General features: G+C 43.1%; 1 protein-coding gene and 1 pseudogene across 1 annotated transcript; one reads left to right on the plus strand and one right to left on the minus strand.

Annotated features, from left to right (window-relative positions):
- The first annotated feature begins 4,300 nt into the window (after positions 1-4,300).
- AGPAT5 (1-acylglycerol-3-phosphate O-acyltransferase 5) lies at positions 4,301-36,824 on the plus strand. Its single transcript, XM_066640488.1, has 8 exons — positions 4,301-4,712; positions 12,544-12,613; positions 13,516-13,631; positions 20,013-20,102; positions 23,070-23,160; positions 23,368-23,529; positions 32,386-32,509; positions 34,918-36,824. The coding sequence occupies exons 1-8, from the start codon at positions 4,494-4,496 to the stop codon at positions 35,141-35,143; spliced, it is 1,098 nt and encodes a 365-aa protein (XP_066496585.1). The 5' UTR covers positions 4,301-4,493; the 3' UTR covers positions 35,144-36,824.
- LOC136637246 (5S ribosomal RNA) lies at positions 16,457-16,576 on the minus strand (annotated as a pseudogene).
- Positions 36,825-72,089: the final 35,265 nt, after the last annotated feature.

Raw genomic sequence — 72,089 nt, forward strand, 5'->3', positions numbered from 1 at the left:
CCCAGTCACATCAGAGAGTGACACTGATAAATGACAAAGGGTACAATCCTAACCAGGTTTACTCAGAAGTCCTATTTTGTTCAATGGGGCTTACTCTCAGGAAAGTGTGGTTAGGATTGCAGCCAAAGTCTCAGAAGATGACATATTCACTCCCTAGGCCTTAAAAGTAATTATTGATGCTGCTGGGGAATTCCAGCTGCTGCTCTCTGAAAGTTTCATAGTACTAATACTGGAGAATGACTCCCCCAAAGATGTGTTACTTAGCAGCTAGAGCCAAGTAGGATCTGCTATTTTTGCCTTTACCACAACTTCTCACCCTGAGAAGCTAATACTTTTGTCCCCAAAGGGCTAAAAATCTAAGCAATTAAACTGCTTAGATAAGGAGAAAATGAAATAAAAATAACATTTTTCATACCCCAGCTTACTGGATAAGAGGCACTTTTTCAAGTGGGTGCTCCTCTTTTTAGCAGGGGGAGAGTAACTGGCCCACCTCACCCCAGCAGCATCTTTTCTAGTGGCTGTCTGCTAGCGTTCTTTTGCATCTTTTTCTATTGTGAGCCCTTTTGAGACAGGGAGCCATTAGTTATTTGATTTTTCTCTGTAAACCACTTTGTGAACTTTCTGTTGAAAAGCAGTATATAAATACTGTTGTTATTATTATTATTATTATTATTATTATTATTATTATTAACAATAACAATAACAATTTTGTAAGCATTAAATCTGTTTCAAAACACACACACCCAAACCAACATTTCACACATAACTACTGTTGCTCCAACAACCATAAAAAGAGCAATGTTTTTCTTCAGGCAGGTGCCTGCTAAACGGTTATTTGGTGATAAGTTATTATACAATGGGAGGGTCTGGTTAATGAACCAAAGTTCAGCCCCAGCCGTATTGAGCGTTTTTAGGTTTCCCCAGCTCTTCTGTCACACTTCACTAATGCTAACAAATTATTTGAGGAAAGGAGGGACCTTAGTGCAATATACTAAAGGGCAGCCCAACTTTCAACTTTAGGGCTCCTAGGCCTTTAACAATAGTGTAAAGAAGGGAATTTCAGCTGGTGCAACGTCATCTTTGAGATGACAAGGTGCACCTGCCTAAATTCCCTCTTCTACACAACTGTGAAAGATCCAGGAGCCTTAAAGTTGAAAGGTTGGCCACCCCTGCACTACACCCAGGGTGACCAGATGCCATAACCACAAGAGGACAAGACACCCCAAAATGTATGACATCCAAGAAAAATGTAGGACATGGCAAAATAAAAGCTAAAAACACTTGCATATGGATTTCATGTGGTTAATTTAAACAATATAGATACTATTAGATACTATATCTATAGATATAGATACTAGGGCCTACAGTACCTGAAATTTTTGCCAAGTAATCAAGCTCCAATTATCACTTTGCCTGATCTCCGGGTCAATCAGAGGGCAAAGCCTTTCAACTCTGAAAAGTTTCCTTTCTCAAGGGCAGACAGGCACCAAGTTTCACGTTTCTCAAGCAGCAGGCAGGTACAGCTCCTTAGAAGCTTTTATTCTCCTTCCTTCTGCTGCAGCCTGGTTCTGCTTTGCAAATGCTTGCAAAGCAGGTCTGTTTTTGGAAACACCAGGATTGGTATTCTCCTTTCCATTTTAAGCAGGCTACAATTCAATGCACCCTTACTTAAGAATAACACCCATGGAAAGCCTACTTCTGAGTAAAAAGGGTTGCAAATATATGCAGCTGCATCTCTCTGCTGTGAATTAGATTGCACACTCCCAGTTATGCGTTATGGGTTGTATGTTGTATGTAGAGCTTCTGGCTTAACACACCAGACACCTTAAAGGTGGATTTGATTCATAGTTCTCATGCAGTGGTTCCCAACCTTTTTCACTTGCATATCCCTTGGCAGCCCATTTCCATAAATTGTACCTTTCATATTAGCAAAATGTTTGTAATTAATAATACAAGCCCTCATCTCCACCATATGAAAGCCCAAACTTCATGTATTTATCACAGTGTTTTCTCTTTTTATCTGTTTGAAGAAGACTCTGCCTTTGCACTGTTTTGCACCAGAAGTATGCTGAGAAATTCTGGGTGATTGATCACTTTTCATATTATGTTTCAGCTTTTTTACTGTGCTGGTTTTCAATCACTGGTTCACAGATGAATTGATGACCAAAAACTAGCTATTGGTGGGGCTTTCATAGCCAACTAGCTACCTTTCTTCCTGCCTTGCTGGCCCTGCAAAGCATTCTGGAGCATGACCTGCCTTTTTCTGCCATTATGCCATTCTTTTTCAAGTACCCCTAAAGGTCCTGTTGAGTGTCCCTGGGAGTACATGAATCCCAGGTTGGGAACCACTGTTTTACTGGTATGTTGTTTACAGTGCACTTACTCTGATAGTGCTTACAAAAAGGTGATGAAGACCAGAATTTAAAAAGAATAAAAATGTATCATGATCTTTTACCATGTTTTTAATAAATTAGAGACTACAGTTCTTAGGTAACAGTTAGTGGTGGGTTATTTTTCAGGATCTGGCCTCGGGTAAAATCAGACAAAACTGTAGTCAGACACACACACCCCCTAAGTTTAACCCTGGACTTATCCGAGGAGCATAGAAAATTCCATGATTGTTGGCTCAGAACCTGCCCTTGACTTATCTGTGGGATCGACTTATAGGCAAGTATCTCCGGTGCTTATTAAATTTATCTCACAAATTTATTACATATAATTTTTTTAATTACAAGGAGGCTATGTGCTGCCTGTAGGGGTCTGCTCATAAGGAAAAGGAGAACATGTAAGTTCTTTTCCATGGCACAAGGTTAAAAAAAAGAGGATATATCCTAGAAAAAGAGGATGTCTGGTCACCCTGACTAGTCTTACCCCTTGACTTACTGTTTACCCGCTCTGAAATTCAAGCACTTCATTTGAATTATCATCATCCACACACACACTGGTCACATTTTTATCACTTGCCCTTCTTCCAAGGACCTCAGGTGGCATAAGTGTGGTTCTTAGCTCCCCCCATGTAATCCTCAGAACAACCCTGTGAGATGAGGGGGGGAGGGAAAGCTGAGAGACCATGCCTGAGAGACCATGCCCAAGGACCTCCTTGGCTGAGAGACAATGTCCAAGGTCACCCTGGGCATCTCATGGTGGGGATGGGATGGGATATTTTCCCAGGACTGACGCTCTATCTACTTCTCCACCCAGGAACCAATTCCCACTTGTCACCCCTCTCTAGCTACCCTACTTCTGTCTGTGGAGGCAACATTTATGAATGGCTCTCTTCCTACAAACAAGGGAACTACAACCACTGCTTCCTAGGACAGTGGTTCTCAACCTGGAGTATGTGTACTCCCAGCAGTACTTGCCAGGACCTTTATGAGTACCTGAAAAAGAACTGAATAATGGTGGGAAAAGGCAGGTCTGTCTTAGAATGCCTTGCAGGATTGGCAAGGCAGGAAGGAAAGCAGCCAGTAGGCTGCGAAAGCCCCAGCAACTGCTAGTTTCTGGTCATCAATTTGTGTAGCATCAGATACAGATCAGTAGTTGAAAACATATAAATTTAAAATAACAGCAACTCTATTAATTGCAAACATTCTACTATTATGAGGGGTACAATTTATGGAAATGGGTTGCCAAGGAGCATGCAAGTGAAAAAATGTTGGGAACCACTAGGGCAGTGACAGAGGTGTATCCAGGGCTTTTGGAGCCCGTGGCAACGCTGTGACGTCATGATGCCACACAGCTTCATGATGTCATTAGTGCGCAGGCGCTCAAATTGCTTCCCCACTTGGGAAGCAGTTGGAGCATGAGTGTGTGCCTCATTACTAAAATTACCTGGCTGGCTGCTGAGAGGGTGCATGCACTCTAATCCTGCTTCCCGAGTGGAGAGGCAGTTGGAGCACATGCTCTGGTGCCCCCACCCCTCCAGACACATGCCAGCTTTTGCCACAGGAGTGGCATGGCTCTGGGAAGTGCTTTTCAACCACCATGTCGTGGCACACTGGTGTGCCGCGAATGGTCCGCAGGTGTGCCATTTCTTCATAGGGCCATTGGGGGGGTGAGCCCCCCACTGGCAGCAGGGTGTGCCTGGTGAACGGTGCACAAGCTGCTGATGCGCCTTGCCCACTGTAGCGCTTGGTCAGCGTGGCCTTCGATGCGCATGGCAGGGCAAGGCTCCGCCGGAGGAGGCAGCGCAGCAGAGGCTGGAGCCTCCTTGCCCGGCCCCCGGAACTGCGAGCGGGCGGAGCTGCCTTGTCGCAGGCGCCGTGGAGCTCGCGCGCTCCTTCGCCGGGCGACACAGAGGGGAGGCGGAGAAGCTCCTCCTGCTCCGGCGCGGCGCTCAGCTGGGCTTTGCGCGCCCTCTCCTGCTTCCTGCCCGGGCTGCGGGCCATGCGGCTGAGCGCCGGGACCGGCCCCTTCCTGCTCCTCAGCGGCGGCGGCGGCGCCAGGGACGCGCGGGGAGGCTCCTTCACGTGGCGCCGCTGAAGGAAGGGAAGATGCTGCTGTCGCTGCTGCTGCACAGCTACTCGCTGCGCTACGTGCTGCCGGCCGCGGTGATGGTGGGCGTCGCCCCCACCTACGTGCTGGCCTGGGGCACCTGGCGCCTGCTCTCCGCCCTGCTGCCCGCCCGCTTCTACCACCAGGTGGACGACCGGCTGTACCTCCTCTACCAGAGCATGGTGCTCTTCTTCTTCGAGAACTACACCTGCGTCCAGGTCAGGGCTGCTTCCCGGGGAGCCCCAGCCGGCCCGGCCCGGCCCGGCCCACCCGCTGGGCTGCACCCCTCCCAAGGGGGAGAGCCTGTGCGCCCAAGTGAGGCTGCAGTCCTTCCCACGCTTTCCTGGGAGTAAAGCCCAGTAACGAGAGTGGGGCTTTCTTCTGAAGAAAGAGTGTACATAGGATTGGGCTCCCAGGCTGCAATCCTGTCCACACTTTCCTGGGAGCATGCCCCATGGTTTAGAATGGGGCTTACTTCTTAGTACAAGTGCACACGATTGGGTTCTTAATTTACCCAGTGTGTAATTAGTCTGTGGAACTCCTTGCCACAGGAAGTAGTGATGGCATCTGGCCTGGATGCCTTTAAGAGGGGATTAAACAAATTTCTGGAGGAAAAGTTAATCACGGGTTACAAGTCATGGTAGGCACATGCAAGGTAGAGGTAGGCTGCCTCTGATTACCAGATGCAGGGGAGGGCACCAGGATGCAGGTTGTGTCTGTTGTCTTGTGTGTTCCTGGAAGCATTTGTTGGGTGACTGTAAGATACAGCAAGCTGGACTAGATGGGCCTTTGGCCTGATCCACGGGGGCTCTTCTTATGTTCTTATGCTCTCAGGTTGCAATCCTATCTACACTTTTCTGGGAGTATGCCTCACTGATTATAAAGGTGTATATAATCTGAGTATGCCCCACATACTTCCTTCTGAGTAGACATGCATAGGATTGGGCTGTGAGCAAACAGAGGCAGTGGCTACTCCTTCCATGGCTGTTGCTGCTTGCCCAGCCATGTGAGTAAGTAATTGCAAGGAGTGCAGTTGCAAGGACTGCCTTGACCTGCTTGTCTGCCCGTTTGGGCAATTGCTGTGTCTTCCCACATGGCACCACCTCAGAAGGACATATGAAATGGAGACTGCACCACTCCACTCACTTGCACTCTCCCTGGGTTGTGCAGTGGTTAGCCCCAGAAGTCCTGCTACTGTTGCTGCCTCCTCTTGGTTGCTTGTCTGTTCTCTTCCTCTGGATGCTGTGGCGGTTAGGAGGGGCCTCCTGGGGCCATTTCCAACTGATGCACCAGCCAAGAGAGAAAACAAGGGTCTGGGAGCAGCTTCAGTGTTCCCTTGCTTGCTGCTGTGCCCACCTTTTCTCACATGCTCACCATGTGAGCAACAGACTGCTGCCCAAAAGGGGACCTGCATGAAACTCTTCAGCTCCCCCCTCCTCTTTCATTTTCCTATAGCCACCAGTAACATAGGATAAAACTTGAGTGGCGTTAATAACGGTTTAACATCAACTTATATAATTTTTCAATAACTTCAGTTGTGTGTTTATTTCTTGTTTACTTAGTTCTGTATAGCGCTGTACTTTAAGAGTTTTTAAGCTAGATTACTAAATGCAAGGAGACAAGTGACTCCTTGCATGATAACATTATTAGTGGGCTGTATTACTGTAAATTGCAGGTAGGGAACTATGGTTGGAATGTCTCTTCCCACCATCCTGCTCACCATTCATATTCAAGAAAAAAAAACCTCCATGCACATAGAAAACTAGCATGTTGGGGAGATGAATTCTAAATTAGCTCTTCCTGGCATGTCTATTTTTCTGTACATGAGGACTTTTTCCCTTCTTGGAGGGAACAACCTTGTTCTGTACATTATTCCCTTCCCCGTATTGAGTACTTTCAGAAGGGTGGCCTTGCTCTAGAAAGCATGAGAGTATCACTATTCTCTTAGCTATTTGGGAGACTTTTTTCATATTTCTGTGGGCAGGTTTTTTCATTATTAACCCTGTGTGCACGCACTAGGGATAACTCATTCCCTAAGTAAACTTAGTAGGGTATAGTTTTGAATTAACATGGATAGGACCAAACTGTTAACCTTTCATAGGTACAGTAATCAAAAGAGAGATCTAAATTTATATTATTTATATCATAAAGGGAATGAAGATGAACTTAGAAGGGCATGATAAGTCATTACATGAGGTGATGTGACATTTGGCTTGCAAATTCCAAAATGAATTTTAAGATTGAGAACAGTGTATCATTCATAACTCTAAACAACATATATTAGGTAGGCTTTTTTGCTATAAAACTGAAGACCCTTCACTCAATTTTTAATACGGGTAGCTCCATTTGCTTTAAGATCCATTTTGCTTAATGTTGAGAAGAGGTAAGATGAAATAGATACAACGAACTAAGAATACCCAGGAATAGTATCTTTAGGCATTTGGACATGTAATAGTCTCAAATATCCCTTGTTACTGATTGAGCAGGTGGTGATATCAGGGTATCACCACCCCTCAAGGTTATTGAGCAAGAGTTGGTATCAGCTTCAGGGAGTCTTCAGGGAAACTTATTACCTGGGCCCCTTTCAGTCTGTCTTCCCACCAGGCTTTGGGACAAAAACAAGATATTAAGATATTTGGGTAGGTGATCTGTCCTGAGGAAAAAGGGAGAATGCATCCTTGTCATTCCTGCTAAGTGGCCTTCAATATCAGACCATGGTGCCCTTCTGGGTCAATTGGTCGCTTGGAGGCACTGTTTTGCAGTGGCTCATGTCCTCCTTGGCTGACAGTTTCCAGAAACTGTTGTTGGGAGATGCCTGTTTGACACCCTTGCTTTTTATATATGGGATGCTACAGAGTTGTATTCTGCGCTTTGTTGTTTAACATGTACATGAAACTGCTGGGAGAAATCATTCAGGGCTTTGGAGGGATATCGTCTGTATGCAGATTGACACCCAGCTTTCTTTCTCTTTCTGTCAGCTAATCCCAGGGTAGCTGTAGGAACTCTGGGGTGCTACCTGGAGGTGTTTGGGTACTGGATGAGGATAAGCAAACTGAAATTATATTCAGATAAAACAGAGGACCTCTTGGCTCAGAAGCCAACAGTGCAAATATCAGCCTGCTCTGAACAAGTTTACATTCCTCTTCAGGAACAAGTTTGCAACTTGAGGGGTCCTTGTTGCTTGTTGCTTCTCCTGGATCACCAGATGGCTGCTGTAGCCAGGAGGACCTCAGCTGATTGGTGCACCAACTGCCATCATACTTGGGATAGTCAGGCCTTGTTACAGCAGTCCATGCCTTCGTGATCTCAAGATTTGAGTATTGTAATGCTGGAGGTGGGGCTGCCCCCGAAGACTGTTCAGAAACTGCAGTTGGTGTAGAATGCAGTGATTTTGTTCTGTTGAGACTTTGGAGGCTTTCTTTGGTGGCTTCTCTCTGTTTCTGGGCACAATTCAAGGTGCTGGTTTTGACCCTTCTGTTTTGGGGCTAAGATATTGTCTTCTTGTGTGTTAAACAGCTTGCCTTCTAAGATAATCAGATGAGGTCCTGCTGCTTCTGCCATCCCTGTCTGGTTATACATCAGCGATCTTCAACCAGTGTGCCACAGCACATTAGAGTGCCACAGACGGTCTGCAGGTGTGCCACAGGAGTTTGGGGGAAGGACACTTTTTAGTTGGGCCATGGGGGTATGTGAACCCCCTACGAACAGTGTGGCATGCCTTGCCAGTAGTAAAAAAACAGATGGTGTGGCTGGAGAATTTTAGGACGTTGTCAGTGTGTCATGATTTGAAAAAGGTTGAAAATGGCGGGGTCAGATTGATGGCCACGGGATAGGGCCTTCTCTTTGGTGGCTCATAAGAACATAAGAACATAAGAACAGCCCCACTGGATCAGGCCATAGGCCCATCTAGTCCAGCTTCCTGTATCTCACAGCGGCCCACCAAATGCCCCAGGGAGCACACCAGATAACAAGAGACCTCATCCTGGTGCCCTCCCCTACATCTGGCATTCTGACTTAACCCATTCCTAAAATCAGGAGGTTGCGCATACACATCATGGCTTGTACCCCATAATGGATTTTTCCTCCAGAAACTCGTCCAATCCCCTTTTAAAGGCGTCTAGGCTAGACGCCAGCACCACATCCTGTGGCAAGGAGTTCCACAGACCGACCATGCGCTGAGTAAAGAAATATTTTCTTTTGTCTGTCCTAACCCGCCCAACACTCAATTTTAGTGGATGTCCCCTGGTTCTGGTATTATGTGAGAGTGTAAAGAGCATCTCCCTATCCACTCTGTCCATCCCCTGCATAATTTTGTATGTCTCAATCATGTCCCCCCTCAAGCGTCTCTCTTTTCTAGGCTGAAGAGGCCCAAACGCCGTAGCCTTTCCTCATAAGGAAGGTGCCCCAGCCCCGTAATCATCTTAGTCGCTCTCTTTTGCACCTTTTCCATTTCCACTATGTCTTTTTTGAGATGCGGCGACCAGAACTGGACACAATACTCCAAGTGTGGCCTTACCATCGATTTGTACAACGGCATTATAATACTAACCGTTTTGTTCTCAATACCCTTCCTAATGATCCCAAGCATAGAATTGGCCTTCTTCACTGCTGTCGCACATTGGGTCGACACTTTCATCGACCTGTTCACCACCACCCCAAGATTTCTCTCCTGATCTGTCACAGACAGCTCAGAACTCCTCAGAACTCAGCTCCTCACTTCTGGAGCTCCCTCTCTTTTGAACTCATCAGCAGCCTCCCTGTTAGCCTTCTGGCAGGGGCCAAACACATTCCTCTTCCCAGGGCTTTTTTTCTAATGGAACGTGGGGGAACTGAGTTCCGGCACCTTTTTGCAGGGGCCCCTCCCCTTTGGAGGCATTCCAGGAGGGGGGAGCAAAACAGAGGCATTCGCTGGGTGGGTGCTGGGGGGTGCAGGGTGGGCGGGCGCCTGGCCCCTGCCTGACCGCACAACAATCCACTCCTGCCCCCATCTCCAAGCTCTCGCCTGAGCCCAGCCCGCCTCCCTTCCCCCCTTGCTCTGCTTCCCCGCGCAGCTTCCAAGCCGGTGGAGGGCGCGGGGGACATGCGCCGACACCGAGGAGGAGGATGGACAGCCAGCCAGCCAGCCAGGGAGACGGGCTGCGGCACCCACGGAACGCCCAGGTACTGGCTTGGCGGAGGAGGAGGGGAAGGAAGCTGGCTGGTGCAGCCCCCATGCCAATCTGCAGCACAAGTCTAGACGTGTCTACTCAGAAGTAAGTCTCATTGTGCTCAATGGGGCTTGCTCCTGGGAAAGAGTGCATAGCCTTGCAGCCTGAGTAGACAGGCAGAGGAGGGACTCTGAGGCTGCAGTCCTCTCCACACCTTCCTGGGAGGAAGCCCCACTGCCTCTAATGGGACTGACTTCTGGGTAGATAGGCACAGGATTGGGCCCTGAGGCTGCCATCCTATCCACAGTAAGCCCCATTCACTATAATGGAACTTACTTCTGAGTAGACATGCACTGGATTGGATTCTAAGGCTGCCATCCTATCCACAGTAAGCCCCATTCACTAAAGTGGACTTCTGAGTAGACATGCATAGGATTGGGCTCTTAGGCTGCAATCCTAGGCACTTTCCTGGGAGTAAGCTCCATTGACTAGAATGAGACTTACTTCAGAATAGACGTACCTAGGATTGGGCTCTTAATCCTGGCAGAGATATATATCTGCACCCGTTTTCACATGCTAAGGTCAGGTGAAAAGGGATTCTATGTGTGTACAAGGTGCTGTCCAGCCTTGCCAGAGATCCTCCTCATCCTTCCCCCACAAGCATGCCCTCCGCCAGCCAGTGTTTGCAGCTCCCCTCCAGCAATGCACAGCAGCTGCTCAGGGCAGCAGAGAACATACAATTGCATGCCAAGCGCCTTCCCAAAGACACAGAGTATTCTGATACCTGAATTAGACCATATTTAATCCCTTGTTTGCAAACGTAGCTGTTTCTATGTGCACCTAAGGACCCCTCTCCTGTAAGAATTCCTTTTTTATTCTTACTCCCACAGTTGCTTAGAGTAATTTTACTACATGGAACTCATGTAAGCCATTTTTTGGAATCCATTCACTGCTTCCTCTCCTCAAAGTAGTGCCACACTACATACTACATGCTACAAGTGCACCTGTACAGTATTTTTCCCCCATGTGTAGAAAAAGTAGCTAGGGGGAAGGGGATGTGGAGATTGACAGCCCAATCCTATGCATGTCTACTCAGAAGTAAGTTTATCTTTAGGGGGGAAGCACATAAAAAATTTTATTTTTCCAATAAAAAATGGTTTATTTATTTAATAAATAAATAAATAAATAAATAAAAGATTAACAAGTTGTGAGTTCCTGCACCTTTTCTTTTACAAAAAAAGCACTGCCTCTTCCTCTCTGAATTCTCCCACCCCAAACCCTTTCTGACTGTTGTAGTTGTCATTTATGTACTCTTTTCCCATAGTAATTTATATTAATAGTTTGAAGTCCAAAAGCAATTTTTATTACTTTGAAAAGTGAAAAGATTCGTTTTCAATTAAATAATTCAATTCAATATAAACACTTCTCTCTTTTGTTTGGCGGGGTGGGGGTGTCATGCCAGCAGAATCATGTAAGGCATTTTACAAATTTTTGACACGCCAAGCCTAAAAAGTTTACCATCACTGGTCTAGAATAATTCTAAAATAATTTTGCAAGTTTACTGAACAAGAGTTTACATTTACATTGCAAGAGTAATAGATATTTGTGTTGGAATAATCTCGTTTTCAGAGTAACAAAATATAAAGTTTATTTTTGTATCAACAGTATATCTTAATATATTAAAAGTGGATATCTGGTTTTTCTTTCTCTGTTGCTCCCAAAAGCATTTTTTGAGTGCAGATATATCCCTACCATCTCTATGTCCATGCGTTTTTCCTGCTAAATAGATTGATAGTAGCTGTATTGAAATTTCCGGATCTTAAATGTGCCATTTTGAAGTCAGTAAAATTTGTAGCTGAGCAATTGTGTTTAGGATCAGCTGTTCGCTTCAGGATTCCTGCCAGCAGGCAGATGTTTCAGATTCTCCTAATCAAGGCCATCAAACAGATGGTCCCTGCTTTTGAACAGCCTGAATGAAGTTAGTAACCTAGAGGTCAAAGGCTTCTGCATCCTGTTATCCTTTACAGTTTTGTCTTTTTCATCCCCTTCCCCTCATTCATGAGTTAAGCCTATTTTCTGCAGCTTTTTTTTTCCTTTTTCATTTCAATTCTGTGTCTTTCCATTGATAGTAGAAAATAAATAACCGTGCTTATGTAGCCATATGCCACTCATGAACATAGCACCTTCTGAAAATCCAGTTATGATGAGTAAAATTTTACTTTGTAATTTGGATAATGTTTCTTCTGAGTATTTGCAGAACTACTTTCTCCTGCATGGCCCAGTTCTGAAGGGTGATTAACCTAGCTCTGCCTGGCCCACAGGTGTACACATTTGGTCCCTGATGCGTTTATGCAACATTGGCCAGAAATGGCTTGAAAGAGACATGGTTGAAAGATTTCTTCTTTGTATAGAAGAATTCAAAGATTAGAAGTTAAGCCCTATTCTAAGACCTGTTGCATGTCCCAAATTTGTTAGGGTGTCTCCATTATTTCCTCATTGTGGTCTCTGAATTTGTGGCATCCATGGTTATGTGAATACTACTGAAACCATATAATGTTTCAAATGCTATTACTATGATTTCATGAACACTTCATGAAACGAAGAAAAAAATTAGCTGTTCATTCCTTCAATTATACAGGCTTAGATGGACCCTTGTTCTTACAGTATACATGGTTACACTGGCAGTCTACATGGTGTCAGCTGTTGATCCAAAGCTTTGCTGAGTGAAACAGAATTACTGTGTTTAGCTCCAGATAGTCCTGGAATAGTGGAATATTCTGCCTCTTAAAAGTGTGTGTGTGTGTGTCTGTGTGTTTTAAAAGTTGATTCTGATTTCAAATTGGTCATGGCCCCTCTGGATAAATTTGCTGAAATTAACAATGTGCCTTCTTTTCTCTCTTAGATAATTCTCTATGGTAACTTGCCAAAAACAAAAGAGAATGTGGTATGTATATCCAATCATCAGTGTACAGGTGTGTATAACATTTCCTTTCTTATAGGGGATTTTTTTAAATTGTTTCAATAAAGAAACGTAAAAACGTATGGAGTCACTATGGCTGTTCAGACTGAAATATTCCAGATTTCAGTATTTGGGTTTCAAGGGAAGGGAAGACAGTATATCTGTTTTATATTCAGTATCTCCCATGTGGTCCTTGACAAGCTGCCTGAAATTTGCAAACATTTGAAAAAGAGTCTTTTTATAAGAATTTCCTGCTTGGTTTGACCAGTGGTGAAAAGCCCTGCTATATATACAGAAGCCCTTGTTCTGCTTCTAAAGAAACTTTCTAGATTGGGGTGTAAAGTTCTATATTTAAGGTCTCCGTATTAAGAAGGCGTACATATTCATTACTTGCTACTCATTGTGGATCAACATTGCTCATCAATTTTCCACTGGACATAGTAATTGATATTGTTTGAAATCTGAAAACAGTTTATGTTTGACAGCAGAAAAAAAATCCCTGTACTTCTAACTTGGTTATTTTCAGAGCATACTTCTTATCTTGAAGGCATGTTCGTGGTGGTGGTGTTTTTAAAAACATATATGTTGTGATATCATAGCCTGCTCCTTCAAAGTTACTTTGAAGATCTATGCTGGAATAGATTGAAAGTGATTTAGCAGTGTTATAAAACAGGCAAACTTGTGACATTTAAAAACTAGGAAATAAACAGTGGTGGCACCGTTAATATTTTAAAATATTAAAAGAGGTAATGGATAAGTGTGATGATGGAAAGAGCTTCCTTAGCACTGCCATTGAAAGATCAATTCTGATGAGCTCTCTAGCAATACATGATTTCTTATGAGAAAGGAATTTGAGTACTAAATTTGTAATATGTCACTTTTAATATTTAACATATGTACATTTTGTCTTTGCAGTTGACTGGGTTATAGCAAACATGTTGGCCATCCGGCAAAATGCTCTTGGACATGTTCGATATGTTTTGAAAATCGGGTTAAAATGGCTTCCTTTGTATGGGTGGTATTTTTATGAGGTAAAAATATTTTGTTCTATGTAACATGAAATAAGTACCCTTTATGACTTTTATTTAACAAACCTCATTCCTGGAGATACTTTCTTGGAAGTAAACAGTAAATCAGACTCATTTCAATAAAATTTTGCCCTGAGTAAAAGTACCGTAGATACTCACGTGTAATACGTGAAATTTTTGCCAAGTAGTCAAGCTCCAATTCTCACTTTGCCTGATCTCCGGGTCAATCAGAGGGCAGAGCCTTTCAACTCTGAACAGTTTAGTTTCTCAAGTGGCAGACAGGCAGGCACCAAGTTTCTCAAGCAGCAGGCGGGTGGCAGGCAGGCAGGCAGGGAAGGAAGAGATCATTTCTAGGCAACTGGGAAATTCCAGCCAAAGTCAACCTTTTAATCTCTTTCCTTCTGCTGCAGCCTGGTTCTGGTTCTGCTTGGCAAATGCTTGCAAAGCAGGTCTGCTTTTTGAAACGCCAGGATGGGACCCTCCTTCCCAGGCTACAATTCAGTGCACCATTACTTCAGAATAACACCCATGGGAAGCAGTGGGTCTACTTCTCAGTAAAAAGGGTTGCAAATATCGCATCTCTCTGATGTGAATTGGATTGCACGCTCCCAGTTATGTGTTATGGGTTGTATGTTGTATGTAGAGCTTCTGGCTTAACACACCAGACACCTTAAAGGTGGATTTGATTCATGCTTCTCCTGTAGTGGTTCCCAACCTTTTTCACTTGCATATCCCTTGGTAGCCCATTTCCATAAATTGTACCCTTCCTATTAGCAAAATGTTTGTAATTAATAATACAAGCCCTCATCTCCCCATATGAAAACCCAGACTTCACGTATTTATCACAGTGTTTTATCTTTTCATCTGTTTGAAGAACAGAAGACTCTGCCTTTGCACTGTTTTGCACCAGAAGTATGCTGAGAAATTCTGGGTGATTGATCACTTTTCATATTATGTTTCAGCTTTTTTACTGTGCTGGTTTTCAATCACTGTTTCATACATGAATTGATGACCAAAAACTAGCTATTGGTGGGGCTTTCATAGCCAACTAGCTACCTTCCTTCCTGCCTTGCTGGCCCTGCAAAGCATTCTGGAGCACGACCTTCCTTTTTCTGCCATTATGCCATTCTTTTTCAAGTACCCCTAAAGGTCCTGTTGAGTGTCCCTGGGAGTACATGAATCCCAGGTTGGGAGCCAGTGTTTTACTGGTATGTAGTTTACAGTGCACTTACTCTGGTAGTGTTTACAAAAAGGTGATGAAGACCAGAATTTTAAAAAAGAATAAAAATGTATCTTTGATCTTTTATTATGTTTTAAATAAATTAGAGACTACAGTTCTTAGGTAACAGTTAGTAGTGGGTTATTTTTCAGGATCTGGCCTCGGGTAAAATCAGACAAAACTATTGTCAGACACCCCCCTAAGTTTAACCCCGGACTTATCCGAGGGTCATAGAAAATTCTATGATTGTTGCCTTTGAACTTATCTGTCTGATCGACTTATGGGCGGGCGTGTGCAGTGCTTAGGGTTGTGGTACTACATTCTTTGTTCGTAATTATGTGGGTATATTACATCCTGGAAGTAGAACAAATAGCAACTATTTTACCAGGGCAATCTTTGGTATGTTTATTTAAACGTCCCACTATGTTCAGTGGGGCTTACTCTTTGTAAAGCATAGGATCATAGCCCAACTATCTTGGGAGCTAGCTGGCACACCCAGGTTGAGGGTGTCTCTGGATATCAGTCTGGTTTAGCTCTATACCAAGGTTAATGATTTAATTTTCAGTTGGTAACAGGACAAATTACTGAGGTGTTATACCATATTTGTGACTTTTCCACATTACTGCAAATGTGAAAAATGGGGGTGTGGAAGTTGCAGCAGAGTGGGGAATTCATCAATCTGCATAGCAAGGGGTTCCAGATGAACAGTTTACCACCAGAAGCTTTGCGGTTGTCACAGGATTGCTCATTAATGTGCACCAACTGTCAGTGAGTTTCATCATCTCAAGTGTTTGATGCCAGCAGATGGAATGTGTGGTGTGGTATGTGTGAACATACCATAAGACTTTTCTGTAACTAGGAAAGAATGTTGTGTAAACTGAAGTGATTTCCTTGTTTTTTAAAAAAGAGATAGACAAAGGATTCTGGTGAGCCAGTTATTTTCCTTGAATCAGAGGGACAGGGTGGGAGGTGGTAGTGTTGTGATGTTACTACTTTTCCCAGCTTTTCAAAACAAAGATTATGTTTTATTCAGTTTATTTGAAAATTCATTTCCAAAACTTTGATATTGCTGGATATTAAATAATACTTAAAATTTTACAGTTAAAAAATCCCAATAAGCTAATATGGAATATTCCTAAACATTCTGTGAAACAGCTATGGCCTTGTGGTGACACCAAAAGCATTCAAAATATGCTCTTGCTTGGGGGTAACTGACTAGGTGATAAGGGCCAGATTGCTCTTGTTTTCCTCTGTGCCACCACAGGGCAATAGATCACCACATCAGAATACTTTTTGGAAAGGGGAAGCAAATACCCAGTAGCTGTTAGCCTCTATGCCAGTGGCTGGGGCCAGGCTGATTTTTCCTATGCTTGAGGTCTTTCTGGAAGGCAGGGAAGCAAATTCCCAACAGCCCATATTCATCTGGCAGGTAAAACTCAACTCTGCAGCCCTGATAAACAGTGCTATTTTGCGGCACTTGCAGTTATAGTTTGTTTGCTCACTTGAAGTATTCAAGGCCATTTTCCTACACCTAGCTTCCTGAATAGTCATCTGTTGGCCCAGACCATTGGTTGGTTGGCAACCTTCAGTCTCGAAAGACTATGGTATAAGCCTACAGCACCCGGTATTCCCAGGTGGTCTCCCATCCAAGTACTAACCAGGCGTGACCCTGCTTAGCTTCCAAGATCAGACGGGATCGGACATGTGCCGGGTAACAGTTGCTGTCACACCCAGACCATTACCATGAATGATAATGTGAATCAAAGTTATGCCTGCAAAACATGGTGTATGTTTGCTAAACTTCTGGGTGTCTTTCATGCTGTTTGAACAGCAGCAAATAGGAAGATGCAGTGAATGCATTACTAATCCAGTGGCACAAACGGTAGTTTGTGAATGACGCAGTTTACGGGTATTTAAGTAAAAGTGATCTGTTATGGAGAAGGATACAAGTCTATGAAGCCAGTTGACAGGTGTTTTTTTTAATTTGTCCTGTCACACCAAATGCTGCAAAAACATAAAACACTTCCTCCTGTTCCTGTTGATGCTATATCAGTGATGTCACTCGCACTCAACTAAAACTTTCCAGTGATGATTAATTGCAGAACTGTGATGGAATGCATATTTCCTACTTCAGGTAAACATCCTGTTGTGGAATATAAATGCGTTCTGATTTCTGCAAAAAACATATTAGTTTACACATGAATTTCTGTCACCTCTTGTCAGAGAGGTGATTTGAAAGACCTCAAAATATGTTGTATCGCAATGTATTTCCAGCAAAATTTTAGTGTGCTTCCCAAGAAGGTCTTATTTATGCAGCACAGTAGTTAGAGCTAAGAAATAATCGCTGAACGTTTGTTGTACAATGCCATTGTATTCACCTCCTTGTTTAGACAAGAGACATACTGGTTGTAAATATGTTTGCTTGAAGGAAGTTCTGTTCATTTCGATGGAATTTACTTTCAAGTTAGTGTGTCTAGGACTGCAGCCTAAAAGTACATAGGAGCTACATCTGTTCAGATAGGTGGCTTGAAAACAAGCCAGAAAACACTTTTCACCCAATAAATGATACACGGCAGACACACGTAGGCTGCTAGCCTAGAACCCCAGCTTTCCTTTCTCATTTTTTGCTTTGTGCACTCTATGTTGAATCCCCATGGCTGTCTCTTCCCCTTTTTTGTTTGATTTTTTTAACACCACCATAAATTCATGGTCATAAGCGGTCCCTCTCCTCTTCCATCCTTCAGCACTTCCTCTCTCTCTCTCTCTCATCCCAGTTCACAATCTCCCTTTCTGCCTCCCTAGTCTTTCTAGACAGAAGACTAGAATGGAATGAAATAGAGTTGTGGTCAGTTAGAACATAGGAACAGTCAGGGTGGTGGCTAGTACCCTTTTCAGATCCAGTCTTTAGCCCAGCCCTACACATGTGCTCTGTTAGTCTTTACCCCCATTTTCCACCTCTTATTACTGTTTAAATAAACCTGAAGCGGCAAGTTTAGGAATACCACCTGCTTTGTTTGCAGTAGGTCTCATGCTCAGTCTCTGGCATTTTCCCAGTTAGTCCTGGAAATGACCTAGAATGGAGAGTCTCTGCAGGTCAGCATAAACAGTACTGAGGTAAATAGACCAATAGCTCTGATTCAGTAGAAGGCAGCTTCCTGTGATCTGTGGTTGCCTATGTAACCATAACTTTCCTGAGTCTTTAACCATGATTTTAGATCTTTAGGTAAGAGTTGAGCCTTGATTAACCTTAACTAAGGCTAAGGACTGGATTGATGTAACCGTCCAATGTAGAAAAAGATGAGAAAAATTGCATTGAAGAGGAAGGAGCTGTGGGGTGGAAGAATGCAACCTCACATACTGTTCTGTTAACTATAGTTTAAGGATTAGAGCAGGGGTGTCCAAACTTTGGGTTGCAGACCACATTAGATTTTTTAAAGGGGTTTTGCACCAGAGAGGGGGGAAAAATGTGTGTACAGAAAACCACTGTGCTGTGCCATTCTTACATTAAGTTCTAAATCAGAAGTAAGTGAAGAAAATTTGTCAACCTATCAAGAATCGCATCAATTTTTAACAACTCTCATTTAGTTCAGGACTGGTGTGAGATGTGGTACTGGTGAAAAACAGCTTTCTTGGGCCTTTCCTGGCTCCTCCCTTCCATCAAGAAGGAACATTAATCTACCAGTCCACTTTGCTCCCAGCCAGCCTGAGCTGCAGCTGAGGTTTTAAATGCCTCATTGTGCTCTACACATGCTCCCAGCCTCAGCCCCTCAGAAACCAAGATCTTTCATGCCATATTTACCCTGTTGGAACAAGATGGAGAAAATATAACTGGAAGAATGAACACACCCTATATAAGAAAGTGTGGATTTATCAGATTCTGTTATAGAGATAAATTATTAAAGATATTACAGGAGAAAAAATGGAAAGTAAGAAAGAAAAAGAACCCTGAGGGGTAATCTGAGGGTTAAAGAAAATTGGAGGATTTATTCAGCTAATAACAATGACCCAAATTTATTTGAAGAAAAAAAAATGTATGAAATTGATAAATATGAATTAGAATATTAAAAAAGTATAGCTGGAAATGTAAATGGGTGGAAGAATTGTTTTATATGTGGTTATTATGTCAAAGAAGAAAAAAGTGTAATTAGATTGGAGAATTAGATTGGAGTTGAAATAGTTGTGGTGATAATTTTGGTAATTAAATTATTTTGTTTTAATATTAATGAGCAATTGAAGTTAGTTTACGCTTGGTCGAAAGTGAATATTTAGAAAATATAGTATAGGGCATTAGGGAAAATTTATTGTATATTATATAAATAAATGGATAAATCAATAAGAGGTAGAAATAGATAAGTAGATTAGGAGATATAGTATGATTAATTAGTAATGGTATATGGTATTTAGCACTCCTAAATGTATATGTTTGTAGGTCTGTGTGTGTTGATTAAAAAATAAAAAAATAAATAAAAAAGGAAAATGTCCAGTTTAACCAGTGCGTGTTTCCCTTCCCGTTCCAAAATAGCCACTTCTTTAATCTAGCTGCTCCCGGTCTCTGCCATCCATAGGTCCTGATTCCTGGTTGCTTTGCTTTCTGTGATATCTTCTCTGCACATCAACTGAGATTTGGATATACCAGCAACAACTTCTCATTCTTCACTATATATATTTTTTAAAAATATTTACAGTGCACCTTTCCCCTACCTATCAGGCGGTACCCAAAGTGCTTACTGTAGTTTTATTTTTTGTGTATTTGTAGATACGAAAGTAAAATGTGGGTTGGTATGCCACTCTGGCATCTTCCCCTCAGAGGGTAATTGGCGTTTCCCTGTGAGAAGGAAGAGGCACAGTTCAACTTAAGCCATTTCTGCCCAACGTTGCAAATACACAACAGGGACCAAATGTATACACCTGTGGGCTGGGCAGAAATGGGTTAAAATATATATCCATGCTATAGCTTCATTGAGCAATTTCAGTTGAAGCTATAATACTGCCTTGCTATTATTGAAGCAAATGTGAGAGAATGGTACATTAAAAATAACTGGGTTCTGCAAGTGTGTTTGTTTGTTTTTAACTCTTTAGTTATATTTTTAATTCTTTGATTCTAGAATGCCAGATATATTGTGTCTTGGATCATTAAGTATATATTTCTTTTTTTAATGAGCTAGCATGGCGGAATCTATGTGCATCGAAGTGCCAGATTTAATGAAAAGGAAATGAAGAGCAAGTTACAAGCCCAGACAGAAGCCAAGACACCAGTAAGACTATATTTTTCCTGGTTTTGTGTGTGTGTGTGTGTGTGTGTGTGTGTGTGTGTGTGTGTGTGTATTTACTATGTTTGAAGAAAGCTACCCTAAGAATGAGTTAAGCTAATACAGTAATGGCAACAATACTTAAGGTCATCTGTTGGCACAATCTTATAATTTACCTTCTCGCCTTGCTTCTTTGGACAGATTGAGTGGATGGAATGGGTTGCTTGGTTAATATTTTCCTTGCCCAGTAGGAAGGGCACTTGCCCTGAATAGCAGTTGCCTTTGTATGGTGAATCATTGCGGAAACACTGCACCCTTATAGAAGAGTCTTCATGTTGGTGTGCAAAAACTCTATTCCTACACAAAAATATACTCCTTCTCTCATTGCAAACTAAATAATTACATTAATTATCATGATATTTCTTATAGGTAAAGAAATTAGGGAATTCTCTGACATCTAATAAAAAAAGCCTATACGATAAAACTCCCCAGTTAAGCAACTCCTTGTGCAGTTGCCTTTCTGGGTGTGTGTGTGTTTAATAAATTAACAGTAAATCAAAATACTTTAACAAACATTAATGTTTTATCTGGATTCTTAAGGCTCATAAACACTATCACTTTCATCTTATCTGAGTCTGCTGTTCACGGCAGACACTCGCCTATAAGTCTATCTCACAGATGAGGCGAGGGCAGGTTTTCAGCCAAAAATAATAGAATGTTCCATGACTCTTGGATAATTTGGGGGTAAAACTTGGGAAATGGTGCTTGTGAGGAGGATCTGCAGCTTGCCCTGGAGTCTGATTGAAGGTGGGGGAACAATCTGAGCCACGCCACTGTTTTTGAAGACATTAACAAGGTGTTCATGTAGTACTGTGTGCCATTTCACCCCCCCAAGCAACAGAATTGAACACTACATTAAATTGCTAAAAATATCCAGATTTGAAACAGCAGAAAGACATTTACAGTTTAAATGTAAAGTTTACATTTAAAGCAACATAAACAGCTTACCACAGTGCCCTGCTTCTACTGCTGCCAGACAACTTTTTATACTGTTGTCATTTTAAGAGGCACTTCTGAATATGGAGTTAATGAGCATGCTCAGAAAACTCTACAATGGAGCTCTGACAAATGTAAGCAAAGCTGCCTGTTTGCAGAAACTTTCTGCAATCACTCAAATGTTCCTCACATGCTTCACAGACCCTCCACAGGCAATTTTAAAGCTCTTCCAAGCATCTCCTGGCTGCTGCGACAGCCTGAACAACCATGAGTGACCTGCAAATAAGGCGAGTTGTCAATTTATGCTTCATTTATTGTTAGAATTTTCTCACCTTATAAGCGAATATCTACAATTCTTAAACTTGTCCAGTATATCATTGTTTCCATTCTTTTAGAATTTGATCCTGGTTTACAAGGCAAATACAAACTGTCCTTTTTAAATGATTAACTTTCCATTTGTAATAAGTCAATGGTTATTGGCATTCTTAGAGCCCAATTCTTCCTGTGCTGATGCAGCCCCAAGTCAAGGGAGCAAAGCTTCTCCAACCTTAAGGAGTCCTCTGTGACTTTCCCTCTACCTCAGGATGCAGCACACATCCCTGTTGGCATGGCTACATCAGCACTGGAAAGTTGGATAGGATTGGGCTCTTAGGATGTTGGAAAGTTTAAAATTTATAAACTAATTTGCTCCAGTTTACCGACAACACACTGGAACAATCAGCGCATGCTCTGAACCTACATAGTGGGGACCTCCATAGCGATCGAAAGCATCTACCCGTAAAACATGCACCGAGGCTGAAGCACTGAATGTATACATATGAGCTTCTTGAAATTGCAGGCATAATTCATAAACTATTCTGCTTTATATTTCACTTTGTAACAAAATTGTTACTGCCCATTGTTTGGAAATGAGTACACTTGGAAAACGAAGACCAAGCAGTACTGGTAAATTTGCATGTAATGAATGTTACATTTGTATTGCTTTAAGATAATGATTGATGCACAATTGACGTCGTGTCCCTTGTAAATAGCAAGGACAATGTAATGCACTGTTTCTCTCAAATTTCAAGTGTTCTAATTGTTTCATTTTCAAGGGAACTTTAGTTTTGACATATTCTTGTCAAAATGATTCACTATTTATGAAAAGGCAAATGAACTGAAGTTAATCCTGCAGATGCTGAAGTTTATTGAAGCTACAGCTGCTGAGCTGTGTACTCTCTTTCACAAATTACCTTTGAAAGAACGCTATAGGCAAAGTAATCTGTGTTATCAGGCTGGGTTGAGAGAAAAATGAGACTGGATTGCAGTAACATACATGTACTGAGAAGGGTCAGTTGTACAACATGTTTACCTGGAATAGTATTGCTCAGTGCTCACCTATCAGTACTAAATTGCAACAATTTTTGCACTTTGGGGCTTGGGGAGAAAAGTATTCAGCTCCATAGCCCAATTGTACAGTCCCTATCCAGCTGGAGAAGTATGTAGTGGTATAGTATACAGTATTCTCTTACAAATATGTGGTATCTGCGGTAAGGCATGCACATTGCATTGCCTTGTTCTGGTTGTGACGGCTTTTTATATTTGATCTGCCTTTTTTAGTTGAAAGAATTTTTGAATGTTTTGAAAAAGCAGAATTAAACTGAACTGACTACATTTTCTCCCACACTGACAAATCAATTTGTTCATCACTATGTTTTATTCTTAGTTAATCTGTGTCTGCTTTTTTTTCTCAGCTACTTCTTTCTTTGTAGAATAACTTTAGATTCCCTCAACTTCATCCATGACTATTTTAACTAACAAAAATAGTAATTCCTCCACCTTGGTACCCCTATTATATGTGTGATAGTTCCCTCCATCAGTGTTCCCTCCATCATTTATATGTATTAGGTTTTCATGTGCCTAAAAAAGCATGTTGTAATGCTTAGTTTTTTAAAAATTTGTGCACACATATACACACTTTTTTTTTAAATCCTGCAGATGCATCTTATTATTTTTCCAGAGGGAACACGTTATGATCCCGAGAAACCAAAAACCATTGCAGATAGTCAGGCATATGCTGAACAGGAAGGTAAGATAATTTTCAATGAATTTTGGGAAGAGGGAAGTCAAAGCAATATGAAAGGACATAGCAATACAAATCAATGAAAGGGTATCAATACATAACTTAATATATAATCTGGAAGCGAGGGCTTTCCCTCCTTTTGTCTCATTTTGTTGAAAAGCTGTATATAAATAATCTTAATAGCTTTTTCTCCTTCCTTTTCTCCTTCCTTAGGACTTACTGTATTAAAGCATGTTCTTACACCACGGGTGAAAGCTACTCATGTTGCTATTGATTCATTGAGGAACTACTTGGATGCAGTTTATGACATCACAATAGCATTTGAAGGTACTGTGGACCATAAAGGAGAAAGGACTGCACCACCAGCTATGACAGGTATGTAGAGTCTTTAAATAGTATAAAGTATCTCTTCCTCCCACTCAGCTCAATTTTCCAAGAAGAATTGCTTGATTTCTATAACAAGTTAGAACAGGCCTTCACCAGCGTGTGACCCACTAAGCCAAATTCAGCCCACCAGATGAATCGTTGTTTCATTCAACAGCCTCCTTGTTCTTGCATTCCCATGCAAAAAGGGAAGTTTATTGGATCCCAGGTGATACATGTGAGGCAGATTATACAGTGGTTCTCAAACGTTTTAGCACTGGGACCCACTTTTTTAGAATGACAATTCATCGGGACCCACCAGAAGTAATGTTAGGGCTGGAAGTGACATCATCAAGCAAGAAAATTTTTAATATTCCCAATACAACAAAATAAAATCTAATTAATTGATTAATTAAGTAAGTAAAAGTTTACAATAAGTTTAAAAATTTATTTAAAATAAAGAAGAACCCTTCCAAACAGTTGCTGATCTGTTTAAAAAAACAACAAAAAACTACCCAAACATCCCAAAGGCTGCAATCCTATCCACACTTACCTGGGAGTATGTGCTATTGACTGTCATTGTTAAAAGCATATTCATAGTAGCCTGTTAAGAATACAGATCTATAACATTTCCTCAAATGCAGTCACACACAATGGAAGCATCAAGTCTAATATATTAAAAATAAAATACACATTGAAATGAATGGGGATCCTCCTGAAATTAGCTCGTGACCCATCTAGTGGGTCCTGAACCTCAGTTTGAGAAATGCTGTTATGGATTACTCAGAATGAAATCATTTCCTTAGTCCTCAGTGATACACAATCAGAAACAACCTCGTGTTCAGTTTTCTAGTTTCTAATGAGCAGTCTTATACTGAAGATGATCCAGTAAGCACTGGGTTCAAGCTTACTGGTAGATCTGTATAGCCCACCTGGATGGATATTTCTGTGTGACAACTCAGCTTTGTGATTCTCTTTAGATAATTTTGCATATCCTTACTCTAGCCATTTTCAACCACTGCCATGGCACACTGGTGTGCCGTGAATGGTCTGCAGGTGTGGAGGGAGGAGGGAGTTTGGGCGAGGGTCATTTATTTGTGGGGCCATTGGGAGATATGAGCCCCCCACCAGTAGCTTGGTGTGCCTTGTCAATTGTCAAAAAACTGATGGCATGCCTTGACAATTTTAGTTCTTTGTCAGTGTGCCATGAGATGCAAAAGTTTGAAAACCACTGCCTTATTCAATGTTCATTGCATCTGTTGTGATGTTCAGTTATCCAGTATCAGTTTGATCGGTCTTCATAATAAGGTCAATATGGGTTGAGTTTGCTTACATTAAAAATGATAATACAGTTGTCAATTTGTGACCAATCCCAAAGGCTTGCAAATTATTTCTTCCACCATGGGATTAGAAATTGGATTGCTTCCTAAAGCTAAGAAAGATTCATTTTGCTGTACTTTTTGTGTCCTGTGAAAAATGCTGTCCTCTCTTAATAGTGTTGGGGCAGTGAACAACAGTGGATGCATTTCACAAAGTTCAGAGTTTTTCATATGCTTTGCTTCTGGGGTTGAGCCTTTCTAATTTGAGCTCAACCCCAGAAAACTGCTTGCTTTTTTCCTGTTTCCCCTCCCATTTCAGTGACAGTGGGGAAGGGGGCAGTCCTGCGAAATGGGCTGAAAATGTTCACTCCTGAGTAAGAGCAAGAAGCATTATCATTATTCTGCTTTGACTCATGATGGTTAGATGATCCCTGACTGGTTAGAGTGCAGAGCTAGCAAGAACAACAAGCCCTCTTTTAAAAAAGGGGAGAAAGGGCACCAAAGCAGCTGTCAAGAGTTCATGAAATGATACAAAAAGGGTAATGTTTAGGGACTCCTTTGAAGAACATTTTGTCCTTCTCACAGATTCCTTTTTTGTGCCAAAACTGTTTACCTCAGAAAAATGTGGTGCAATCCCTATTGTTTTCCACTTTATAAAAATAAGTCAACTATCTTGAATTTATCTGTAGTTGTCTTGGGGGAAGGCAATTATGTACATTTTCCCCAAATGTTCACATTAGAACAAGTTGTACAAGTTGGAAAAGCTATACAGATCTTACCCATGGTTTTGAAACTATCATTCTTTGTCCTCTGTGTAGAAATGGCACTTTGCCTGAGGCATACTTAACATGCATCCTTGCCATTCAAACTTCTTCATCTTTTCAGTGCTAAGAATTAACTCTCATTGCCTGACAACAGTAAAAAGATTTAATTCAGCTGTTCCTGGGGTGCTTTAGAAATCTGTTAAGATCAGGGATCCACAACTTCGCTCTCTCTCTCTCTCTCTCTCTGTCTCTGCTATGCTGAGCATGGCAAATCCATATCCCCCCTTCTGAACTTGAAGCTGTGGAAGGGAATGGGATCATCCCTGACCTCATGCTGCATTTGGGAGGTTGTCCATAGCTCAGTATGTTTGCAGAGACAAGACTTCTGAGCAGGAAAAGGGTCACAGTGACCACAAATTTTGACTGGCTACACAGGCCAGTCAAAATACATGCATTCCAGGTTAAGGCAGACAGTATATCATAAAAGAAGTCATTGAGAGATTTATGTAGTGTTACAGCCCAATTTTATTCAGATACCGTACCAGCATCACACAGATGCAGGCACAGCAACTGTCATATCCAAAGCCTGTCCTGGCAACACCATACCGAAATGGTACTGGTGCCAGCGCAACAAGGACCAAATGCCAAGCCTGTTCTGGCAAAGTAACACTGGTGTAATAACCCCAGTCTCCATAGAAACACTGGCCCATCCACTGTCCATGGAACAGAATCCTGTTCAACCCCCTGTGGCAATGAAAAGCAAAAAGCATTCTGATAAATGTTTGACCAGCTGTAGCAATGGTTGAGGTTCTGGAATTCCCCAGAAAGAAGCAGACACTCCCTGCTGTTCGCTGTTGTAAAAAGGAAGCTATTGTAAAAGGAAGGGATGGTTGACCAACACAGCTGCTAGCAGAGACGCATGTGATAATCTTGAAGGATTAAATTGGGTGGGGAGCAATAGAGACATTAGATGCAGCATCAAGATATTGCAGCATGAAATTCCTTCCCCCTCTTTTCTTACCTGTGTGGGGTGCATTGCCCTTCCCCTGTTGAGCTGGTGAGGTAGAGGTTTGACAGCCCAATCCTATCCCCACTTACCTGGGAGTAAGCCCCATTGACTCTAATGAGACTTACTTCTGAGTAGGCAGGCATAGGATTGGGCTGTAAATTGGGTGTTTGTGTGTGGAGACCTCCTGGGTCAGAATACCTGCAATAAGATTTCTGAGAAGACAGAATACCCTGCCATTAATGTTGTGAGGGACAAAGAGAACTCTTGTTTGTGCACTAATTTTGTGCACTAATTCCCCTTTACCAGGCTTCCCATCATCACCGAAGTTCTCCTTTGAAGGACTATACAGGTATAGCCATGTGCTGTATGTCTTCTCATCTGAACTGTAGTCTTCCTTTGGTACTGGGGTTGGTGTTCTGTAATTGACCTATCAAATGTAATACCCCCAACATCCAGTCCTATGTTCCATAATAGAAAAGTTGGTGGGTCAGGGGGGTGGCATGAGGTGCAATTTCTTGCTATTTTCTCCCTTCCCCATTGTTTCTAATGGGGTTCCTCCTACTGATGCCAGTTTTGTCATCGGCATAGTTTTTTTCTAGTGTTGGGGGCATGTTGCTTGCTAAAGAGAGGTCAGGATATGGTGTGTGGTGTTCCCTCCTATGTCTCTCCCACATCATGTCCTAGTTGCCTCCCCGTTTTGGGATCTCTGCCAGGAGGAGTTGCGTTAGCCTCCAAGTGACATCCAAGTTACATTGGTGCAACGTTTTTCCAGTGTTGGGCCAGTGTCCATGGTGCATCCATTATTGCACCAGCATACACAGAGATACTGGTGTATCTCAAGGATAGGATTAAGACTTTCCAAATAGTTGAGAAGTCTTTCTAGTAACTGTATGGCCTTCATCTCCTGTTCTTTTCATTGCTTGAAATTATGTGAGAACAATGTTTTTGTTACTTCTAAAGTGAAATTCTTATCTAATTCTAATACAGGTGTGCACTGCTTAACAACCGTTCTCTTAACGACGGACCGCATATATGAACAGTGGTCAAAGCACAATAAAGATGCTCTTAATGAGGCAATCGCGTCTACTGTAGCCTGCAGCAGAGTGTCTGTTTACAGAGAGGGTCTTAATGCAGAGAGGAGGCATCTATCTCCAGTAGCCTGTGCAGCCAGCTTGTGCCTGGCAGGGAGTGTCTGTTTACACATCAAAGGCAATAGATTGAACTGACTTGAACATATCCCCATTAAGTGGCACACGTCTGTATACACATTTGTACCTTGCATTTTAATGAGACATAGGTTTCAGTTTTAGACTCCTCACATTGACCATTTGTTTACATTGGAGTTAGTTGGAAAAGTAGACATTTAATCGCTTATGCTTGGAAATACAGTTTATGAAAATCAGGACTGTTCAGTTGCATGAATTGCCTGGTTAAGTCAGATGATGATGCATCTGGAAAAATGAAGGTTTATTTTTTCCATCTTAGGTCAGTCCTTCATGTGCCTGAAGAATTTAATATATTTAAGTAGGGCTGGTCCTGAATCTTCTGGCAGCATATCAAATGCTACCACCCTGGTGGTGTGGCAGCCTCTGCCCTGTCCACTCTCCAGTGTTCTAGCACAGGGGCGTCCAAAGTTTTTGGCAGGAGGGCCACATCATCTCTCTGACATTGTGTCAGGGAAAAAAGTTGATTTACATTTAAAATTTGAATAAATTTACATAAGTTTACATAAATGAATATATTAAAGATGAACTTATATGAATGAATGAAGGTCTTGCAATAGCGCAAGGCCTATAAAAGGCCTTGTACAAAGCAAGGCTGGCCTTTCCTTTGCTGCCACTACTGCATCACAGACCTGAAACAACAAGCAGTGGAGGGGAACCCTCATCCCACAGCTCATGCGAGAGGTCAAACAGTCACCCTCACGCTGAGAGCAGTTGTGTTGGGCCAGTGTGGGCTCCAACAAGTCTCCGGAGGGCCAGAGGCTCATTGGAGACTGGGGGTTCCCTGAGGGCCGCATTGAGAGGCCTCAAGGGCTGTAAGTGGACCCAGGGCCAGGGTTTGGACACCCTATTCTAGCACATACACACCCATTTCCTCTTGCTCTGTTCCTCTCTTCCTTTTTCAACCCAGGAAGCGGGAGGAGGAGGAACAGTCCTGGATGCAAGTTGGCAGAGAGAAATGGGCACACCACACACACCCTACTAATCAGCTACCTGAGGAGTTGCTGCAGTTGGCTTCGTGGGTGGGCTGGCCCTGTATTTAAGCAATTTTTAAATATACTTAGAACAATTATCCACACTCAATGAGATAAATGAAGCGGAAGGCTAGATTTCTACTCCTGTTTCTGCTTCTGTAGTATATTGGGTAGTGCTTCACACTAAAAAAAAAATTCTTTTGATCCTTGGAGAAAATAATGTGCACATGTGTTGCTTTTTAAAGTGTTGCTTTTAAAGTGTTTTAAAGTGTTGCTTTTAAAGTGTTTACGTGTGTTGCTGTCCACCTGGTGGTGGACATGTTGATGAAAGTGTCTACCCAATGTGCAGCGGCAGTGAAGAAGGCCAGTTCTATGCTTGGGATCATTAGGAAGGGTATTGAGAACAAAACTGCTAGTATTATAATGCCGTTGTACAAATCTATGGTAAGGCCACACCTGGAGTATTGTGTCCATTTCTGGTCGCTGCATCTCAAAAAAGACATAGTGGAAATGGAAAAGGTGCAAAAGAGAGCGACTAAGATGATTACTGGGCTGGGGCACCTTCCTTATGAGGAAAGGCTATGGCATTTGGGCCTCTTCAGCCTAGAAAAGAGACGCCTGAGGGCGGACATGATTGAGACATACAAAATTATGCAGGGGATGGACAGAGTGGATAGGGAGATGCTCTTTACACTCTCACATAATACCAGAACCAGGGGACATCCACTAAAATTGAGTGTTGGGCGGGTTAGGACAGACAAAAGAAAATATTTCTTTACTCAGCGTGTGGTCGGTCTGTGGAACTCCTTGCCGCAGGATGTGGTGCTGGCGTCTAGCCTAGACACCTTTAAAAGGGGATTGGACAAGTTTCTGGAGGAAAAATCCATTATGGGGTACAAGCCATGATGTGTATCTTTAACCTCCTGATTTTAGAAATGGGTTATGTCAGAATGCCAGATGCAAGGGAGGGCACCAGGATGAGGTCTCTAGTTATCTGGTGTGCTCCCTGGGGCATTTGGTGGGCCGCTGTGAGATACAGGAAGCTGGACTAGATGGGCCTATGGCCTGATCCAGCAGGGCTGTTCTTATGTTCTTATAAAGACTTCAGGAAAAATGCTATATGTACATCAGCCTTTAGTTCCCCCCCCCCAATACTAATTGTTGGTATTGATATACTGATGGTTTCAATGCTTTCTAAACCACTTTGTGAACTTTTTTCTGAACCTTTTCTTAAATTGTCTTAATTCTTCCTTCCGTTTCTCATTGTTATGCTGCTTGTGCAGGCAAATGCTGATAGATACTTGTTGATGTTTAGTTTCTATTCCTTTATTCCACATGACTGAAAGCTGCACTAAAAAATAGTATCTTTAAAATCAGTCACATTTTTGTTCCCACAAGATTTTGCTTAACACATTCTAATCAGTTTTTGATTCATGGTAAGAACATTATCCATAATCAAAAGCTTGAGTTAATATATGGTTTTTAATTATGTTGTTTCTTGTGAGGAGAGGTTTGTTTTAGCCCTGATTCCAAGAATAGCCTCTTGGCAAGTTTGGGAGAATTAAACAGCCCATCAAATCCTGGCACTTCAAGTCAGTACATCCTAAAGTTGGATGTAATTTGTACTTAATGAATTGTTGCAGTGAGGTGGGGGATGGGGGAATCTGCGTGTGTACACTCGCTTAACTGCATAAGTCTTTGGGGAGTTAAGCCGATGTGAAATTGAGGGTCATGGGACTCACCAACAACCTTTAGTGGCTCTTATGATGGAATCCAGCTGTTCCTTCACAAAAATAGGAATGCCATAAATTCTTATCCGCTGGTACGCTAAAGTGGTTACAGTGACATTGAGTCACTAAAAAATGAATTAGGCTTGCTAAGATGAACTGCATAATTAAAATATTTCCTTGAAATGCTTGATTGTGTCCAGTTGACCATGCTTGTAACTACATTGAAGCATTGGGTTGTTATTTATTTTCTTAAATGGTGTTAAAGCTGAGAGTGACCTAGTATGGGAGACAGGATTTCTCGATAGTGGCTTATACATTTAGAAAGACTGAGTTGCTGTGTGGTGCTACCACTTTGCCTTTACTTTTGCTTCATGCTGTGACTATAGCACTTGACATAGTTGAAATTGAAGCCCAACATAATGCTGTTCAAGGTAGACAAAGGATTAGTGAAATGGCATACAGATGTTATATTTGTATTGCTTCCACTTGCCCAGGAACCTGCCCCCCATGTGGGGGATGGGAGGGGCGCTGATAAATGTGCTGCTCCATGGAGATATATGTCACTTACCTGGTTGTATATTGTAAAAGATTAGTCAGGTGTGAGTTGCCAGCTTGTACTCCCTTGTATTCATAATTGCCAGCATAATGCTGTATCATTGTAGGAAGATCAAGTAGCTCAATAAATGAATTAATTCAACAAGAAATGTGTGAGGATTTTACCTTGATGGGAAGTTGGAGTAATTGAAAAAAATGTGCTGATTAGCAGCACAAGAGCTGCTGCCTTCATCTGACTATGTAAACTTGAATTAGTTTTTCGGCTGTCCATTTTGAAAGGGAGAGTGCAGTTTACTGACCCTCTTCTCTGTATTCATGCTTTATTATATGGAATGTATAATTCAGTAAACTATTTCAGAAGGGTGCATACTGGGCTTTATATTGTTTCTATACAGTAGCATTATGTGATAACCTGATATTCCAAAACACAAACCATAAATAAAGCAAAACATAATTTGTTATTAATATATGGCATTTTGAACTCACATAAATCAGATGCAGGCCACTAATTTTTGTTGGGATATGTGTATTTGAGAAAAATTAAATTCTGGATTTTAGAAAGATTATAATATTTTAAAAAGATGTATCTATATATCACTCCTGTTGGAACTGCATTTGTGACCCATTAAATTCTTGAATTTTCCCCCTATATTTTATTAGTGCTGTGATTTTCAAGATCAGATGAATTTGATAAAATTTACGTATGCACTCAAAATCTTGATTTTCTCTTAACTTTCCGAACTGTCACACCAAACCATAAGAGTTGCCAGCTATGACGGAAGCAATTCGTGGAGGGTTTCCCCCCCAAAAAACATGATGCAATCATGTTGGGAACTCTTGAGAGCCCTGTTGCAATCTCCTGGCTTGCTTTCAGTAGTCACCTGGAGATTGAGGGTGATTCCTGGAGACTCCACACCAATCCTGGAGGGTGTTCAACTCTCACCATAAAAAACCATTTCTTATACTTGCATTTGTTTTGCAAGTGGACGGTAACTTTAACTGAAGCAGCAAGGGGTGTTGTAAAAAACCATGAGGGAGTGGAAGAGTTAACAGAAATAGTGCAGATGTAAGTGGACCTAAGCAGTTCTGGACCACCTGCTATGTATTAGATTGCAAGCGTATACAAAACCTCAGAGAATTATGTTCCTTAAAATATATTTTTCTTTTGAAAGCATATTTTCTACGGAAGGAGGAGACTATTGTCATTCCATCTTAGTTGGTTTTGATTTTATTTGCTATTAATATGACTTGCAACGGCTGAAGGATGTTGATAATGCTCTTTTTTGGTTTTCAGACTTTCTTTGTAAGACATGTCCAAGAATCCACATATATGTTGACCGAATCGAACTGAAGGATATCCCAAAAGAACAAAAGTGTATGAAAAGATGGCTTCATGAACGCTTTGAAATAAAGGATAAGTAAGTCACCAAATGACATGGGGCTGGATTACAAAATTATTGAATTGGGCAATGCACACAACCACCTCACTTTACCAGAACTGCAGTTCTGTTCACTTGAATCCATTGTAAGAACATAAGAACAGCCCCACTGGATCAGGCCATAGGCCCATCTAGTCCAGCTTCCTGTATCTCACAGCGGCCCACCAAATGCCCCAGGGAGCACACCAGATAACAAGAGACCTCATCCTGGTGCCCCCCCCTTTGCATTGGCATTCTGACATAGCCCATTTCTAAAATCAGGAGGTTAAACATACACATCATGGCTTGTAACCCATAATGGATTTTTCCTCCAGAAACTTGTCCAATCCCCTTTTAAAGGCATCCAGGCCAGATGCTGTCACCACATCCTGTGGCAAGGAGTTCCACAGACCAACCACATGCTGAATAAAGAAATATTTTCATTTGTCTGTCCTAACCCTCCCAACACTCAATTTTAGTGGATGTCCCCTGGTTCTGGTGTTATGTGAGAGTGTAAAGAGCACCTCTCTATCCACTTTATCCTTCCCATGCATAATTTTGTATGTCTCAATCATGTCCCCCCTCAGACGCCTCTTTTCTAGGCTGAAGAGGCCCAAACGCCATAGCCTTTCCTCATAAGGAAGGTGCCCCAGCCCAGTAATCATCCTAGTCGCTCTCTTTTGTACCTTTTCCTTTTCCACTATGTCCTTTTTGAGATGTGGTGGCCAGAACTGGACACAGTACGCCAGGTGTGGCCTTACCATTGATTTGTACAACAGCATTATAATTGCACATTATACACTGTACAATGTATACTTTGTACAATCCTATTGGTTTGGTTTACTTAAACAAATACGACAAGTTCACACAGTGACATTGGCCAGCTTGTGAGCTATCCCTTTCTGGTTTACACATATGACTTTATGGGCAATTAAAATGTCTATCCACCATAGGAGCCAGTAGCGGTCCTGGTGCTTTTCACGCCAGGGGCCATCCCATCTGTCACTCCAGCCACCCAGAAGTTATTACGGTGACATTGCTGGAATTCTGGGCCGCCACCTCCTTTCCCCTTTTTAAAAACTGGTGGAGGGAGGAGGCAACCCAGGCTCCAAAGGAACCTTTTGCACCATTGCTAGCAGCATGAAAAGCTCCATCAGAGCTTTTCCGCACCACTAGAAGCGGCACCTGTTTCGTCTGATTTTGGAGCAGGCAAAAAAGTTCCAGTGGAGCCTTTTGTGCCACTAGCAGCGGCGTGAAAGGCTCCACTGGAGCTAGAAGCAGCACCCACCTCCAAAATCAGAGGAGGCAGGTGCAGCTACCCAGCTGTTCTGAAGGCTCCCCTCTTACCCTTTGTTTTAAAGGGTAAGAGGAGGACAGCCCTCAGATCAGTGAGGAACTGCACTGAAAGTGGCTGCAGGAGCACAGCCACTGACAAAACCGGTGGCTGGGGGGAGTGGTTTGTGGTGCCACCGCCCTCCCCAAGCCTGGCACCTGGGGCATTTGCTCCCCCCAGCTATGCCACTGATAGGATGTAAGAATATGGTATAGGTTTTCAGCTTAACAAAATGATAATCATCCTTTCAAAAGGCATGGATTCATGAACTCTTTCTCTTTAGGGGGTGTGTGTGTAAGAGAGATGTCTGTCTGTCTAACTGCTCCAAACCAGAGTAAATAAAATTGATGACTTATTCAAAGTATTTTTTTAGGAACTTATAAAATTTCAGTTTGCTATTTGATGTGGGGGTGGGGAGGTGGTTGTTGCCATTGTTGAATAAACTGTAGATGGAACAAGGCATTAGAACAGGAGTGTCCAAAGTTTTTGGCAGGAGGGCCACATCAACTCTCTGACACTGTGTCAGGGGCAGGGCAAAAAAAGAATTAATTTACATTTCAATTTGAATACGTTTACATAAATTTACCTACATGAATATATTAAAGATGAACTTATATGAATGAATAAAGGTCTTGCAATAGCTCAAGGCCTATAAAAGGCCTTGCACAAAGCAAGGCCAGCCTTTCCTTTGCTGCTGCTAATGCATCACAGATGTGAAACAGCAAGCAGTGGAGGGGAACCCTCATCCCACAGCTCACGCGAGAGATCAAACAGTCGCCCTCACGCTGAGAGCAGTTGTGTCGGGCCAGTGTGGGCTCCAACAAATCTCTGGAGGGCCAGAGGCTCATTGGAGACTGGGGGCTCCCTGAGGGCCGCATTGAGAGGCCTCGAGGGCCGCAAGTGGCCCCAGGGCCAGGGTTTGGGCACCCCTGCATTAGAACATGCCATGAACAGCTCCTTAGCATAAGCCAAATCAGTTTGAAAAGATCTCATTTATTAGAAGCCATCATAAACATTTCTCTTAACAGAAAGCTTATTATGTAAATGGGCCACTCTTTTTTCCCTTTGTTCCTAGATTACTAACAGAATTCTATGATGCAAAAAATTCTAAAAGAAGAAACAAATTTCCTGGGAAATGTGTTCATTCCAAACTAAGTCTCAAGAAAACTTTGCCATCCTTACTCTTTTTAAGTACCCTGACTGCTATTATGCTACTGTCGGAATCTGGAAGGAAACTTTATGTGAAAACTTGGCTCTATGGGACTTTATTTGGCTGGCTGACTGTCAGTATTAAGATCTGAGAAGATTCTGCACCTACAGTCAGTGACGCTGCAGTCCTGTCTTGCACATCACGTCAAACTCTTTCCGGAATTTATAAAGAAAAAATGTAAATAAAGTCTTATTAATGGAACGTTGGATGAATTGCAACTTGTGACCTAAGCCTGCTGTGGTTGGTGTGTGGAACATGTATGTAATTGCAAAATGTGCTCCTGATTTTTGCAGAAACAGCAGCAGATAACCTGAGTTATGTTTAATGCATTTTTTCACTCCATGAACAGGTATCTATCTGCACATGATTAATATAACATGTGCTTATAGATGAATAACTTAAGTGGCCCAGTGAATGTTTTGACTGATATTACTTTAGGCTTTTGTATTTATTCCTGACCTGGTGTGGGGGTATGTGTGTGATTTTTGTGTGCTTATTTTCTTGTTGTTCTTTAGTTCACTGCAGCAACTATATCACAGCTGCATCACAAACTAAAAACCAAAGCTAGCATCTACCAACGTTTTGTTTAATTTTAATCTGAATATGTTCCTCAAATTTGTAAAGAAATTAGTAGTAAATTAAATTTATAAAAAAGAAAGCAAAAAGTTAATATGGAAATCTAGTTGAAAGGATGCATCATTTTTTGATTGCATTATTATATTATCAATGGGCTTTAGTTACTTTGCTTTGCAAAAAAAGTTCACTTTTATCCACAAATTGCTTGGGTTTCTTTTGAGCACCCTGCGTTGGTGCATAAATGATTATATGCAATAAATTCAGATAGTATGATTTGAGCTCACTCAACTTTAACCTACCTACCCTAGAGTCCCAGAAGCTGACTGAAACACTATGGCCAAGCCATTAATGAACTCTAAATATGTGTGCCATAAACAGTGGTGAACATTCCAAAGTTTCCTGTTACCTCAGGCCTGCTTCATGCAGAATATTTTCTTCTTCCCTGCATAGAGATAATCATTGTGTAGTACAAGTGGCTATTTTGCTGAAAGTAGTACACCAGTCAAGAAACAAGGTGTTGTCATGGGGGGTTGTCATGGGTGAAGCGACCCTTGCATACATGGAAGCAAATAGATGTGGACTGCAGTGAGTAATGCTGCTATGCAACTGAGAGTGGTTTTTCTAGTGACAATGGACATCCACGTGTTCTTGCCAAAATGTAAAGTATGTGCCTTTTGTCTACCGATTTTGAATTTCACCTAACGTTTCACAGTTGCATCATTAACACTGTAATTTTGGAGTCCTTCTAAAGCTTTTCACAGTTGTTGTGCACTTCTGATAGACTGAAAAACTTAAGGTATGCAGTTTGCACTATAAAATAATAGAGAGAGAGATGCATATTCTATTTACTACTTCACCTGCTTGCAAATCCATTTTTAAGCGTTAGTGATTTCTGTGATGTTTGGTGATTTTGGGGGGGAAACTGTTTCCTGATGTTGAGGGGCTAATTCAGTACCAAGTAGGGGAAGGGATTCTATCTCATGTTCATTGTTTTATGTTAAAATCAAGATTCTACCATCAAAATGAAACTATTAGAGGCTATTTTTATTGCTTTCTGAATTTTTCACATGACGTTTTTCTGTTGACTTTAATGGGGCTTGAATTTTTTAAGACCCAACATGAACTAAAATGATTAAGTGTTCTAGATTTTTAAAATATTAAATGAGTTTGCCTCTAAATAGAATGATTAAACAAGACTTCGTTCTTTTGTGTTCCTTCTACAGTTTTGTAGTTTACTTGCAAATCTTCAAATATTAGTCCAGTTCATCATTTCATCTTGACATCATAGTAACTTGAGTTGACACTTTGCTTAAGGGAAAAAAAAAACCTTCCTAACACATTTAGGGCACAATCCAAACTATGCCCTATGCCAGCCCAAGTCCCTTGGGCTGGCCTAGAAGGGTTGCAAACTTGCCATAAAGCACATTTGCGCCTCCGAGGGGAAGCCGGGCCAGCGCTCCAAGATGCACCGGCCTGCGGAAGCTGACATAAGCCTCTGCACTGGCTTCCCCTCAGCCACTTATATTGGCCAGCCTGTGCCAACGTAAGTGGAAAAGGTAGGCATGGGCAGGTGTGGAGGAGGAGGGAGTTAGGCGTTCCTAGGCTGGGGGAGGGCAGGCGGGCGGGCAGGTAGTGGGAGGCGGGGCTGGGATCCAGCAGTTATGCTGGATCCCAACCCCCATTCCCAGGGAGAATGGAGCTGCTTCAAGCCACTCCACTCTCATCAGACTTGTACCACCTCCAGAGGTAGCACAAGTCCAAGGAGACCCATTGTGGCCAGCAGTCCTTACCCAGGGGTAAGGGGAAAAGTTTCTCCTTGCCTCTGGCTGAGCCATTTCTGGCCACAATCCTGCGCTGGATACAGTGCAAGCCTCCTGGCTTGCCTGTTCCAGTGCAGGTTAGGATTGTACCCTTAGTGTGTCAGAACAACAAAATGAGGCAGTTCAGACAATGAATAACAACCCATGAAAAACTGGTGTGTTACCAACAATTGTCTTGTATATAAATGTGATGTTATACTTCCTTACATCAAAGGCACAACAGACAAGATTAGTAATCTCCACAAAGCAAATTTCAGAACCATCTTCATACCATCAGTTCATCAACTTCCTAGAAATCCTAAGGATAGGAGACAACAGCAAGATACATCCAGTGTGTATAGGATACCTGTGAATGTAATCCTATCTACTAAGGCACCACTAAATGTTCTATAAAAAACAGACTTGCAGAACATGAGAAGCATTACCATTTAATGCACCTGGATCAATCAGCAGTAGCCCAGTATGCAACAGAAACGGGTCATCAAATAAATTTCAAAACACATGTTCTTTCTAATAATAGATGCCATTTCCCAAGACATTAGAGGAGCAATAGAAATATCTAAATGTCATTGAAAGAAGAGGCTCTACATATTAGCAATACCTGGCTTCCAGTCCTTAAAAGAACAGACATAAAAGCTTTACAAGGAAGAGGTTTCTGGCAGAGATGTGATTTGGATGAGTTTTTCAAGAAGGCACTCAAAAATACAGAAATCTACAGTTAAGCACCTGGAGGATGCTGTTTTTAAGTGTCGTTTCTGCCTCCTGTCTAGCAACATGTCCTACCTAGGTTTGTTTCCCTGATGAAGTTCTGAAAAGCTTACAGAACGAAACGTTGGACTTTTTAACATGAATTTTATACAACTATGGTCTTTGCACTCGGATATGTTAAATTGTTAAATCCTCTTGCATTTGTTAGAATTCACTGTCACTTGCTTTGCCCTAGGCCTGCAGAACACCCCATTCAACTTTAACATCAGGATTACTCTTCTTTAGTTTGCTAGTTTTAAAAGTTCAGAAACTGAAGAACAACTTTCAACTCTACTTTGAAAACAAACTGTTTTACTTCAATGAGGCAGGACAATAGTTTGGAAGTTCAACAGCTAAAAGTTTAGGACTCTTCCTAATGCCAGAACACAAATCATCTCCTCCGTGAAGCTTATTTTAACTTCATGTCCTTGGCATGCTGATGTACATAACTTCCCCACAGTTTGCTTCTTTTAAAAACATCATGTGAAGCACTAGCTGTTGTAGAATATATGCAGAAATAAACTTAGAATTTTAAAAGACAATATGACCTCAAGATTTGAGGATTTCCTATCATTTTGTTGCTAGACAAATGGCTCGATGCTGACTAGTGTCAGTATGTTGTTTCAAGCCCTTTTCATTGATATATTGATCCTCTCTAGTATAAATGTTTTTGGTCAATAAAATAGAGATTATTGTGTCCCATATTGCTACAACACTTGAAGAAGTGTTTGAACTTGAAGAAAAAGTGATTATAGGCTGCAGTTCTACAGAAAAACTGCAGGATGTGGCTCTAGAATCTACTTTCAGAAGATATTTGAAAGGATGTTGGAAGTACTTGAAGCTCAAAAACTGTAACTAAATTAGGGGCCCAATTCTATCCAGCTTTCCAGCCCCAAAGCAGCCCTGAGGTCGTCTTGAACTTGCCCCATCACTGCATGATGTAGCATGCATCTCATAGGCACAGCTAAATCAGCACTAGAAAGTTGTATAGGATTGGTCCTTTGGTAAAATAAGAAATTGTGTAGATATCCTCTAAAAGTACTCAATTTGTAAGAAAAATGAAGCTGCATCAAACCAAATGTTCATCTAGTTAACATCCTGTTTCCCACAAATGAATTCATACTCATCTCTTCTTGTGTCTTGTAGCTGGTATTCAAAGGCATATTCTCTGAACGTGGAGGTAGCATTTACTACTAATTAAATCAATGTAATTGCATTTATTAATTGTAATGTAATAATTTAACGTAATTTAAAAACTGGTGGTGTGCCTCAACAGTTTTAGCACTTTGTTAGTGCCATGAGCTGAAAATAGCTTTCCTAGAGAGTCATATTTCAGTAACAAGAGCACATGTTTCAATTGCAGAAGGATCCTGGTGGTTCAATCCGTGATGCCTCTAGAAAGAGCAGAGTTAAATTCCTGTCTGGAACACAAGAGAACTGCTGCCAGTGTTGATAACACTGAGCCAAATGGATGAAGTACGTATAAAAAACAGCTTCTTAGGAGATGTGTGTTCACCTATGGGAATACAGCAGCATGAAAAAGGGAGGAATTTAGAAGAACAGGAGATGAGACTTCTTGCCCTCAGTGGTGTCACTGGGGTTCGCGTCACCCCACATGCAGTGGGTGGGGCAACACCCCAGGTGGTGGGCGTGGTGATGTACCATCACTCTGCCCCCACTGGTTTTTTGGCTGTACCTTTTGATAGAACAAAGATAGAACACATGCTACATGAAATTACGCATTGATTTATATATAACATGATGAAATTATTCCTCCAACTGTGATTTTAGTCACTAGTGGTGTCACACCCCCCCAAGGGTGTCAACTTACTAACACCTTATTGCAGCAGTTCTCAAACTTTTAGCACTGGGGCCACTTTTTAGAATGACAATCTGTCCATGACCCACCAGAAGTGATGTCATGGTGGAAGTGACATCATCAGGCAAATTAAAATAAGTATAGATAATTAAAGTAAAACAAATAATAAAATAAGCAGAAGCCAGCCCTGTTCCACCAAATGAATTTCCCCTGTAGCCTGCCTGCAGTAACACCTCTCCTCCAAAACTAGGAAGGTTTTCAGCCCTACCCAGTGCCCAGTTCAATTTAAGAGCTTCTGTTTAAACCAGATCACTGTCAGGATCCACCTGGCTTTGCAAGTCTCAAAAATATTCACCTTATCAGCTGAAGCCTCTGTTTTGAGGCTTTTTAGTGGGGGGGGGGGGAGGCTGCCTTCTGGAGCACTTGTTTAACTCCAGGTGCATAGGATCAGGACCATTTTGGTAGCCTTGCACTCTCCTTCACCTGATCTTCCAAGGTATGTTTGCTTACTCACAAGTAAACACGACCATGAGGCTTAGTTTTGCTTTCCATAGGGCTCAATACATTCATCTGCTTGGAGGGAGGGACTTCCTTCTCAGGTGTTTTTGGGGGATGCATTCATTGGATCAGGACCATTCTGGTGTCGTTGGATTCCTCTCAGCCTGCCCTTTCCGAAGGACTAAGGCAAGTTTGCCTACTCACAAGTAAACGTGCAATACAGCTCACTTTCACTTTCTATAGGGCTCCATGCATTTTTTGTTCTCCGGTTTTTTGGCCATAACTTTTGATAGAAAGGAGATATTTCACTCTGGTTTTTTGCATTGCATTCCGATCAAAATTCCACATCCAACGGTATATAATATGATGGGGTTATTCCTAACCACTGTGATTTTAGCACGTCACCCCCTTAATGCGTGTCACCTGGTGCGGCCTGCACCCCCCCCCGCACCCCTCTAGCAACGCCACTGCTTGCCCTTAATCTGTATATAAGAGGTGAGAGGAAGAAAAAGAGAATGCTAGGAGCAGACAACATAACTGATCTTTTGCCTTGCAGAAACAGAATTAGAGTAACTGGTTCTACTAACAGTGCATATATTTGTAGCAATGTATGGCCCTGAACAAATTCAAATGCAATCGCAGAGACATGGAAACTGTTCCTTGATGGTGTGATCCTATGCTGCTGAGAGGCATGTGTAAAACTGAGCAAGCAATTGGGGAAAGCCAAAGATGTGACATTTTTCTACCCTATTAGCACTCCACCAGGAGGAAGCAAAATGGCCAGGTAGAGAACACTCGCTCCATCAACATGATTGCTTGATTCATACATGCTTCCCAATGGTATTTGATTATGTCATGAGGTAGTCACTCCCATGCCCCTGTGGGGCTACACAAAAAGGGTCTCTGCAGACCTGGATCCCAGATGAGCACTTGGGGTGGAGTACTTTTACTTTTCTGTTTTGTTGTGGCTGTCTCATGGATCTTTAAGCAAACCTGCACACTTCAGATTCAAAACTCTGATTGTTTCAGAGGTGCCAGTTCACTCCAGAGCCACAGTGAATTCCCTAAATTTCCTTTGCAGTGAACAAAGGTATATTTAGAAGATAGATTGCAAGCATTGAATAGAAGCTACTAGTGACTTGATCTTGCTTTCCTGTGTCAATTGGCTGGTTGTGGTCGTATGCCTGTCTTCCGAATTGGCAGTTCTATATTTGGTTTTGATTGAGAGTTAGGTGTATTGTGTCTAAGCCATGGTCAGTGTTGCAATTCAAAAGGCATGCTAAGTGCCGTGCGGTGAAAGTCAATACCAGACACCAGATAAATGGTTTTCAAATTAATGAAAAATATTGACTTGGGATTGGGGTAATTATGTTCCATGTCTTGCTGTTCATATGCATGTTTCTTTGGCCAAGTGACCTGGCAGCTTCTTTTGTCAGTTTATGCAAAATCTCTCATGAAAGGGTCATGATCTGTACTTATGGAACAGATTCTGTTATTCACATTATGGAAACTGAGAGTTTACGCCAAGACTATATTAAACATACATTCCAGTAGAAACTTCTTTCAAAGAGTCCGTCTATTGATTTTGAATGTATATAATTACAAGAAAATATTGAAACTGGAACAAACCTTCATTAATTACTAATGTCTGGGCCAGTTTGCAATGTGAAAAAGTTGGCCTCGTTAGTTAAGCTTTTCTTCTTTTTAAAAATCTTTCATGTCTTATTTCATTGTAATTTAAGGCATGTCTACTGTGATGTTTCATGGCACTCAGACCATGTGAACAACAGCTTTATATTGTATAAGCTGAACCTTTGATACGATACTCTTGTAGTTTTCAATAGTGGTTCTCTATATTTCTGCTGGGCTGTCATCTTTAGGGCACAGTCCTAACCAACTTTCCAGCACTGACCTAGCCACAATGCGGACCCAAGGTATGGTAACAAACATGCTCTTACCTTGAGGAGGCCTCCTTGACTGCCTCTCCACTGCAGAATGCAGTGTACGCCACATTGGCACAGCTATGTCAGTGCTGGACTGTTGGTTAGGATTGCGTACTTAGAAGCAAAAGTCCATCAGGATTCCCATCATCGCCATCACAACACGTATTCTGAAAAATTAGGTAAATTGCCTTTATATTGTTACAAAACGTGGGCTTTGGGCAGAGTTTTGATGCTTCCTAGTCAGGAAGGGAATTGTAAAGGAAAAGGGGGATCGGAACATTGGGGACTATAGCAGCAGAAGCAGCATAATCTATCCAGGAAAGATTTTGAGATCACGGTGGAAAAGCTCCTTGAGTACATCACTGTAGTTTACAAATGAGAACTTCAGAATCAAAACAGTGCTGAAATTACATTGTGTAAACCTACATTAATACCTGTCAAATAATGAGTCTGGGAAAATTGTTGCTCCTCAGGCTTCCAGCCTTTGTTTTGCTTTCTTTCAAGTTTTGGGCACTCTTGCCAGTCACTCTGCAACCAGTATTTCCAGTTGCAAACGGTTACAACTTTGCAGTACTGTCTTTCCCTTCTCTAAATAGAGCGTGGCACGATCTGCACAGGGTTCTGAAGTAGTTTCAAAGCTAGTTGCACAAATAGTCAGCCACAAGCAGCAATATCATCCAGCACAATCAAGTGGAACTGCAGGGGAAATTAAGCAAGACAGGATAAAATTTCTAGTAACCTGGCGAGCATACTAGTTTGTATTGTTAACTCTTTTACACATATATACACACACACAGAGACAAGCATTCAAAGCTTTCCAGAGCAACAGTTGGAAAGCACCTCGCATAATCAATTAATTCTGGGGATTAAAGGAACCTTAATTCTTCATAACACACTGTAGGTGACTTGAGAACTGCAACTTGCATTATGGTAGCACCTGTCAAAATGAGGCCATGGTTGCATAAAAGTTCTGAAATAAAATTCAGTAGCATCTTTTCCCATTATGTAATGTATTAGCCAGCTATTATTGTTGTTGGCAACCTTCAGTCTCAAAAGACTATGGTATCGCACTCTGAATGGTGGTTCTGGAACAGCGTCTAGTGTGGCTGAAAAGGCCGATTCGGGAGTGACAATCCCTTCCACACCGGGAGCAAGTGCAGTCTGTCCCTGGTCTGTCTCCCTGGCTATGAGCCTTCCTTCTTTGCCTCTTTGCCTCAGTCTGTTGGCAAAGTGTCTCTTCAAAGTGGGAAAGGCCATGCTGCACAGCCTGCTTCCAAGCGGGCCGCTCAGAGGCCAGGGTTTCACACCTGTTGAGGTCCACTCCTAAAGCCTTCAGATCCCTCTTGCAGATGTCCTTGTATCGCAGCTGTGGTCTACCTGTAGGGCGCTTTCCCTGCACGAGTTCAGATGTTGAGTTTTGCACAGAATTGCAGTGCAGTTATTCCATAAGTTGGGATAATTACTTGGAAAATATTGGTTTGTGTGTATTTAAGAACAGACAATCCAGATAGACAGTGTGTGTGCTTCAAACATTTTGCAAACTGGATATGACTAACTGAATATTCTGAATGGAAGGGAATATTTAGGTCATTATTCTGCAGGCTGCCATAACCTAGAAGATCTCACCTGAACAAACATTCAGTAGCATATCAAGATTGCGAACTACTTCAAGATATTGAGATGGGTTCTAATTTGTAAAAGCTTTAGCCCAGAAAATGGTTGCATTCACTGCCTTCTGAACCCAAATATTGTTTTGTCAGCACTAGATTTTCTCCTGCTATATGATATCCCTACATATCTTTCCTTCCTGAAGAGCAGTAGAGTTGGGAAATATTGCCAAGAGTCTTTATTTTCCTCAGTCTAGGGCAGGGTTTCTCAACCAGTGGCATGGGTACCACCAGGGGTACTTGAGGTGGTGTCTGGTGGTACTCAGAAGACCCCTGGATACCTGCAACCCAGCAGTGAGACCAAGACCACAACAAACAGCGGTAGGAGGCTCAGCTTGGCAGGCAGAGCTCCAAAACCTGCTTTTCCATGCTGGAAAAGCCCTCCTGTCCACTCTGAGCCTCTTACTGGCATTTGTTACATCGCATCTGGCCTTTCAACCCACAAGTAACCGGCAATGACAACATTGCCAGTTACTTCCAGTGGTACTTCGAATGGGTGGACCATGTGAAGTGGTACGGTGGGGGACAAACATTGAGAAACACTGGCCTAGAGTCATGTGTTCAAAAATATATCATCCTACATGTGTTTCATACGCTTTCATACAGCAGAAGCCCCTGTGTTTATCCAAGACAGGGGTGTCCAAACTTTTTGGCAGGCGGGCCACATCATCTCTCTGACACTGTCGGGGGCCGGGGGGAAAAGAATTAATTTACATTTCAAATTTACATAAATGAATATATTAGAGATGGAACTTATATTAATGAATGAAGGTCTTGCAATAGCTGAATGCCTATAAAAGGCCTTGCACAAAGCAAGGCCAGACTTTCCTTTGCTGCTGCTGCTGTATCACAGATGTGAAACAGCGAGCAGTGGAGGGAGCCCTCATCCCACAGCTCAAGCAAGAGTTCGAACAGTTGGCCGTCGCGCTGAGAGCAGTTGCATCAGGCCAGTGTGGGCTCCAGCAAGTCTCCGCAGGGCCAAAGGCTCATTGGAGACTGGAGGCTCCCTGAGGGCCTGATTAGGAGCCCTCGAGGGCCACAAGTGGCCCCAGGGCCGGGGTTTGGGCACCCCTGATCCAAGACTTTGGGGCACTGCTTGGTTGTTTCATTGTTACATGATACATTGTATTGTTATACAACTATACCAGGGATTTATCCTGTACTAAAAGGTCAGTAACAGCTTGGATCCAAAGATGTGCTCTTGCTAGTGGAAAACCCCTTCACTGTTTCCAGCCCAGTGGAAGTGAAAAGTGGACATTGTGCCTCCACTCAGGGCCAGGTAAAGACCTTCTGACAACTGAGGCAGAATGCCAAATGCTGCCCCCCCCCCCGCCAGGGGATGTGGAAGGAGGAGGGACAATGGAGGCAAGTTAACAGGCAGAGATGGGCAATCCCCTCCACCAATATGTTACCTGAGGTAACTACTTCAGTTGGCCTCATGGATGGGCCATCCCTGCCTCTACCTTGAGATAAGTTTTTCTGTCTGACCAAGCTCCTCTCAAAAATTCTAGCCCACTACAGCTTATATGCTGCAGCCTGTATCTTCTCCATGTTTCTCATACTATAACACAATCCCTGCTGCAGTGTAACACTTCCAGTGAGGTGTTTGCACAGAAGCAACAGATCAATAGCAATACATTTTCTCCTTGTGCTCATGGTTCTTTGATATCCTGCAATTTTTTAAAAAATGCTTTTGTGAGAGAAGTTTTGTGAATTATTAAAATGCATGGCTTGCCAGGGGACCTGCAGAGGTGGGCATCTGCAGGGGTTTGTGGGCTGTGAAGGTCTGCCTGCACAGATTGCAGATTTTATCCCAGCCTTAACAGGGAAGAGAACTTTGTTTTCTCCCATCGAAGTGAATGTTTGCTATCTGCATCAATGAAAAAATTAAAGCAGAAGTATGGGTGCAAGGGTGCATGGAGGCACCAGAGTGCCTGGAATGCATGGAGGCTGCTTAAAACCAGCAGAGTGCATGGAGTGCACTCTCCAGAGTGCATGGAGGCTGCTTAAAACAACAGTAATAGAGGCCCAGCAGAGGTGTATACCGCAAAGAAAGAAGGGTTCCACTAAATCCAGGAGGGTGCCCGCATGGCTAACCAGCCAAGTTAGAGAGGCTGTGAAGGGCAAGGAAGCTTCCTTCCGTAAATGGAAGTCTTGCCCTAATGAGGAGAATAAAAAGGAACATAAACTGTGGCAAAAGAAATGTAAGAAGGTGATACGGGAGGCCAAGCGAGACTATGAGGAACGCATGGCCAGCAACATTAAGGGGAATAATAAAAGCTTCTTCAAATATGTTAGAAGCAGGAAACCAGCCAGAGAAGCGGTTGGCCCTCTGGATGGTGAAGGAGAGAAAGGGGAGATAAAAGGAGACTTAGAGATGGCAGAGAAATTAAATGAGTTCTTTGCATCTGTCTTCACGGCAGAAGACCTCGGGCAGATACCGCTGCCCGAACGGCCCCTCCTAACCGAGGAGTTAAGTCAGATAGAGGTTAAAAGAGAAGATGTTTCAGACCTCATTGATAAATTAAAGATCAATAAGTCACCGGGCCCTGATGGCATCCACCCAAGGGTTATTAAGGAATTGAAGAATGAAGTTGCAGATCTCTTGACTAAGGTATGCAACTTGTCCCTCAAAACAGCCACGGTGCCAGAAGATTGGAGGATAGCAAATGTCACGCCTATTTTTAAAAAGGGAAAGAGGGGGGACCCGGGAAACTATAGGCCGGTCAGCCTAACATCCATACCGGGTAAGATGGTGGAATGCCTCATCAAAGATAGGATCTCAAAACACATAGATGAACAGGCCTTGCTGAGGGAGAGTCAGCATGGCTTCTGTAAGGGTAAGTCTTGCCTCACGAACCTTATAGAATTCTTTGAAAAGGTCAACAGGCATGTGGATGTGGGAGAACCCGTGGACATTATATATCTGGACTTTCAGAAGGCGTTTGACACGGTCCCTCACCAAAGGCTACTGAAAAAACTCCACAGTCAGGGAATTAGAGGACAGGTCCTCTCGTGGATTGAGAACTGGTTGGAGGCCAGGAAGCAGAGAGTGGGTGTCAATGGGCAATTTTCACAATGGAGAGAGGTGAAAAGCGGTGTGCCCCAAGGATCTGTCCTGGGACCGGTGCTTTTCAACCTCTTCATAAATGACCTGGAGACAGGGTTGAGCAGTGAAGTGGCTAAGTTTGCAGACGACACCAAACTTTTCCGAGTGGTAAAGACCAGAAGTGATTGTGAGGAGCTCCAGAAGGATCTCTCCAGACTGGCAGAATGGGCAGCAAAATGGCAGATGCGCTTCAATGTCAGTAAGTGTAAAGTCATGCACATTGGGGCAAAAAATCAAAACTTTAGATATAGGCTGATGTGTTCTGAGCTGTCTGTGACAGATCAGGAGAGACATCTTGGGGTGGTGGTGGACAGGTCGATAAAAGTGTTGACCCAATGTGCGGCGGCAGTGAAGAAGGCCAATTCTATGCTTGGGATCATTAGGAAGGGTATTGAGAACAAAACGGCTAGTATTATAATGCCGTTGTACAAATCGATGGTAAGGCCACACCTGGAGTATTGTGTCCAGTTCTGGTCGCCGCATCTCAAAAAAGACATAGTGGAAATGGAAAAGGTGCAAAAGAGAGCGACGAAGATGATTACGGGGCTGGGGCACCTTCCTTATGAGGAAAGGCTACGGCGTTTGGTACTCTTCAGCCTAGAAAAGAGACGCTTGAGAGGGGACATGATTGAGACATATAAAATTATGCAGGGGATGGACAGAGTGGATAGGGAGATGCTCTTTACACTCTCACATAATACCAGAACCAGGGGACATCCACTAAAATGGAGTGTTGGGAGAGTTAGGACAGACAAAAGAAAATATTTCTTTACTCAGCGTGTGGTCGGTCTGTGGAACTCCTTGCCACAGGATGTGGTGCTGGCGTCTAGCCTAGACGCCTTTAAAAGGGGATTGGACGAGTTTCTGGAGGAAAAATCCATTATGGGGTACAAGCCATGATGTGTATGCGCAACCTCCTGATTTTAGGAATGGGTTAAGTCAGAATGCCAGATGTAGGGGAGGGCACCAGGATGAGGTCTCTTGTTATCTGGTGTGCTCCCTGAGGCATTTGGTGGGCCGCTGTGAGATACAGGAAGCTGGACTAGATGGGCCTATGGCCTGATCCAGTGGGGCTGTTCTTATGTTCTTATGTAGGGTATAGATATGTGGATATGGGGGCCTCTATGTGACAATGAGACCTTTTCTGTGGTAACCGGTGTAGCACAGCAGCTAAGAAACTGACAGCCCAATCCTATCCACACTTTCCTATGAGTAACCCCCATTGACTCTAATGTGACTTACTTCTGAGTAGGCATGCACAGGATTGGGCTGTGAGCTGTGAATTTGTATTACCTCGGTATGAATCCTGCCTCTGTTGTGAACTCGCTCAGTATTGCTCCCCCTCTACTTCAACGTTCCAGCTGCAATATGGAGATAAAAACATTTTCCTTACACAACTGTTGTAAGATAACACACATGACATACTTTACACCCTCAGAAAGTGCTATATAAATGACAGGTATTTTTCACTCTTGTTCACAAAAATATGAGAATGCAGACTTCCTAACTGCAATGCTAACTTTGGCTTCAACATGTTTTGGGGAAGGTAACATAGTCCCAGTTTGTAGCATGGCTGGTGGGACTCTAGCAAAAGTGACCATGGGAGAATTTACTGGCCAGCAGAAGGTTCAAGGTACTTTATTGAGGTGAAGTGACTTGCACTGCTGCTGTGGGTGGGTTGACATATGGAGATCATTCCCCTTCCCACTCAAAATTTCTGTGAGACTATGATACAATGATTCCAAGTTGATCAGCTGGAGTCCTTGTCTTCACACTGTCCCTTAATGCTGCAGTCCTAAAGATATTTATAGGGGGGTGAGCTTCACTGAATACAAGAAGGCTTACTTCCAAGTAGGCTGAACATTGTGCTGTGAGTGGTTTGCCCCTTGATGACCTTGCTTTGCAAACATAAGATGACTGTTTTCTGCTCCTTCACATGCAAATAGGTGATGGGACATCCCACCACAGTATCATGAGTAAGGGCTTGAGAGAAGATCAGAGTAGACAATGCAAGGCTGACCCAAGTCTTTCTGACACCTGAGGCAATATGCCAAATGCTGCCCCCCTTATCCAGTGACATGCCAGCCTCTGCTGCTTCTACTGTCAAATGTTCTAGCTCAGCACTCTCCTGCATATTCTTCTTCCTCTCAGTCCCCCCCTTCCTTTTCAATCCAAGAAGTGAAAGGAGGAGGAGCCATAGAGGCAATTAGGTGGACCAAGATGGGCAAGCCCATCCCCACCAATTTGCTATGTGATGTAACCACTTCAATTGCCCTCATGGACCGGCTGGCCTAGACCCCATGTGACCCCAGGACAAAATCTGAAACTACAGTTTACATGTAGTTCTCTGATTCTTTTTTTGCCTGAGAGCGTTCTTCTATCCAGTAAAGCAGACGAAAGAAAAGAGATGTTTACCCCTTTTCTTCCAAGCTGTTCTAGCTTTCAGGAGCCAGATTGTCCTGTGGTGAGATAGAATGCATCAAGAATTATCCTGTCAAATGATGGCACCTTCCTCCTAAAAAACACAACTGTTGGCTTTACACTTAACTAAAATTTCTGGAGTAGTTTTATGACATGTGAGCTGAAACTCTGAATAAACAAGTAATAGATGGGTTTCATTCCCTCTGGGGGAAAAGTACAGCCAGAAAAGAATTCTGTCTTCTCTTTCTCAACCCTCTGCCACCCCATTACACGCACATCATTAGATCAGCCATGGGAGCTCCCTTGTTGGATTGATCTGTGGCCAATTTTATGATGTGCTAATGTACATAATTGTGAAAAATCTGTGCATTAAACTTCCATGAGTCTTGTCTGTTAATTCTTGACACCCATGAGCTGTGAAACTTGAGGTTTAATCTCTCCAAGCACTGATGTAAACAAATTATACATGCTATGTGTGTAGTACAGACACCTCAACTAATACTCAGGCCTCTTTTTTGTTTGTTTGTATAGCGAGTTGCTCCAGTACTTATTTCATAATTATGTTATATCTAAAATCAGCACCTTGTTAGAACTAGGGCAGATCGAGTAATTATTGCAGCAAGTTCTCATCTCTTGGGCTATGATAAGGGAGTAGTATGCAATACATGTTCCAGCAGAGAGACAGGGAGAGAACATACTTTGAAGCTTGTCTTCTAAACCAGTGTTCGTCAGCCATGAACTTACAAGAACAAAAAGGGTTGAAGACCACTGGACTGGTAGCGCATCACAAGGTAAAGGAAGAGGCATCTGGTGTACCCCTTCAGATGCCAGGAGATTGTGTTCCAGTCCAGCTCAGGATCTCCTGCTACTGTGCTAAAATAGCTTTCACTAGTATCAACCTTCATGGTCATTTTTCTCTCTCTAATAAGAATATTTGGCTACAGTGAACAGTGGTGGGAGTGTGTAATGGGGGCAGAGAATGGGTTGCAACAGAGGCAGGGGTGGGCAGATAGGGTCCCAGGAGAGAGGCAGGACTGTTGGTGAGTCCCCAGTAAATAAATACTTGATTTATTTTTTTTTTTTTGGGGGGGGGGGGGGTTGTGACACAAAAAAGGTTGAATATGTTCAAAACAACATAAAGTATCAATAAGGGTTACAGTATTCCAAACGGGAGTGCAATGTCTCCTAAAAAAGCTTGATGTCATTATTGAAGAAGAGGATAATATTTATATATTGCTTTTCAACCAAAAGCCATGCACAATGTGGTTTACATAGCAAAATGAATGATTCCCTGTCTCCAAACAACTGAGGGCACAATCCTAAACCCTTATGTCAGTGCTTTCCAGCACTGACAAGGACAAGGCAGCTCTGAGGTAAGGGAAAAAATATTCCCTTACTTTGAGGAGGCCTCCGTGAGTGACACCCAACTGCAGGATGCAGCACATGTCCCACTGGCACTGCTATGCCAGTACTGGAAAGCACTGACATAAGGGGTCAGGATTGTCCCCTGACTGTCTAACAAAACAGGCCCAATGGCTACCAGCAACAGCCACTGGAAAAGATGCCATGCTAGGATGAGGAAGACAGTTTTTTTCCTCTCTCTCTCCCTGCTAAATACAAGAGGACACTGCTTTAAGTAGTGACATTTTGTCCAGTTAGCAAGGATATGTCTTTGTTTTATTCAGAGAAGAGCCCAAAGGGTTTGTGAGGAAGGGAATGAGCCTTCTGATACATTCTCTGACCAAGAGAACTTGACAGCATAAAAACCTTATTCCATTAGTGTGTGTTTGCCCTCCAAAGATGACATGGCAGAGAGTAATGCTCAAAGCCTGGCTCCTGACAGTAGTAAACTAGGAAATGGATTGAGCTGTTTACATCTCAAGTGAGTAACCTGATGCTTCAATGGGCAAACCATTGGGATTATTGCTGGAGAGGAAGATCATCCATCAGTTTCTCATCTCTGGGGTTGTTACACTTACTCTGCTACACTTGGAATGGCTCCAAAGAAACAGATGTACTGTGGGAAGCACAACTCCTGTGGCAGTTTGACATGCCAAATGCTCATTTCTCACTATGGCTTCAAGAGGTTTGCTGGGAATGAAATGAAACCTCTCCAGCTTGGCCAAAACAAGAACTGTCAGAATTCAAATTCAACTCATTTAATAGTGCAAAATTTTGCCTTTGAAATTAGACAGAGTTGTAATTAAAAAAAAAAATCAGTTGACTAAATAGTAGTTTTCTGAATTCCATACTTCCACCTTTTGTTATTTTTAAATCCACAAAGACCATAGCAAATTGGGAATGTTGGCAGTAATCTGAATTAAGAGACTATAAATCTGAATGTTTGCAACTAGCTTCAAACCAAGAACAATTTGCTTGGGATTTCTGGCTTATCACCACCGTCATGCATGCATGGGGGACATTTTTGTCCCGCCCTGATATCACACAAGGCAAGAGTGGGAGAATCCAAGCGCCTTACCGGTTCATAAGCTTCTTGGTGGCAGAGCTGGGAGAACCATTCATTGGTATCTCCAGCTCTGCTGCCTCAGAGTGCTTCAGCTTTCTGACCCAATGGGTTGCCTGCGATTAACTGGCTGCCTTTGGAGCTGGGAATGTTTTGCATCCATCGGATTGATGTTACTTGGCACTTTTTTGCCCATCCCAGACTGATTTCATTAGATTTTGGTTGGTCTTTAACCAGGTTGGTAGGTTTTGTGCAGGCCAAAGAGCAGGAGTAAGGATTTTAAGTAGGAGTAAGCCAGTGCTAAATTCTAGAGGCTGTCTCGCTCAGGGAGGCTGATTGGTGAGCCCTCAAGGCTGGATTGAAAAGTTGACCTCAAAGGCTTTCCAGTTTGAGGGAAGCAGTGCAGTCCAGCTTCCTCGGCCCTTTGGATTGACACAGAGCAGCTCAGGCTGGCAACTGACAGGCCTCAGCTTTGAGTCAGGGTGGGAATGCCTGAAAGGCATTTTGATGGTGGTTGTGCTGTCTCCTCTAGGTTAGATGCCTGCATTAAAGGAGGGGGAGTATTGAGGCTTTGGTCACTGCAGCGTTTGTTAATATTGTTATTGACTTTCAATAAAGATGGCCTGAGTTACATGCCAGTAAACTTGTCTTGTGTGGTTATTGGGGGGGGGGGGGTCCATTAGCAGTTTTTATAATTCAGAACCATTTTAACTTTGCGCCCCCGTCCAAAAAAAATTCTCTGCTATAGCAATTGCTTCACTTTGAATGTTACATTTAAGGTACAAATACATGTTTGTCTCATTTTTCTGTCAATAGAAAAATTGGATGCAGCCCCCACTTTTAGCTGGCTTGTGTGATAGTAGATAATAGACCAGGGGTGGCCAGGCTCACTTAACGTTAAGAGCTGCATGCTTGTAAACTTGTCTTGTGTGGTTATGGGGGCGGGGGGCATGGGCAATTTTTATCATCAACAACCATTTTAACTTTGTTTCCCCCTCCAAAAAATTCTCTGCTACAACAATTGTTTTACTCTGAAGCATCAGAACAAATTTTTGTTGTGCAGTGTTATAAATGATAGATACCAGCTCTGCACAGGACCCAGCACATGCTCCCCAGTCTTTATTTCCCATTTGCTGTAGTGGCTTACCTCAATTAGCAACTGTTACCCTGCACATGCCTGATCTTGTCTGATCTCAGAAGCTAAGCAGGGTCAGGCCTGGTTAGTACTTGGATGGCAGACCGCCTGGGAATACTAGGTGCTGTAGGCTTATACCATAGTCTTTCGAGACTGAAGGTTGCCAACCAACCATTTTACTTCAATTATTGTTAGAAAGTGATATTTCATTGGACACAAGTATGGACACAGACCTAAACGTAGCTCTGTGTAGGCCCAAACTAGAGCTGGAATCACTTCTCTGCTACCGTGTTTCAAATATTATCTATAAGAGCAACTGAGCTCAACCTCTTGCCGATGCCACATTTACATAAGGTTTTGAGAACAATCTCAAGTAGAGAAATATTCTCAAGTACCACACCACTACTCAGTGGCATCACTAGGGGGATGTGGGGAGGGTGTGGATTGCACTGGGTGACACCCTCAAGGAGTGGGGGTGACACCACTACTGGTCAAAGTATTGAAAACGTATTTTTGAATAATACCATCATGTTATATATCATTCAGTGGGTTATATAATGCAGAATGCAATGAAAAACCCACGTTGAAATATCTGTATTCTATCAAAGGTTATGGCCAAATAGCCAGAAAAGGAAAACAAAAGTGCATTATGTAACAAAAAGTGGATTTCTTTAGCACAAAACTGACCAATGATACTGATTGTTCCGACAGTTATCATTATGACACAGCTAGGAACCAATAAGGTGTTTGTGTGAGTTAGCTCTCTTTTCCATGTATCACAGCTAATACTAGAACTCTTATTCAGTTGGGTGAGTGTCATCAAGTTGGCCACTGGTTTTTTGTTGGTTACCGATTTGTTGGGTGACCTGTCCTGTTATATATAAAAATAAATTTTTATTTTATGGTTAATATTATAATGTCGTTGAACAAATCGATGGTAAGGCTACACCTGGAGTATTGTGTCCAGTTCTGGTCACCGCATCTCAAAAAAGACATAGTGGAAATGGAAAAGGTGCAAAAGAGAGTGACTAAGATGATTGCTGGGCTGGGACACCTTCCTTATGAGGAAAGACTATGGTGTTTGGGCCTCTTCAGCCTAGAAAAGAGGCGCGTGAGGGGGGACATGATTGAGACATACAAAATTATGCAGGGGATGGACAGAGTGGATAGAGGGGTGCTCTTTACACTGTCACATAACACCAGAACCAGGGGACATCCACTAAAATTGAGTGTTGGGAAAGTTAGAACAGACAAAAGAAAATATTTCTTTACTCAGCATGTGGTTGGTCTGTGGAACTCCTTGCCGCAGGATGTGGTGATGGCATCTGGCCTAGACACCTTTCAAAGGGGATTGGACAAGTTTCTGGAGGAAAAATCCATTACAGGTTACAAGCCATGATGTGCATGTGCAAGCTCCTGATTTTAGAAATGCGCTATGTCAGAATGCCAGATGCAAGGGAGGGCACCAGGATGAGGTCTCTTGTTATCTGGTGTGCTCCCTGGGGCGTTTGGTGGGCCGTTGTGAGATACAGGAAGCTGGACTAGATGGGCCTATGGCCTGATCCAGTGGGGCTGTTCTTATGTTCTTAAGTAAAGTTAATGGGGGGATTGACATCAACCCTAGTGATGCAACCGCATTTAGGCTGTACATATGATATTGTAATTTATACTGTATGGCTTGATACAGAAGGAAGTCATGGGGATGACACAATGAGCTCTTGCATCAGATGACACAAGCCCCAGTGATGCCTCTGGTGGAAGCCTCCCCCTCTCATACTCAGCAAAGTCAGAGTCTGAACATTTTGACAAGATTTCTGTCTGGTTTGGACTGGATTTGGAAAGGGGAAGGGTCTTGTTACAGCCAACCTATGTCCAACTAGGACTTAATTGCTTCTTTGTCTGACTTAGCCCCAAATCCTAATCCAATTTCCAGCACTGGCATAGCTGGGCCAATGGGACGTGTGCTGCATCCTGCAGTTGGGGGGGGGGACACTCACGGAGCCCTCCTCAAAGTAAGGGAATGTTTATTTCCTTACCTAGGAGCTGCATTGCTCTTAAGTCAGGCTGGAAAGTGGATTAGGATTGCGCCCTTTACTTTACTTAGCTTCTTTCAATATCCTTTTTCCATCAGACATTAAATCAATTCTTTTAAAAGCATTAAGTCCTGCGATGGGCTTTTGGGTTGGAGTGCATTAATGAAAATAAATATTAATAGCATGACAAAAATATATGGTAAGACTAGAGCACAACTCTCAAGAATGTAGAAGTTGACCATACTTGTTCTAGGTAGAAGTCCAGGCCTGTATTCATATTTTTCCATTCTTCTAGAGTTTCCACTGCTTTTATTACTGTTGATCCCATGTGTCTTAATGTTCTTTCTGACTTTGATGTGCAGAGTTCTGTAACCTCCTTGATTCTTCCTTTCTGGTTCGGTTAATGACTCATTTCTCTTCCTGCTTCTGGTGGCTCCTGCGGTTCTGTTCTGGGTCCTCTTCTTGTCCGCTGGCTATACTGTAGCTGCTGCAAGCAGTCCTCAGAAGTTCTTCACCAAGCATTCCAGATCACAGGGTTATTGTCTTGTTAGGGGTTCACCCGTGCTTGCCAGTGCACTCCCAGTTCTACAATCAGGGACGACACCCACACTTTCAATACACCTGAAGTGAGTTTCTGATTTGTGGTAAAACTCATTGTTAATGACAATGTGGCACAACCTCAGCCACTATATGAAACCGCCTCAACCATGGCATGCTGTAAGAAAAGGAGGGGGGAAGTCCCTTACTGTGCTCCTTTGTGATTTCTTGAACCTGGAAGTGGTAGACTTCCCATGCTTCTGCCCCAGGAGATCTCCACACCTAACTAGACCCTTTGTCTCACTGCCCCAACAGGCAGGGCAATGCAACCCACACAGATTAGTAAAGGGAACAGAGAATCCCATGCAGCAGTGCACTGAAGCCAGGACCCCTGGCATCCCCCAAGGGGCCCTTGTCACAAGCACAGTGGCCAACCCACCCATCCCATGGCCAACAGCATGAAGTACCCCCCCAGGGGAATCCCTGGGACACAAACCATTACACATATTGGCCAAACACTTACCTGAACCCCACTTGCTTTTCAGAATCAGAGCCATGCTACAGGGGACTGAACAGTGACCCTCTGCAGAGGGCCATTGCAGCCTTCCAGAAAGGAAAGGGAAGAACCCAAGCCACACACCCCACTGGGCACCAATGCATGTTTACCACTCTCCCTCACAAACACCACATTTCCTCTTCTGCTCTGTCTTCCTCTTCCTTTCCCAATTCAGTGAGCAAAAGGAGTAGGAGGAAGAGCAGTGGGTGGTTGCCCCTTGCCAATCTGCTATTTAAGGTGACCACTTCAGTTTCTTCATGAATGGGCAAACTCATTGGATCACATGAGATTAATTTTGGAAAATGAGTGCAGTTTTTCCCCACAAAGCCCCTACTTCCTCACATCTTAGTGCTGAGTTTTCTCCATTCACAACGGATTCAGGCTAGCCTTTGGGAACAAGTAGGGCCAGTGATGTCACTAGGGTTTATGTCGCCCTGTGCAGGAGTGTGTCACCCCCATGATATACCTCCTCCCATGCAGTGGGCAGGACAACACCCGGGTGGTGGGCATGGTGGTGCACCATCGCCCCACACCTGCTGGGTTTTTTTGGCTAAAACATTTGATATAATAAAGATATTTCAAAGCGGTTTGTTGCATTGCATTGTGCATGAAATTATGCATCCAATGATATATAACAGGATGGTATTATTCGAAAATACCAAGATTTAACATTTTTTGGCCAGTAGTGGTATCACCCCCCTGTGCACGTCACCCCTGCGTAATCCGCAGCCCTGCACCCTCCTAGCGATGCCACTAAGTAGCAACCAACATGTGCATCTTGTTGTTTTCAGAGAGAGAGAGAGAGAGAGAGAGAGAGAGTGTTGAACAGTGTTGTGACCAAATGCTGAATTTCTTGGATTGTGCTCTTTAGTGAAAGTTGCAGAGCCAATCCATTTTGTTGCTATGTTAGCACGACGTTTGCATTCACAAAGGGCTGCTGTTTTCTGCTCAGCGGTAAGAGAAGAATTTTTTACACTCCCTGCAGAGTTCCACATGATGACAAGACAGATTGCATTCTTTACAACTGTGGTTCTCGAACTGATTGATTTAAGAACCTGTGCTGGAGACACACTGTCAAGGCATCCCGGTGTGTATTCAACCTCACCCTGGCTGCAGCTGTGTCTATTTGGAAAGGTGCAATCAGTGTCAAAAGAGAGAAGACTGTGGAATTGCTGAGTTGCTGCAGTTAGGGCATGCGCCTGAATGCTCACTGGGGAATAGGTTATGGCTGGGAGGACCTGTTGTCTCTATTAAATTATCAGCTGTTTGAAAGAACATCTATGTTGGATGTTGGAAAGAAGTGATCAAGTAAGATTATCTCTCTCAAAACAGATGATTTGCACAAGTATAAGTACACTTTATCTAATTTACAAACCTGCTAATCCATCATGCCCTTCTCTTGTCTTTTTGAGATCTCATTTTTGTGACTTTTTCATGTACTTATTTGTCCATCACTGACCCCTCTCCGAAGAGTCCCATGTAAACTGAGGAGAAATTATCTTGTTGTATGGGGAGGGAAAGAAGGAATATTCTGTTTTAAAAATCAGGTTAAAATGAGAAAACACCCCTAAGCGACTTCTGATAGGTAGAATCTGAGCTTTGCGACTCTACTTGAGTGTTTGTATTTGCCACATTGTGATAGACAATATTTGCTTCGGACAGGCAATAAAACTTGACTGATTCTCAGTGTGTGAATTGCTGGCAGATAGAGAGGGCTTTGTGTGCTGAGAGAATGGAAGGGGACAAGGAAGAAGTAGAGAACAAACAAAAAAGCAGACGGAAGAAAGAGAAAGAAATATGGCAATGCAGTGAGACTTTTGACTGGAGGACACAAGAGAAGAGGGGATAACAGCAGGCATCTGGTGTTGTGGAGAAGGAAAAGAGAGCTGTGGAGGGAGAGCTAATGGAGAGAAAAGAACTTTGTGCACTTTGAGACACTGGCAAAATTAGGTAAATGGAGTTATGAGTCATATGCATTAAAAAAAACACCATTTTTAGAAATGTTTTATATGATTAATGTAGCAATCTGGTCCTTTTAAACAAAAATATTAAAAATGAATGACTTGTGTTTTGCATCCTGTTTAGACAACCTGACAAAGGACTGCAGTGGTGCCAAAGATGGTTGGCAACTTTCAGTCTCGAAAGACTATGGTATAAGCCTACAGCACCTGGTATTCCCAGGCAGTCTCCCATCCAAGTACTAACCAGACCTGATGCTGCTTAGCTTCCAAGATCAGACCAACAGGAGTAGAGACTATTCACTGCCTACTTCCAAGGTTGGTTCATCCATGAGGCAGACCAATGCAGTTGCTTCAGTTGGCAGATGGAATGCTCTTCCTTCTCCTCCCATTCTCTGGGTTTGAAAAGGAAGAGAGGAACGGAGCAGGAAGTGTGGCCAGGAGGGCAGTGCTCCAGCCTACCACTCTCAGCCCCTTTCCTTTCCTCTACACTTTCCTGCACCATCCCCCTCTTCTTTTTCAGTTCCAAGGAGCAAGAGGAGGAGAAATATCAGAGGCCACAGCTGGAGTAAGGGAGGGGGTGCGTTTGAACCTAGAAGGTCTGGAAGTGGGCCTACCTGTTGCCTTTGATTCAACATGACACAACATAGGCCTTGATGCAGTATAGTATAGGCCGGTGTGTGTTTGCACATGTATTGTGTGTCTGTGCATGCATGCACATGAGAACCCCTCTATTGCAGTTGTTTTGCTTAGTTTTATTTTCCCCAACTGTCCCTCTATTGCTCTTCACAAGTTTTCAGATAAAAATCAGGGTGGTGTTAAACAGAAACACAGACAGAGTCTTACACATGTGCATCCCTGAAAGGCATCTAAGACATAGTCAATCCCATCATGTTCTTGTATTACTAGTTATGCTCTGTGATGCAAAGAGACCAGAATGATGGAAGCAACTATCAAGTCCAGACCACAGCCTAAAATACTGTCCTGTATTCACTTCAGTTGGAAATAAGAAATAACTTTCTTTCCTCCAGCACAAAGCTATATCGTTTACAGACTCTAAACTGAACAGGAATGTCATGGGGGGGGGGTACCAGGAGAAGCAAAACCCATCAGGGGAACAGGAGGAAAAGGGGTGGAAAGTAGAGAAAAGGGGTATACAGACCCCTGGAAGAACAGGGAAGAGCGAGGAACCAGGCAAAGAGGGTAAGACACCTAAGTCTTGGCTGCAAGCAGGCCCCTCTCCTCTGGGACAAGGCAGAGGCCTTCTCAGAGCCCAGGTGCAGCTACCTTTGAGGAAAGAAAGGGTGGAGCCAGCAGGGAGAAGGGAGAAGGAGATCCCGCGAGATCTGGGTCCCAGGTGTGGGAAGGAAGGGGCAGGGCTAAGAGGTCTGGCTAGAGGGATAAGAAGAAGGGAAGAGACAGTGGAAGGAGGAGGATGCGCCTTCCAGAGCTCCCTGAAATGGGGGTTAGGAAGGGGTAGAGAAGGGAGAAAGGAGGTATCTCTAAGGGAGGAGAGGCCTTCCCAGGTGAGAGAGATCCAGGAGTGGAGAGGAGCCCAATACTCCAGTCCCTGGAGGAAGGGGCTACCCATAGGCTGGGGAAGGGATCCCAGTCCAGAAGACGTCAGGGACAACTCCTGGCTGAGTCCAACAACCATTGAGAACCAAGGGGAAAGGAGGGTCACCACTGGACCCAGCCCCTTACCAAGAGAACCCCAGAGCTCCAGACCTGAACTACAGAGAACAACCTGCACCAGACACCTTTCATGGTGAGAACTGAAGGGGGGAGATGAAGGCTCTTGGGGTGACGGGCCACTTGGGTCCTGGATTGTGGAGAGGCTGTGATTGAGATTGTACTTGGGGGAACGGGGTTCTTGTGAAGGAGCAAGAACACCCCATGAATGTAAAGGCCACCACCAAATTAAAGAAAATAAGCAAGCCCTCTTTGTTTGCTCCCCGTTCCTCGTGTCGACCCTGGAGAGACTGGGCCGGGTAGAAGAGGCAGGTGAGCCAATACCCCGAGGGGACATGAACATCACAAGGTATTTATTTATTTTGCACATTACTATTCATCCTTCTATCACTTAATGCACAAGGCAGCTTACATTAAACTACCTTTTGAAAATCCCACACCTTCAAATGGCTACTGCTTGGAGATCACACATGATGGAGTTTTCCAGTGCAAAAACGTGCCCTGTCGGCTTCACAGATGTATCTACAGGAGGAGGGGAATCCTGGGCACTTGTATTTCCAAAAGTCATACTGCAGACTGAAAGCTTTCCGATAAATTGCTGTGAACACATTTGCACCTGGAGTTATGCCCACAAATGTCTGCAATGATTTTTTCCCAAATGAGAAAGGACCATAAAATGGTGACTTTGTGACCTTATAAAACATATGAGTTATAGCCATGTGACCACTATGTGACCATTTTATGTCCCCAGGCGGTGCAGAGAAAGTTGAGCTTAATCAAGTCCATAATGAAAGGAGGCTGCCAGTGTTTGGGCAGCGTAGAGAATTCCCAAATGGCTTATAAAAGGTCTATGAAATGCATGACACAAAGACACACCAGCAGAGAAACCGATCACTACTGACAGCAGATCATTTGGACCAGTGCTTCTGAAACCTGATCCTGCACTTCCTTGCTCAGTCGACAAGCGGCGGAAATTTTGGAATGTGACCAAAATCAGCAAGCCGAACGTGGGTCAGGATTGCTTTTTAAAAGCTGTTCTGTGGCTTGGGGGGCCCTGCAGATGGGTACACAGGCTTCCTGCACTTTCCGGAGGGCTGGAGCTGCCAGGGGTTAAAAAACAAACAAACAAACAAACAAACAAACCTTTTGTCCCCCAGCAGTGGGACAATCATGCCAATTGCATCACTGCCTTCGCCATCGCCCTGTCCCTTAAGGGGGCACAGACAGGGCTTCCCTGGCTGGGGCATCGCAACGCCCCAGTTTGGGAACCTCTGACTTAGGGTAAGGACAAATTTGTCTTCTTGTTCCAAGGTAATCCCCAGCAGCTGCTACGAAGCAAACAGGACCTGCACTAGCTCAATTGCTGACACAAGTTCACGTTATTTCATGCAGGTGGAGTTGGCCTGGGAAGGGGCTTGGGATTCAGCATGCACCTATCCCGCCACCCCTCCTGGGCCCCATCGGCCCTCTCCCTGCCCTGGCGGGTGTCCACAGGTCTGTTGGCATGTGGGAGGCTGCTGCAGCCTCCCAGCAGTGGGCCCACTGAGCTCAATGATGGAAGCTGCTTTACTACAGCCATAAAGCAGCCTCTGTCAGAGCAATGCTAGTTATGCCAGCAGAACAGGGGGTTAGGATTGGAGCAAAATACTCTTTGCTATGAAAGCTGAATTTCTGCCTGCCCCAGCTGATAAAACTTAGCACTTTGTTCAAGGAGGAAAAAGATGAAAGTTGTTGGTAATACACCTTGCCCTTATTCATGCCAAACCTTGGGATTAAGCTGACATTTAGACTTTACCTAAAATAGAATGAATCCTGAAAATTTGTGTGAAATGCAATTTTGTATTTAAACCACAAAACAAAGAAAAGGCTTGTTAATATTGGACATGCTTAGGTTAACAAGCTCCCTAATCTTCCTCTGCAGCAGTTCTTCCTCTGCATGGCTTCTGCCTGCTTATAGCACAACTGCTTTGGTGTGGCAGCTGCATTTAATTAACCTTTTATTGTGGGTACATAATGTGCAAGCACTTCTCTATGCTGCTTTGTTTGCTCTAATATGGTGAGTGTGCATCACAACCCTAAAACTTCCCATGGAAAACAATCCTTGTGCCTGCAACCTGCAGCCCCCCCCCACCCTTTCGTTCTATTAACAGAGCTGTGTTGATTTTTTCTTGGGATAACTCTGCCATTTCCCACCATACAATTCTTTTATAGTTCCTGCTACTTTGAATTTCACAGGTGCAACATTTTTCCTCCTTGTTTGTGTATCATGCCCGGGGCAAGATTATAGGAGCATTTCAACAGCATGCTGTTTGATCAGCTGCCTAGATGGAAGAACTTTGAATCGTCTGTGCGCAGAGGTAGAAAGAAGATGACGCTACTTGCTAATATTTTCTTTTTCAAACAGAACTCAGCATTTCACATGCCAGGTAGGGTTTATTAAGGGAATGGAGGGGTGAATCAAGGCTGGGAAGGGGGTGGTATCAGCGGCAGCGGTGCTGCCAATACACCTATCCCCCTTCTTGGGCTTGATCTGCCTTCCTCGGTCCACTTGGACTTGCACCAGCCAAGATCCAAGATCACCCATTGGGACAGCATGGAAGAGTCATCTAAGATCCAAATCTCCCCCACAGGATGCAGCTTGTACCCTGTTGGTGTGGCTGCATTGGTGCAGGGGGAGTTCAGTAGGACTGGGCTGTTAACCTTGTTGTATTTCACTGCTTTTGAGCATCTTTTCCCTGGTCAGATACAATACCAGGGGGCAGGGAGGACATTGCTTCAAGCAGCTTAGTGCAGTAAGATAGGGTGGAGGATGCATGGTTTTCACTCCCCCCCCCCCACACACATACTCCTTTTATAAAGAGATACTCTCTTTACAGTGTGTAACAAACACAGTGCTGGTCAAAGTCTCCTTTGGCCCCTAAAGGATGGGTGGGGTGCAACTGCTGCATCACATAAGGTACGTAGTACAAGTTCTGCCTTTGGACTCTGAGAGAAACAGTGGTACCCTCTCTTGCACCAGTGTTACACTGGTGAAAGCCGATAGCCATTCTAGTTGGTGGTCTGTTTTGGACTTGGCTCTTGAGTATGTATGTTTTTGAGTTGTGTTTGTGTTCATTAAAAGGGGGTGGTGATAGGAATAGGGTTCTGCTTAATGCTTAGATACACATACCCTGACCTGCCCCTGCGATGCCCCCTCTGCACTCACATCTGACTCATGAAAGACTTTTTACAGGGGAGCCATACCAATGTAGCAACACACTCCTGAATGAGCATCCTGAATGTCTGATTGCACAAGTTCAGCACCACCTGTCATGATACTGAGACCTTGTCATCTGATCCTATCAACTTTCTGGTCTCCTCAGCAAACATACCATATTAGACAGTTACTGTATAGTGTATTCTGTATATACAGTGGATACTGTATGCAGTGAACCCTACACAATACAGTGTACAATATACACTGTTACTGCGTATACTGTAAGTTTGTTAGTTGTGTGCAAAAAAAAAAGATGTTTTCAATTGTGTTATTAATCTGCAGAGGCAAATCACTGGTTCCCTGGGACACTTTAGGAAGAAGTTGTGACTCAAGACCAGATTTCAGAACAAGACTGGAATGGCAGCTCACTTTTCAAAGCAGATGTACTGAATTAGTAAACGCCCTAAAAAGAAAAGCAATGAACATGCAAGGTTCTTTTTATACATCATGGTCAGTAAGATCTGTGCTGTAGCATGACACTGTTATGTATGTGAAGAGGTCAGTAACAGTAGATTGGAATCTGATGCCTGCAGCACCCTGTCTGACCCTTACATGGTCATTAGCACCAGTGGAGCTGCCCCCTCTCCCCAACCTCAACACAATTTGCTAACGAGAACTGGACCTGGTTGCACACCAAATAGGGACATGAGTCCCTGGGTGTAGATAACAGCTCCCAATCTAGCCTGCTGTAGAAGATATCGCTGTGTAAATAAATCACATCTTTTATCATCAGACTGTCAGCAGGAGCTAGTTATTTGTTTTTAAATATGTTTTACAGATAGCCTGTCCAAGTGAGATAGAGATCTAGTTTTACAAGAGCCTGTGGAGAGTGGAGGATAGAATTTATATCTAAAATTGAAGTCCCAGGTCGCAGAGGCAAGCTTCAGCCTGCAAGAGGACAATTTATTGGGCAGATCACTCCACAAACTTGTTGCGATGCTGAGTCAAAACTTGCCAATTGTTTCCCTTCAGGGATTCAAAATGGACAATACAAAGACACTTTTAAAAAAGTCTCTGTCATTAACACGTTGTCAACAAAGGCCAGCTAATTGAGATACACTGCCTCTCTATAACCTGCCTCTGTATAATCTGTTTTAAGGTTCATTCATAGCTGCTTTGAATGCTCCCTTGGGAGATAAAGCGGGATTTAAAGTGTAAATAAATTAATAAAATAAATCCATCCATAGCACTCTGTGTCTTTCACTTGGTGATTTCCAGCTGAATGTGTGAACTGCCTTGACTGTGTCTGACACCATACCCGATGGCTTTAAATCTCTCTCTGTGACACTTGAACTGTGATGCCTAAGGCATAGGCATCACAGCTGGGTCCAGCTGCCTCAGGTGGGGAAGCCCTGGTGTTACCAAAAAGGGCTGTTTTGTATAGGGGAATAATTACACTGCCCTTATTGGAAACTTCAGGACCATAGGCTGGATAACAAGACGGTGTAATGCAGAGAAATTCCCTTTTAGCTTAAGGAGACTGAAAGAAAGATAACTTTTAACAAAAGATTATATTTTTATTACAAAAACACACAGGTAAACATAATGCACATGAAAAATGATGAGTCTTGGTCCTAGTACTTGCATCTAGTGTACCTAGCTTTATGGTGGTTGCATGTGAAAAGTATTTGGTGCATCCGAGGAAATTAGAAAGGGAACAGTTGTAGGGAAGCATTTTAGGGGTCCCTGGTCTGCCAAACCCAGTTGCTAACTAAAGATGGGGGGAAGAAAGGAAAAAGTCCCAGACGCGAGATAGTTACCTGACTTGTAGAGCAGGTGGATGGGGGGGGAGAGTCCTATGGAGGACCCTCACAACACAGATGTGTTGTGTCCTTGGAAGGGGAGCCCAGAGAGAGAGCATGTGGCATCCAGCCCTCTCTTAAAAAGGGTTTTTGCTGACCTAGAGCTGACCTGGATGTGTTTGCTTACTACACACAGTGGGGTACTTGGAATACGTAAAACTTTGAAAGGATTATCAGCAAAATTCAATAGAGTCAGATGACTGTCTTCCTAGCTGGGGGAACTTACACAATGAATACATTAACCCAGGGAAGCAGTTCAAATTTGCATAGAGTACTTAAGCAGTGATTGAGTTAAAACAATACAATGAATACAGTAATGTAGGAGACACTTAAACAATGATTTACTATGCAAGACTTACTCCTAGAGAGGGGGATGTTGTAACCATGAGCTTGTGGCTTGACCTGATTGTGACCTGTGTGTTGAGATTTAATGCGTTTGCATAAACAGTGATTGGATTAAAACAATACAATGCCATGAGCTTGTAGCTTGACCAGAGTTTTTGGAAGTTTGGCCTGTGAGAAGATTGGCCTGCAACCAGATATAAAATCACAACTAAGGAAAAAGGGGATTTTCACGTAACACTGGCAGGGAGGAAGGTCTATCCAGTTGTTTGAAGACACTGCTAGGTTAGTTGAATATTTATTCTGAAGCTCCTGCTCTCCACATCCATGTACAAATCCATGGTTAGGCCACACCTGGAGTATTGCATCCAGTTCTGGTTGCCACATCTCAAAAAGGATATAGTGGAAATGGAAAAAGTGCAAAAGAGAGCGACTAAGGATTACTGGGCTGGGGCACCTTCCCTATGAGGAAAGGCTACAGTGTTTAGGCCTCTTCAGTCTAGAAAAGAGACTCCTGAGGGGGGACATGATTGAGACATACAATCATGCAGGGGATAGACGGAGCGGATAGAGAGATACTCTTTTCCCTCTCACATAACACCAGAACCAGGGGACACCCACGAAAGTTGAGTGTTGGGAGAGTTAGGAGAGACAGAAGAAAATATTTCTTTAGTGTAATTAGTTTGTGGAACTCTTTGCCACAAGAAATAGTTATGGCATCTTGCCTGGATGCCTTTAAGAGGGGATTGGACAAATTTCTGGAGGAGAAGTTCATTATGGGTTACAAGTCATAGTAGGTATGTGGAAGCTCTTGATTTTAGAGGCAAGCTGCCTCTGATTGCCAGATGCAGGGGAGGGCACCAGGATGCAGGTTGTGCCTGTTGTCTTGTGTGCTCCCTGGGGCATTTGGTGGGCCACTGTGAGATACAGGAAGCTGGACTAGATGGGCCTATGGCTTGATCCAGCGGGGTGGTTCTTATGTTCTCATGCACATTTCCCCCTCCTCTCTATCTCCCTCTTCCTTTTACAACTCATGAAGTTGAAGGAGAAGCAGTGAGGGGAGTAGGCGGGCAGAGATGGGTGGGTGCACCATCAATCTGCTACCTTAGGCAACTGCTTCAGTTGGCCTCATGGATGGACTGGCCCTGAGCGTGAGCTTGGTTTGATTTCTTATTGTGTAGTTAGGGATGAATTATGTTTAATGTTTAGGACGAATGAATTGTCATAATTTAATTAACTGTTTAATTTTTTGTTACTGCCTTCTTTGGATCTGGAATTGTTACGTGATTGATTTGTGAATTGTTTGCATTATTCTTGATTTTTTTGGTTTGCTGCTGTAAACCACTTTGAGATTCACTGAGGCAGATATGTGGTATGCAAATTAAATTTGATGATTTTGTCCTTGGATGACTGAATTCCAAGTTCAAACCTCAGCTCAGTTATAAAACTAGTAAGTAGTGAGCAAATTGCTCCCTATCAGCCCCTACAAAGTAGTGTGAGGATAAGATTTCTAGGAAATTCTGAGAGAAACAGCAGCACATGAATGTCACAAGTAAGTTATTACATGAAGTGGTGGTTGTTGAGCAATGAACATGCATGAACTCAACTTAAGTGGGCCAATCTATTGTGCGTTTTGATAATGTCTATTTCAGTGGTTCCCAAATTTATTTATTTAATTATTTATAATAACCAGGAAAGAAACCCTCAAACATGTATCTCTCTCTATTTACACATGCTTGCAAATTGCAGAAATGTATCTCTTTGCAGGGTACTTAACAACTATACTATCCAATTTTTAAATAGCCTCAGGGCTTGAGGCAATTAGTTATCTGATCTTTCCATTACCCTTTGGTGACCCACCAAAAATCAGGTTGCAGCCTACCAGTGGGTCCTGACCCACAGTGTGGAAACCACTGAACTAATTGCTTTTGCAGCATAGGAGCATAATGATGAGAAACAAGAATACTGGATTGAAATAACTTTCTTAATATATCAAAGCCTTTTTCAGGCATTCCAAATCTGTGAATAATGAACTTACATGGAGTGTGTGTGTGGGGAGGCTGCACCGCTGACTAGGTGCATTTATTAGGACATCAGTTGTAGTCCCTTGTGCTTGCACACCCCAACATGCAGTCGTTATCCTTTGATTTCAGTTGTCCAAAAAGAGCTCAGATCCTGACATCTAAATAGGGAGAAATCCCATTGTTCTCCACTCTGCCAGCATATAGCATAGTCACAGTGCAACCTCTCCATCCTCTCCTTTTTCTCTGAATCACTAGACAAACCGCCCAATCGTTTCCAATTCTCCTGTGCCGATGCAGCAAGGCCAACGTGGGACACAACTGCATTCTATGGGGGAAGTTGGAAGGCTGGAGGCTCCTCAAGGCAAGGGAACAATTGTCCCCTTGTCCCATGGTAAGCCCCAGCCTGCACAACAGGTCTACTTGGACCTGCTCGAGCTAAATAGCTGGTGCAAGTCTGAATAGATCCATGTTGGCAGATCAGGCCAAGGCAGGGAGAGAAGATACAGAGTGAGCCTCTGATCCTGCCCCCTTCCAGGCCTAATCTGCCCCCATTGCTGTCTTCCCCTCACCTCATTCCACACCATCCTTGACCTCTTCATTCTTCAGCTCCCGCACTGCTCAGCACTGATCTTACTTCTCTGGCAGGCACTGTTCCTTCCGCTAGTGCACACAGACTGATGAGGGCCTTCATGCCGGTGCCTGTAACTGTTATGCATTACGGCACTTTCACAACAGCCAGCACCAGTGCAGCACACATGGTGCCAGTGCACAACTGGCTCCCCAGCACAAATGACTGGCAATTGCATGCACCACCTAAGCAACTAGCTACCATTGGGGGAGTACGCTAGTGGCAGGGTTGGGCAGTGGGGCAGGGAGGGGGAGAACAGGGCATTTTGGGGAAAGAATGGTGTCATACAAGGGGTTCAAATGAACTAAGAGGTGGATGCAGGGTGTCTGTAATTAGTACATCCTTGAAAGTCTATTTAGAAAATCTGTTATTTTATTTTATTTTTTAATGGGACATTAATTTTAGGAAGTTATAGATTCATCTTTAGATGATCGGTGGGAGGATTTTTGCAGTTCAAACTTCTTGCCAGGGATTGAATTAATACATGGGTGGATGAGAACTCTTTCCTCTTCTTGTTGTTTAGCCCCTTGTTCTAATCTCCAGAATAAAATTTTACTGGACCATCACCCAAAGTAGCCTTAGACCACTTCCTTTGCAGCTCATCAGCTCAGACCACAATATTTTGTTTCAGGAAAATTCCAGTTAAATTACAGAACATTAAAAATACCAACTGTCTCTCAAAATTCAAACACTGTTCCAAATTTAAACTGAACTGCAAATGAGGAATGTCAGAGAAATATCCAAGGGAATTAACAGTATTTGGGATAGGAAAAGAGACCTCATGTTGCTTCTGCTGCTGGCAACCAGGGAGAATTTGAAGTATTTAGCCATTTTTCCCACCTATTTAACTTTTTTCCCCTTTTCTAGCTCTCCCTGCAGACCAATGTGGAAAAGTGTCCATTAGCACAAAAGTGCTTCCCACTGAGTTCAATGGTATTTACTTCCTAGCAAATGCACTGAGGACTGCAGCTTTTGTGAATCAAACTAAATATCTCCCATCCGGATTCTATACGACAAGACACGCTTCCTTATACATTCTTAAAATATTGGAATGAAAGACATGATAGTTCTAGTGTAACCTCATAAATCTCTTCTGATTTGAATTCAGAGTCTATGAACTCTAGCAAAATTCTCATGAGAAAACAGTATCTATCTATAAAAACTCCTGAACTCCTCATGGGAATTGGCTGGTTTAGAAGGGTTCAGGGGTTGAAGGCTGTGGCTTATTTGCTAAGATTTTCTCAGTAAATATATCATGGTAACACAGGATAAAAACCACTATACTTAATGTGAAGAATGTCCATCCTTCGTAACAGTGCATGAACTTTTGAGTCTTTAGACAAAAAGAAATTTAAGAAAATAGTAAGCAACTAGCTTTGAAATGCAAATGCATAGCTCTTCTTCCTCCTTCCAGTAGGTGACACCAAAGGATTTTGTTTACAGTTGCAAGAACAGGCCTGGTTAGAGCCAGAGTGGTACCTGAAGCAGTGTGCTAATTCCAAACGCCCCCAAAATGTGCACCTGCGCCCAACCATCACCTCCTCCTCCTTGCCTAAGCAGCCGGGTGGGTGACAGAGAGTTGTGTAGCTTGTAAAAGGTGAGATTGAAAAGAATCAAAACAGCACCTTCATATTTTTGCCTTTGTATTAATTATTTGGCTAAAAATCTGACATTATATTTCAAAAAACCTCCTAAATCTAAATCCTATGCATTTTATTAAAAATAAATAAATCTTTGACCCTCTCTGTTTAAGTTAAGGAGATTTCACTAAGACCGTGAATTAGAAAATGGGCAGCCCAATCCTGAGCTGCCCGGCATGAAAGGCAGCAGCGGCATCCTTAACACGTCAGGCAGCCAGCAGCAGCTCCTTGGAGGAAGAGGACATCCATCCCCTAAGGAAAGTAGCCCTGCAATGAGGCTACTTGACTCTGTACCAGCTATTTAGCTGGCACAGAGTAAAGACACCTTGTGTCGGGCCGCAAGGCCTGACACGGGGCACTGGGTCCCAGCCCTCTCCCACCCTGCTCTCACCCCATCACGCTTTCTCCCCACCTTCACCCACCTCTCCCGTCCTGGAATGCCTCCCCCCAGTGCCCCCACTAACCTCTCCACTGCCTGGCGCTTCTCACAGAGCACAGGGCGGCAGTCCTCCAGCCTCTGACTGCGCCGTCCCACTGCAAGTTTGCACTGGGCCAGCTCTGGCGCTGGGCCAGCAGTAATGGTCACAGGCGCGCCTTATGGCACATTTGCAACAGTGTGCACTGGCAGTGAGCCGGTGAGCATTCATCAGGATTGGGCCCTAATTAGAAAATATTCAACTCATTTTTCTCCTAAGAAGAGAACAATGATATTTTATTAATAATGCCATATTGTCCTATACTGGAAATTAACACATACACTGAACAACATATTAATCCTGCTTGCACATTTTGAATATATTACATGACTAGAACTTCTCACGCTCCACATGACTTGGGACAAAGGAGATTCTAATTGTTCACGTGAGCATATAAATAGCATTTCCTGGATCCTATTGGAAGACAGTGAAAGCAAGTCTCACCCTATGGCAGTGGTTCCCAAACTGTGAACCATGGTGTCCCAGGGAGCCATGGAAAACAGCTCCCTGGAATCCTCATGAAAAGCTACCACCCTATGTAATGTATAGGATTGTAGCCCTAATGGGGAGCTGTGGCCAGTGGCCCTGTAGGACAAGGAAGCCACCAGTCCAAAAAAATTGGGAACCTCTGCCCTATGGAGAAACTATTCCACTGAGTGTGATCCAGCCACAGTTGAGCAATCCAGTCCTTTGTGTATTTACATGTCCCGCAGTATTAAAAAACCTCCAGATAAGTTGCAAAATAGCTCAGTCTCGTGATGTTCAGTGGATATCCTGAGCAACTTTCAAGAGCATGCTATTGTTTTGAACACAATACCAAGCAGTTTGAGGATAACATTGAAAACCACGTACTAAATAATTCTAAATAAATATATTTCTTCTAAAGAAGAAACTCAAGTTTAAGTTCTATAATGGAAATGCTGATACGATATTAACTTTGGCACTGCAAGTATCCTATTTATGTATCTACTGCTAATGATTGTAATTTTGTAGCCAAAATGCTTGCTAGGACATCATGTTTTCCATGGGAGCCTTCCAGTCCTGAGCATGCACTTGCTTCAGGATCAAGACAGCAGAGTTGCTTAGCAATGGTCCCTTCCTCACAGTATTTAAATTCATGGGGTTTGATTTCATGGAGGCCTCAGTAGGGTTTCCTGTTAACTGTGGATTTTACATATCTATGCATGTGCTGGTCCAGTACTTATAGACTGAGGGCCCAATCCTATCCAACTGTCCAGCGCTGATGTGCCAATTGCCATGTGCTGCATCCTCTGGTGGGGAGGCAGTCACAGAGGCCTCCTCAAGTCAAGGGAACATTTGTTCCCATTCCTCGGGGATGCATTGTGGCTGCATCGGTGCTGGAAAGTTAGATAGGATTGAACCTTCAAATTAAACACATTCTGCTCCTCTTCCACTACACTTGTGCAAACGCATTTTGTCCAGTAAATGCATATATACAACAGAGGCTGCAATATGTTCAATCTTTAGATCAGCCTAAATAACACTTCCAGAGATATAAGAATCTAATGATAACTGAGCTGGTAATTCTGTGTCTGGGCTGTGCCGTGTGTCCATTGCAACCTCCTAGCCCACTGAACTGGTAATATTCAATGGCAAAACCTCAGCAAATTCATTGCCACTAGGAAGGGAAAACACACACCCTCAAATTCAGGTACAGCTGAGATCAGGGTCTCTGAGAGGAATTTTATCAGGGGGTACAAAGTTTCTTTTGGGCCCCTTTGCAAAGGGGGAGGGGTGAAACAAAGCAGGGGAAGGTGGTGACGGGCAAGCAGAATAGGGGCATGGAGGGACGAAGCAGGGTGGGAGGAGGGTAGAGACAGCTGGAAAAGTTTTTGGAGTCCAGGTCTACCCACCCATGTGGCATCAGTAATGT

The sequence above is a fragment of the Tiliqua scincoides genome, chromosome 1 (assembly GCF_035046505.1).
Source record: "Tiliqua scincoides isolate rTilSci1 chromosome 1, rTilSci1.hap2, whole genome shotgun sequence".
Taxonomy (NCBI): Eukaryota; Metazoa; Chordata; class Lepidosauria; order Squamata; family Scincidae; genus Tiliqua; species Tiliqua scincoides.

Bases quoted from the DNA above. Each gene is read 5' to 3' on its own strand.
- AGPAT5 (XM_066640488.1), top strand. From the start codon at position 4,494: ATGCTGCTGTCGCTGCTGCTGCACAGCTACTCGCTGCGCTACGTGCTG. The intron at 4,713-12,543 runs GTCAGGGCTGCT...TTTCTCTCTTAG, and splicing joins AGAACTACACCTGCGTCCAG to ATAATTCTCTATGGTAACTT. The intron at 23,161-23,367 runs GTAAGATAATTT...CTCCTTCCTTAG, and splicing joins GGCATATGCTGAACAGGAAG to GACTTACTGTATTAAAGCAT.